Source organism: Chrysemys picta, chromosome 1 (genome assembly GCF_011386835.1).
Source record: "Chrysemys picta bellii isolate R12L10 chromosome 1, ASM1138683v2, whole genome shotgun sequence".
Taxonomy (NCBI): domain Eukaryota; kingdom Metazoa; phylum Chordata; order Testudines; family Emydidae; genus Chrysemys; species Chrysemys picta.
Genome location: NC_088791.1, coordinates 85,795,414 through 85,860,784, shown reverse-complemented (window position 1 = coordinate 85,860,784; position 65,371 = coordinate 85,795,414). Strand labels below are relative to the sequence as shown.

General features: G+C 46.4%; 1 long non-coding RNA gene across 3 annotated transcripts; it reads right to left on the bottom strand.

The window, feature by feature from the left end:
- Window positions 1-5,150: 5,150 nt before the first annotated feature.
- Window positions 5,151-41,578, bottom strand: LOC135974149 (uncharacterized). Of its 3 annotated transcripts, XR_010591358.1 has the most exons (6): window positions 40,481-41,578; window positions 21,037-21,138; window positions 19,955-20,096; window positions 19,557-19,827; window positions 14,415-14,514; window positions 5,151-10,376 (listed from the first exon to the last, which is right to left on the bottom strand). It is a non-coding gene; the product is annotated as an uncharacterized LOC135974149 (long non-coding RNA). The 3 variants fall into 3 exon arrangements; XR_010591359.1 differs by lacking the exons at window positions 19,557-19,827; window positions 19,955-20,096; XR_010591357.1 differs by lacking the exons at window positions 19,557-19,827; window positions 19,955-20,096; window positions 21,037-21,138; window positions 40,481-41,578 and adding an exon at window positions 16,610-17,084.
- Between the last annotated feature and the right edge of the window lie 23,793 nt (window positions 41,579-65,371).

The window sequence follows — 65,371 nt, the reverse complement described above, 5'->3', positions numbered from 1 at the left end:
GGCTATCAGTAGCTGAGCAGCTACTAGCAGATGAGAGATTAATTCTTCATTTTCTTTTGTGTGACCATCTCCTCGAGGAAGCCCCAGGAGGATTACCAAAGGATCAGTTGGTAATAAATGTCCAACAATTTGTGATATTTGGTTATGGATTGTATCCCAGTATTCTGACTGGACATGTCCATCATACATGCATAAAATCTCTTCTTTCACCACAATTTCTCCAACATTTATTGCCATTCAGTCTGTATATTTTTTAACTTGACTTTTGTTGGGTACCATTGAAACAATATCTTAAAGAAATTTTCTTTTATTATGCTACAGACTGAGTTTGTTGGTCCTCTTTTCCAAATCAAACTCCATTCCTCCCGAATAATCTGTCTATTCATAGCCTTTTCCCAGTGTACCATATATGGACATGTTTGTTAGGAAAGCTGTCTACAAAGATCAATATAAATTAGCTATAATTTTCATTTCCTCATTGACCAGATGCCACTGCTGTTATACAGAAAGCTAACTTTAGTAGAACAGTGTAATGGTGCGATGACTCACCGGCACGGTGTCTCCTGCTGGTTGTCTCAGGAATTATCTACTCCTGGCCCTGTCTCCTCTTCTGGCTATCGATTTCTACTCTTTTGTTTATTGCCTCTCTCCACACTCTGTGCTCGCTATCAGTGTGATCAGATGATCGCAACACTTCTCGAAACATGTCCTCCTTACTCCTCCTCATTTGCCTTCTTATCTGACAGAAGCGCTCCACTGGTGTGTAGGAACCGGCCCTCAAAGGCTAGGGTTGCCAACTTGGTAATATTTAAAAACAGGACACTCCAGCAGGAGTGCCGGAACCTTTTCTGCCCTGCCTTTTCCCCCAAGCTTCCACCCCATCCACTCCTCTTCCCTCCTCCCGTGTCAATCGCTGCTTTTCCCCTCCCACCCAAGTCAGGAGGGTCTCGCCTATGGAGCCAGGGCTGGGAGCTGCAGTCGCCCGAAGCAGGTAAGCGGCAGCCCTGGTTGAGTAGGGGCTGGCGCGGGTGATGATCCAGAGACTCCCCCCCTCTCCCTCCTGCAGTAACCGGACTTTGATTGTCCAGCCAATAGATCTGACCGGACACTGTCAGGTCCACTTTTCGATCAGACTTTCTGGTCGAAAACTGGGCACCTGGCCATGCTATCAAGGGCACATCTGTAGAAGCAAAAGAAACAATACAGTACACAGTCAGTATTGTGTGTGCACTCACAGTCTTGAATCATAGCAGTTACATACACCTCTTTCTCAATTTCCCTTGGCAAGCACACAGCACGGCCAGAGCACTAAACATGGTGAGGTTGGTTCTGGCGAGGGAGATGCAAGATGTGACAAAAGGTCTAGGTGGTTTCAGAAGAGGATCAGTGCAAGTGCGTAGGGACACTATTCTGAATACTGGCACCATTTTCCACAAGCAGGGGTTATCGAAGCTGAAATCACACTACTGAGGGTAACCAAAGATGCAACGGTGCATCTCCTGCATGCATGCGGCTTCAGACTGGGTCCATATGCTGCTTGCCTGTATGCTGCCTTAGTTCCTGCAGAAGTAATTGCTGATTGGTGTGGCAAAGTCACAATAAGATACACTGGAATTGGAAAAGGTTCAGAAAAGGGCAACAAAAATTATTAGGGGTATGGAACAGCTTCCGTATGAGGAGAGATTAATAAGACTGGGACTTTTCAGCTTGGAAAAGACACGGCTAAGGGGAGATATGATTGAGGTCTATAAAATCATGACTGGTGTAGAGAAAGTAGATAAGGAAGTGTTGTTTACTACTTCTCATAACACAAGAACTAGGAGCCACCAAATGAAATTAATAGGCAGCAGGTTTAAAACAAATAAAAGCAAGTATTTCTTCATACAACGTACAGTCAACCTGTAGAACTCCTTGCCAGAGGATGCTGTGAAGGCCAAGACCATAGCAGGGTTCAAAAAAGAACTAGATAAATTCATGGAGGATCGGTCCATCAATGGCTCTTAGCCAGGATGGGCAGGGATGGTGTTCCTAGCCTCTGTTTGCCAGAAGCTGGGAATGAGCGACAGGGGATGGATTACCTGTTCTGTTTAATCCCTCTGGGGCACCTGGCACTGGCCACTGTCAGAAGACAGGATACTGGGCTAGATGGACCTTTGGTCTGACCCAGTAAAGCCGTTCTTATGTTCTTAAAGTCTCCTACAATGGGGGAAGAAACAAAGCAACTCTGCCAAGGAACCTTCGGCAGAGGATTGCAGAGTATCCGCAGGAAAGTTTCCAAGAGATCTCTTTGGAGGATCCCCAGGAGATTTCGGTTTGCATTAACAAACTTTTCTGCAGGGCCCCCAACCGTGTAGCTGCACAGGAGATTGTGAAGCAGATGCAAACAGTACCTAGTGTTGTTAATTTCAATCCCTTCTCTCACATGCACCATGTAACAAAATAAAGGACACTGGTACCTTATGTAACCGTGCACTATCAAAGCAAAATGAATACTTACCAGAGCTCCCCTATCCTGCTTCAGTTATGCCAGAGCCAGACTGCTGGCACTGGCTAGATCCCTCTGGAGTCAAAAAGATGTCCTGGTTCACCATGCCTCCAGATGAGCCTGTTGCCTGTCCCACATTCTCCTCCAACCCGACCTCCTCATCCACCACTTCGTCCTCGTGGTTGACTCTGCTGGCCGCTGCCTCCAGTCCCCCGAGAAGTATCCACAGGGCTCTTGGTGGTGGAGGTGGGGTCACGGCTGAGGATGGCGTGCAGCTCCTTGAAGAAGCGGCATGTTTTCAGCACCACACCAGAGTGACAGTTGGCCTCCCTTGCCCTCTGGTACACCTGCCTCAGCGCCTTGATCTTAGCATGGCACTGCTGCGTGTCCCTTTTGTGCCCCTTCTCATCCATGCCATGAGTAATCTGCTCATAGATGTCAAAGTTCCTGCAGCTGGATTGGAGCTGCAACTGCACAGCTTCCTCTCCCCACAGACCCAATGAATCAAACACGGTGCACTGAGTATAAAGCTGCACATTTGACTGTTTACAGCACTAAATCTGATCATTTTTATTAATTAAATCATTTTAACAGCGGGAAATCTGTGGCATAGAGAATGCTATATTGGATCATGTTTCACACAGTATTCTCAAAGCCATCTATCTCATTGTCCTCCTTAAAATTCTCCTGTGCTGTGAGGCCTACAAAACAACAAAAAACTCAACTATGGCAGCTGTTTTGCTGTGACCATTGTTTATCTTGCCGAGCACTATCGCTTTGTTTCCTGTGCGCCCTCTGACTATTTGTTGTCTCCATCTTTTGTCTCATCGGACACGTGGATTGCAAATGCTTTGGGACAGAGGCCATGGAGCAAAGTTGCTACTCCAGCACACCCCCTTCAGGTCAGATGTAGTGCTGCAGCAACTTTGCCTCGGTTTCTCCACACAGTCCTTTGGACAACTCCAGCCATAGGAATGTCCTGGTGCTCTGCCTGGACTGCTTTACAGAGTTCACCCCTCCTAAGGCCACAGACCCCTTTACCAAACCCCAACAGAAACCTATATTAAAAAAGCCTTCAGCCCAGCTGGCTACCACCTCATTACAGATATGCTCAATCACTGTGTCTCGATCAACCCCTCAGTCCAGGGGCTAGCACATTCAAACCCTTACACAGGGATTCGAGCTGGTTACAGCTGGTCAGCCCCCTCATCTTCAACTCACCCCCAGAGAAGCCTGTCTTCTCGTCTCCCTTCCCCTTAGTCTTCTTTCTGGCTGCTTCCCAGGGAGAGAGAACATCTCTGCTTTGGATTTCTTCCCTTCCATTGGGCTCATCCAGCTCTTCATGGAAATAAAACCCAGCTCTTCCCAGCTGGGCTTTGTTTCTAATTAGGCCTGGCCGACCCTCCAGTTGCCCTCAGTCAAGTTAATTGAGCTCTCAGGCCCATATTAACCCTTTCATGACATGTGTTGGGTACATTTCTTTTTATATGCTTATCCAGTGCTTTACACAATGGGGCCCTGATCCTCTAGACACCATCACAAAACAAATTATTAATGTTTTCTGAAGTTGCTGATCTATCCCATTGATGCTGAGCAGCTGGAAAGTGTTCCTCCTTTACAAGCAGCTGAGAAAACGGTGCATTTGCAGCACACCCAGCTCCTGCCAAGTGGTGGAGCAACAGAATGGGACCAGAAACTGAAACCCAGACTGCAACAGGAGCAGGTAAAGCCTTGTCACTAGGCCTTACAGCTAGCCCTGGAATCACCACCACTTCATATTTAATGAACTGAGCAAATGGAGACATTTTTACAAAGCTTTATACATATACACCATTACTAATCTGTCTAGAAGTACACTGTGCCTAATACAAATGTTGGGCCAAATCCTGCAAGAATCCCATTGCAATAAATAGGAAGGGAGTCTAACAAGATTTGGCTCTTAGGTATATAGACACACAGGCAAGTTTTTTTGGTCTTTGCATTCGGTTTCGTTTCCCATTCCAGATCTCTTCCCCCACTATATCCATTCTCCACTGGGATGTTCATTTCTCTACTACAATCACCTTGAAATTGCCACTATGTTGTTCTCTATCTTTGCTTCTTATGCTGTGGTCCAATTCATTTTAAAAGTTAAAATTTGATTATTCTGGAGGTGATGTGACTCTTAGCAGTAAGACTCTTGGCCTTGTTTCAACTCCACTCTTCTGGATGAGCAGCTGTTCATTCCAACAGACCTTATTTATTTTCCTGCACAATCAAAGAAGTTTAAACTCCACCGTTTCCTTCCGTCTCACATATGCGTAATATACTATTTTGTTTTCAGACTGCCCATGTTTGGCTTCTAGAGCAGTTATCTCGGATTGTCTTTTCTGATTAAGTTATTGTATATTGTATCTTGAGACATAAAACAAGAGCAACCAACAGGTGGTCTCTGAACAGGATTAGGAGACTAAACCAAAGTGACTAGTGAAGCAAAGAAAACAAAACAACCCCCCCCCCCACCCTGCCCCAATCATTCACTTTCTTCAGAAGAAAAGAAGTGATGATGCTGGTAACGCATTATACCCCATTTTAGATCCAAGTGGTTAGTCCAAGTTCAGGGCCCTGGGGATGTTCCAGTTGGAAGTAGAAATTGATGGAGTCTGGGATTTTCTTTGATGCAGTTTTGTTTATTTACAAGGAACATACAAAGTCCTGCTTTTCCAAATGCAGGAGGAACCAAGAACAAAAAGAGCAGATTCTTAGCTTACAGCCTGAAGCCTCTTTAGTGAGCAAACCCAAAAGCTATCTCTCTAGCTTTTTCCAGGGTCACACTGTACTCACAGGTTATTCTTTGGTTTTAATGCTTTCTGCTGCTGTCTCTCTCTCTCTCTGTTCTGAGTTTGTATGTTCTGCCTTCCCCATGACACAAACAATATTCAGCAAACCATCTGCCCACTCAGTCCAAACTCCCGGGCAGGGTCACAACCCCCCTTTGTCGCCGTGGCCGGAGATCTCGATCGACTGAGAGAGTCTCCAGGATTGACCAGTCGATTGCGATCGACGGGTTCATGACCACTATACTAAGGGCATGAAAAGCTTTCTTTATCTCTTGGAGACGCAGGCTATGGCTACAGTACAGACATAGGCACCACCTTTATGAGTTGCTAGGGGGTGCTCAGCCCCACCTCTCCGCACTCCCACTTCACCCTGTTCCACCCCTCCCCCGAGCATGCCTTACCCTCCTCCTCTCCCTCCCCACAGCGCCTCCTGCATGCTGCTGAACAGCTGATCTGCAGCGGGTGGAAAGCGCTAAGAGGGAGGGGGAGGAGCTGATTTGGGGGGCTGCCGGTGGGTACTGAGCATCCACAATTTTTTTTCTGCTCTGCTGTAAGCTCTGTAGCGCCGGGGCTCTCAACCTTTCCTGACTACTGTGCCCCTTTCAGGAGTCTGATTTGTTTCAAGTCCCCCCCCCCCCCCCCGCAAGTTTCACCTCTCTTAAAAACTACTTGCTTACAAAATCAGACACAAAAATACAAAAGTGTCCCAGCCACACTATTACTGGAAAATTGCTGACGTTCTCATTTTTACCATGTAATTATAAAATAAATCAATTGAAATATAAATATTGTACTTACATTTCCGTGTACAGTATATGGAGCAGTATAAACAAGTTATTGTCTATATGAAATTTTAGTTTATACTGACTTCGCTAGTGCTTTTTATGTATTCTATTGTAAAATTAGGCAAATATCTAGATGAGTTGATGTACCCCCTGGAAAACTTCTGAGTACCCCAGGGGTAGATGTACCTCTGGTTGAGAACTACTGATCTAGTGAAGCCATTTTAAGCTGAGAGGAGAGAGCTCTCCCATCGACTTAATTAATCAAATGAAATACATTTTGCAGACATAAGTGGTAGTGTAGAAATGGCCTGAGTCTAGTGGTGGATGTAAGAGGACTGAAATGTAACTCATGAACAGGCATTGTGCTCATAGATTGTGTACTTTGTAGGGTGTTTGTTCTATAAATCAAAACTAGACAGGACTTAGATTTCTGCAGAGTGGCAGATCCCTGCCACTATTTACCTATCTTAATATTTTTTATGCAAACAAGAGAATTAACCTTATATAGTAGTTCCCCAACCCACCCCAAAGTGTGGATGCAGTTATATAGGGATAAAGATGGTATTCCTCTATAGGAATGGAAAAAACTATGCTGATGTAAATCACCTTTATACTGGCATAATTGCATCCACCCTACGGCAATTACCAGTATAACTATACCAGCAAAAAAACAATCCTCAATTGACATAGTTATAGCTGTCAAAGTTTGAAGTGTAGACAAGGCCTTAGTCTATCTGTATCTATACTAGGGTTTTATGGAGAAGTTTCCCCCTATTGCTAACACAGGTGTAACTCCCCTATTGGCAGTGGTATTGGGAGCGTACTGTAGACAAGGATCTTATGACGACTGGTGATTTTAATGGTGTGTCGTCTAATCCTGCTGAAATTGTTTCGAGAGACGCCACTAGTTTAATATATTTTTGGTGCTTCTCTATCTAAAAATATTGATTTTTAAAATGAAAGTTTGCAACCCATAATGTAACTGGCCCACTTTGGTATTTATCTTTAGATAGATCTAACCGTTGTGATAATGACATTTTTGAAAGTGGCTTCTGTTTAATGCAGAGTAATAATTTCTAACAATGATTGATCCATAAAACAAAATCCATATAATTGTTAATACACATTCTAACTACGAGCAGTGATGGTATATGTGCTAAGAATGCATATCAAAGCTTGGCTAAATCATTGCATGCTCTTTGACAGAGTCGGCTAAAACTTCTACTGGTACAAAAGAGCACAGTTCGGTTGTCATTAATGGAGTTTCACCTGTTCACACCAGCAGAGAAGGAGACAAGCAGTCAGTGAATATTTTTTCTTTAAAAAAGGAAAACAAAATTACTTTTAGAGTTTGGGTTCTTCATCCCTGTGATATTGGGCAGACAAAAACAGAGGAGGACATGAGGATCAGATACAGCAATTGGGGGGGAATGGCTGGTTGTACTCTGACTTCCTCTGTGTTAAAATACAATGGTATTGTAGAGAGAATGTCAGTTGCAGGATCTTTCACAATCTCAGGTAGTGACTTTCTAGCTCCACTTGCCCACAGGACAGCTTAATATAAATACCAGTATGAGGAGCAGCATATAAAGGCCTATACCAGCAGGTCAATATAAAATACAGCCATAATTTTGACTTCCAATCAGAATACATTCTAAGGCTGGATGGAAAGATAATGCTGTTTTTTGTAAAGATATTTACCATCTAAGATGGTATGAAAAAGTGTTTTTAAAAATATAAAGTTTGCATTTGTAAAAGGCACTCTCCTTTACTTGGCTCAGGTGCAGGTACACAACCTAATAACACATCCAACTAATTCTTATCAAAGACAAAAACAAAGCACAAAGGACAATACTCCCAATTATATTATCCCACTGTGGCTGGTAGAGGAACCCAGGCCCACCTCAGGGACACTACAAACAGCAGCTATTCACTGCTCAATTTCAGTTAATTGCTGATTCTTCATGAGCCTCTTCCTACTTAGCCCCTTTCAGCTTCACCCTTACCTCAGGTTCTTATGACCTTGCTCTCCCTGACACCTCAACTTAAGCAAATGCAGCCAGAAACAAACTCTGGTTATGCCTTTGGCCAGAATGAAGCATGCTTCCAGGGCGGGCCTAAGGATTTATGGGGCCCTACACAGTATTATTAAACTGGTGCTCCTATGCTCCACTGAAGCCAGTCCCCAGCTGGTGCTGCTGACCCCAGTGTGTTGAGGTGGCACAGCCACCCCCCCACCTGTGGACCCCCAGGACTCCCCCCTCCCATTGCTGACACACACTGAGCTTTGTATGCAGCAGATGCTGCGGCAGTGACTCAGGATAGGGTTCGTGCTGTCACATGGAGGCTGCATCTTGCCAGATCCCACAGCCCTCCTGCAACCCCTAGCCACTCCTGGCTCACCATGAACATTTTGACAAGTAGTATCAAGTAGTAATAACAACAATAATACAAGTGTGCGTGCGCACGTGTGTGTGCATGTGGATGAGAGAGCCAGTCTGTGTGTGAGAGAGACTGTGTGTGTGTTAGGGAAGTGTGAGAGACAGTGAGCACACTGTCACTTTAAGTCCCCCTGCCTTCTTCCCTCCCACCACTGACTCACATGGAAGTTTCACTCCTCCTATCCTAGTCCTAGCCTGGCCCCCGCTGGAGACCGAGCAGCGCAGGCAGACAGGATCCAGGGAGGGACTCCACTCTGGGTGGCGATGGGCCAGGGCTGTGCCTCTTTGGGCTCCCCGGAGCTGGGGCGGCACAGCCAGAGGCAGGAGACCTCAGCTGGCCAGCTGAGGTGGGAGGGAGGGAGCGGGGTTGAGGTCAGGGAGAAGCCTACCAGCCCAGCGCAGGGGAGGGACCAGCGATGATAGGATTCCAGCCGCGGCCAGCGAGGGGAATGCTGCCCCAAATTTTCAGGTTCCCTACTCAGCTGTGTATGCCTAGGGATGGCCATGCACGCTTCCTTGTCTCTCTGGTTCCAGCCTCCTTTTAGCTGAGCCTGCTAGGGTCTGATTGGCTGCTTCTGTGAGGCCTCTCTAGGCAGGCCTGGAGGACCCACCTGTGACATGGCACGCCATATGCTTTATGAAAATATGCTTATGAATGTGAATATGATGTAACTGGAATATGCTTTATGCAAAAGATCTCTTGTAAGGTATCATTACACAGTTTATAATCTACTGCATGTATTCATCCTATTTGTTTGCATGTATTATTTCTGTGTCTGAAGTTAGGAGAATAGGATATAAACTTGTATTACTAATGTAAACATATTAAGTGGAAGCCATTATGGGTGCTTCAGAATCAATGAACTGTAAATGGCTCTGTTTACTTGCAAACCTTCCTGTGTACGTGTGGGCCAGCCCAGGAAGAATGGAGGCTGGGGTCTCACAGGACATGTGATCATGTCACCTGATACTGGAATCCATCTTAATCCTTGTACTTTTCCATTGATGAGGCAGGGGTGGGGACAAGCACAGAAAAAAAGATTCCTGCCTTGTGCCAAAGCTATAAAAAGGGGTAGAGCAGGACAAAGTGGGCTGCCAGTCATGAGAAAACCCCTGCTTACCTCCTGAGATACCTGCTAGAACTAACAAGGACTGTACCAGAGGAAAGGATTGGGCCCAGACTAGGAAGGAGTCTAGTCTGTGAGAGAAGCTTATTGGAACATCATGGAGGGTGAGATATTACCTGTAATCAGTTTCTTAATGGACTAGGCTTAGACTTGCATCTTTTTGCTTTATTTTGCTTGGTGACTTACTTTGTTCTCTCTGTTATTACTTGAAACCACTTAAATCCTACTTTTTAGACTTAATAAAATCACATTTGTTTATTAATAAACCCAGAGTAAGTGATTAATGCCTGTGAGAGCAAACAGCTGTGCATATCTCTATCAGTGTTATAGAGGGTGGCCAATTTAAGAATTTACCCTTTATAAGCTTTCTACAGAGTAAAATGGATTTATGTGGGTTTATTTATTTGCTCCCATTGGGAGCAGGGTGTCCAGGTGCTGGAGGCAGGTAACCTGCTGAGCCGTTTTCAGTTAAGTCTGCAGCTTTGGGGGCGTGGATCAGACCCTGGGTCTATGTTGCAGCAGGCTATCATGTCTGGAGTCCCAAGCTGGCAGGGAAAATGGGCTCAGAGGTAATTTCAGCACATCAGGTGACAGTCCCAAGGGGATCTCTGTGACCGAACCCCATCACACCACCTTCATTCTTCCTTTCCTGGGTGGGGTGTAGTAGTAGTCTCTTTTTGTTCTTTGATGATATTTCCAGTCTCCTGGGGTCCAAATACCTGCCAAACACACGCATGCACATATGCAGCTAAATGCATAATGAAACCGATTGTTTACATAAGTAGTTCGCACATATTCTAAGGGACAATTCCAGGTAGAGTGGCCCATTAATACCTTTGCTGTCATAGAACAAAAAGGGAGTTAGTAGGGTACAAATTGTTGTAATAAGCCAGGGCTGTCCAAACTGTGGCTCATGAGCCATATGCGGCTCTTTTACTGTTCAAGAGTGGCTCAAAAGCCCCCCAGGTCCTCCCCATTCTCCACCTACCAGACTGACAGGGGGCGAGCTCAGGCCATCTGCCTTGCAGTGGGGTGGTGGGATAGAGGCTTCTGTTCAGCAGGGAGGTGGGTCTCGGGGCTTCAGCTCTGTGGCGTGTACCTACCGGGGCTCAGGGCTGAAGCCCCGAGCCCCAGCTCCTGCCAGGTGTGCCCCAGCTCTCGAACTTTTGAAGAATGTCGTATGCAGCTTGGAGGGCCAGTAAGTTTGGCCACACCTGTAAATAAGCCGTCTTTATATCTTGTATTTAGCTGTGACGCTTGAGTGCTTTTCTGAGACCTGAAGAAGAAAGAGCTCTGTGTGGCTCGAAAGCTTGTCTCTCTCAGCAACAGAAGTTGGTCCAATAAAAGATATTACCTCACCCACCTTGTCTGTCTAGTAAAGCATAGCACTTGACAACCCGACATGAAAGCACATTTTAAATGTTCTCAAAGGGCAAGCAAGGTACTTTCAAAATACAAAAATGCCATTACAGACTCAGGTTCTGAAGTTACAGTGACTGAGGATGCCCTTTGAGAGTAGAAAACAGCAGATACATGAATTAAAATTATGTGTGTGTATTAGGCTCAGCAGCTCGATCCATGGCATCTGCCATATGTATGAGGAGACGTTCATGGCTGCAGTCTTCCAGTCTGCTTCTTCAACTGTACACCCTTCCACTCACTCCCTCCTCTTGTACCTCCCAGGCATCCCCTCCAGCACCCCAACTATACCCCCTTCCAGCTTCGCTCCTACCCCCTCCAGTGTCCTCTTTTTGGGATCCTGAACTATGGTAACCTTTCTTGGAATCTAGATACTGGAGACAAATAGGAAACAGTTCCAGCCCCGGGAGGCTCACGGATATCAGTGCTGTATACCTGGGCCCCAAGACCTGCTGATAAAAAGGGGCAGGAATTATAGGAGGTGACCACCTCCCCTTGCCTCTTCTGTGGCAGTAGGTTCCCCTCAACCAGTGGCCCAGTCTAATTTTGGCGGGTTTGTCAAGGGCAACATACCAGTACCTACAAACCCATCTGTTCCTATATGTACCTTTGCCAATCATCCATCCCACTACCTTCATGGTTGTAGTCACATCACATTGCATCAGTGGGTCCTAAGCACAGTGGGTCTAGGATATTCCCCTCATCTTTTTCTATGCCCCTTCCCAGTCCCTTTCCCGGTCCCTCTTCAGGGACCACTCTCACAAGACCCTTCTTCAGCAGGCAGTCCAATCTCTCCTTCTAGCAGAGGCCATAGAAAACATTTATCTGTTTCTCAGGGGAAGGGCTTTTATTCCCATTTTCTCCTTATTCCCAAAACAAAAGATGGTCTCAGACCTATTTTAGATCTAAGAAAGTTAAACAAGTACCTGAAGAAATAAAGTTCTGCATGGTTACCCTAGCTTCCATTATTCCTTTCCTGGAACAAGGGGATTGGTATGCTGCCCTCAACTAACAGGACATTTACTTCCATACAGAGATCTGTCTAAGCCACTGCAAGTTTCTCAGGTTTGTAGTGAATGGAACCCACTACCAACTCACAGTACTTCCATTTGACCTATCCACAGCCTGGTGCATTTTCACAAAGTGCATGGCAGTGGTAGCTGTGTATCTGAGTAGACTGGGAATCCCTCCTGGATGACTGGCTGGTAAGAGGCCAGTCCAAGTCTCAAGTACTGTCCAGGATGACAGTCATCATCCAGGCCACCTTCAATGGACTGGGGCTGTTACTCAATCTCAACAAATCATTTCTAAAAACTGTGCAAAGGACAGAGTTTACTGGAGCACTCATGGATGCCATGAAAGCCAAAGTGTTTCTGCCTCAGTCAAGGTTCCAAGTTGAGGTATGGTATCGGACAGAACTAAAAGCATATCCCATTACCACAGTGCACACTTCCCTCAGGCTCTTGGGGCACATGGCAGCATGTACCTACATAGCACAACACACGGGCCTACACCTCAGAAGGCTTCAGGGATGGCTAATGTTTATCTATGTCCCCTGTTGTATTGTCTAGACAGAGTAATTTGCGTTCCAGAGTTAATTTTGTCCTCTCTGGACTGGTGGCTAGACTTTCAGAATGTCTGGGAGTTCCCTTCATTTCTCTGCAACCAACACTTACACTGGCCACAGACACCTTGTCCCTGGGTTGGGGAGAACACATGGGAACCCTACAAACTCACAGGTTGTGGTCCTCACAGGATCTGAGGACTTATATAAATGTCAGGGACCTCCGTGCTATCTATGTAGCCTGTTCGGACTTCTGTCCGCATATTGTGGGGAAAATCTGCTAGTGTTAACAGACAACACAGCAACGATGCGGTATGTAAAGAGAGAGGGAGGGGTGTGTTCATTCCAGCTGTGCCAGGAGGCAATTCTACTTTGGGAGTGCTGCATAACAAACTCCATTTACCTCAAAGTTGCTTACCTCCCAGGAGACTAAACATGTTAGCAGATCACTACATCTGGACATGGCCATTTTCCAGCTGTGGGGGACTCCCCAAGTGGATCTATTTGCCACAAAGGCCCACAGAAAGTGCCATCAGTTCTGCTCAGGGGGCAGAGGTTATAGCCCAGGTTCTTTGATGGACACTTTCCTGATATCATGGATGAACTCCTTACTATACCATTCCTACCCAGTGTTTTGTTCAAGGTCAAGCAGAACCATGCTTGTCTTATATTACTAATAGCACTGTCATGGCCTCAGCAACATGGGTTCTCAACCCCACTAGCATTGTTAGTGAAACCTCCTCTGCCTCTCTTGTTGGATCCAGACATGATTTCTCAGGACCCTGACTGTCTGCTCCACCACAACCTACAGGCCCTCTACTTGACAGCATGGATGCTTCATGGATAACACCAGTGGAAATGGCTTACTTGAAAGGCATTCAAGGAAGTGCTTCTGAATAGCAGAAAGCCTTTAACTAGGCATGCTTCATGGCCATGTTCTATCTGGTCTCAACAGAAGCATGTCTCTCCAATTCAGGCATCCATTAACCATGTTTTGAATTATCTGTTGCACCTAAAACATCAGAGTGACCATTAGTTCTATTAAAGTACATTTAGTAGCTATTTCAGCTTTGCACTCTCCAGTGGGTAATAGTTTGCTTTTTTCCAAACCCATAACTATAAGATTTCTAGAAGGGTTAGACAGGTTATTCCCACAGGTGTAAGAATCTGTTTCCCTTTTGGGAACTCAGCCTGTTGTTAATAACATTAATGGGGCCACCTTTTGAACCTCTCATGACTTGCTCCCTATTCTATCTCTCTATGAAAGTAGCATTTCTGGTTGCAATTACCTCAGCAAGGAGAGTGGGTAAATTGAGAGCCTTGGTCTCAGAACCTCCTTACACAGTTTTCCATAAGGATAAAGTTTACCTCCGCCCTCACCCAAAATTCCTGACAAAGGTGGTTTTCAATTGCCATGTTAATCAGGCTATTTATTTGCCAACATTCTTCCCAGACCCTCACATGCAGAGATAAGGAGAAGCTTTCTGCTGGATGTGAGGAGAGTTTAAGCTCTCTATTTGGACTGTATCAATGTAGTTATTTATTATGTAAAGGGTAAACTGGTTTCCACGCAGAGGATTTCTTCCTGGATTTCCTCTTGCATTTGTTTGTGCTACCAGTTAGCTAGAGTCATGCCACCTCCTAGATTATTGGCTCATTTGACTAGCATGCAAGCAGTTCAGCAAATTCCCTGGAGCAAGTACCTATTTGAGACATTTGCAAAACGGCGACCTGGTCATCAGTTCACATATTTGCTACTCATTATGCAATTTACCATCAGTCCAGGAACAATGTCAGTTTTGGACAGTTTGTTCTAGAATTGCTGTTCATGTAGACTCCGAGTCCACCTCCACATTAATTTGCTTGTGAGTCACCTATAGTGGAATGGACATGTACAATCACTTGAAGAAAGAAAAAAAAAACGAGTTACCTACCTTTCTGCAACTGTTGTTCTTCCAGATGTGTTGCACATGTCCAGTCCATGACCTGCCCTCCCTCCCCTCTCTATCAGAGTCTATCCAGAAAGTTGTGTGTGATGGCACAGGGTGCTTGAGCTGCCCTGAGGAGTATCGCAGAGGGAAAAAGTTATTTGACAATTGTGCACAAGGTGCACACATACCTACAGTGGAATGGACATGTGCAACAAATCTCAAAGTTACGGAAAAGTAGGTAACAGGGATTTTTTCCCCCATGCTTTATGAAGCACTGTGATCTATGAATAAAAAGTGCTGTATAAGAGCTAAGCATTATTTATTAATTATTATTATTATTATAGTAAATTACTACCAAAAACTGATATTTCAAAAGCATAAAATTAGAAAGAACACAAAAACCTCAGTATGGTCATTTTCCTTTTATAATTGCTATTCTATTCCAGAGATCAATGTGATAAGACAGCATAAGAAAAAAATGCCACAATCCCTATAGCTTTTCTTTTCAACCAATGTATTTGACAGCCTATCAATGTAGCCACTGGATGGCAGTGTTTTACATGGAATTTCAATATCAGTTTCAACAGTTTAATAAGACTATAACTGTGGGTGCTCATCAGATTAAAACTGCCATCCAAATACTAGGCTAGCACTTATTTGAATTCTATGTTTGTTGCACTGACAAAAATTGAACTGACAGTCATATTATGGAGAGGCTACTGTCTCTGCATTGTTAAGGTTGAGGCTTGCTTTCCATTATAAGCCCAGCTTTGACTCTCACCTCTGAAATTCTCAAAAAAGGGTCTTTTCTATTTCAAATGTCATCTGTGCAGTGGGTGGCAACCGGAGAATTTTTGCTCAACTTTCAGATATTTGGACAAGCTAATTATTTTTTCCCCGAAAACCTGTATTATGTTTTGAAAATTCCACTGACACTTGTTTGTCTTTTCTCAAAAATGGCTTTCAAATAAAACTTATTTGAAAGACCACAAAGAGGTCAAGAGCATGGGATCAATTTTGAGACAGGAAAAGGCATATTTGTCAGAACTGGAGGTGAATTTGCTCCAGCCAAGTTCATACTGACCCTGCCAGCAGGTAGGGGATCTTGGGGGACAACTACTGCACTGGTGGGGTGTAAAATAAACTTTATTAAGAAAATGCAAAAACAGGGAAAGTTTAATAGTGAGGGATATGGGGTTTGTTAAGGTAGACAATTGGGGAGGGGTTTCTTTTAGTAAATAGGATAGGGGGTTTCAATAGTGGGGTACAATACAGTGGGTGACCAATTAACACTGAAGTATAAATGTAACAGGTAGCTAATAGTTTCTATGTAAAGGGTGTGTCACAGCAGCATATAACCAACTGACAGTTATGGGTAAAATGTGTTAAATAACCAACAACTCTAGGTAAAAATGTGTCACAGTGGTGTAAATGTAAAATGTGAGGGGTGTTAGAGAGAAAAGGGGTAACCAATGGGGTTTTATGCTAGACTTCAGTAATACAATTGACGTTTGGCAGCAGTAGGAGCAGGGTGAGCACGTGGGGGAAGGGATTAAGAGAGAGAGACACAGAGAGCAGACAGGCCGCAAGTTTAAACAGCAGAGAGACAATTATACAGAACACAGCAAAATCTTATCTATGGTTTAACTTAACCAAGACTACACAAATTAGCAAGTAACAAAACACAATTCAACAATTCTTTAAGCCTAACTTACAGAGTACAATGCAAGCAATTTTCTAAACCTAACAACCACAACTATGCAAAATGAAATTACAATTTATCTAGACTAAATCTAACCTAATGGGTGCACCTTATACTAGGAGTAGTTCCAGAGGGCAGAGTGGTGTGTGCCCAGGATACAGCTTCGGGGGGGGAGGGGTGTTTAACTAGTGGTGGCTGCAAGCAGGCTTATTTCTAGCAGCAAAGGCACTGCGGAGCTAGAAGCAGATTACAGATACAGACCAAGGAGTTAGCTTGGGTCTGCCCGAGAAAGCCAGCAGCTAGAACAAGGGGAGTGTGCAAGAGGTTTTTCCTTACCAATCCCCAAAGCAGCAGCAGGAACAGCAGTTGCAGCATCAGAGGACGCAGAGAGGACTCGATTCGCTTACAATAATCAGGAGATCTCCAGGCATAAATTTGTTGTTTGTGGGAGGGGAGTTTAAAAACAGGGGTACGCTCAAAAACAAACGAGAGCGGGGAGAGGGCCCCCCAAAGACCCCTAGCTAATCAGACCAGGTGGCAAAGCAAGGACCTTCTCTGGGGGTCTGATCAGAAAATGTCTGGTTTTAAGGGCAAATTCAGGCAGTTTCCCGCCAGTAACTTTGATTGGCTCCTCTTGATACAGGGGAGGAGAGAAGGCAGGGAAAGGTTGCAGGTAAGCATAGGCATGCCTGGGCATGTTCTGAGCCACAGGTATGACTCATATGCTCAGCTATGTGGCCACTTTAGGTCTTGCATACCTGGGCAGAGCACCCTACACTGAGCCGGGTCCGAACAAAGAAGCTAGACAAAGGAGTGAAAAAGCCCCCACCTCCCTGAGCAGAGCAATGGCTCCAGTCAGTCTGCACAAACCATTTCCATGAGCAGGGCCAGGCCGCGACTTTGATCAGTTCCATGGCCGGGGGGGGGGGCGGCCACTCAGCACAAACAGAAAGGAAGGGGAAAAAGGAATCCAACAGGGGGACAGCTGTAACAGACACATACCTCTTGTGTTGGTCTATTGGGGACCTTTAACAATCACGTTTTACTGGCATGAATGTTTGCAGAAAATTAATTCCAAAGTGGCCTGTTTAAATATTTGCAGAAAACATTTTTTAAAAAATGTGTACATGTCAGTATTTGTGCTAGAAGCACTCACACGCTCCTCTTTTCAGGGAAGAGAAACAATATCAATCGTGATTTATTAGATAAATCACCACTAACCAACATAGCTCAAACAGGAAATGTTGAACAATTACTGAGACTATATGCCATCAATCCACAGAGTAAAAAAGCTTAATACTCACAATATCATAGGATAATTTCAAATAAGAAATTTCAGAAAATCATGTTGTGTGTGAGGAGATTCCATGAAAAATAAGAGGCTAAACCTACTGAATAAATTACTTTGTTCTACGCACCCTGTTCCCAGAAGCCAGAGATCTTTACTCAATATCTGCTCCTGTTATCTTCTCCTGACTCCTGCCTATCATGCTAGGGCCGGCATACACCAGCTGCATCTTCATTCCCAATATACTCCTCTCACACATATCCTCAGTTCCACTGACTGTGTCAGCCATGGCCACAGGAGAGAAAGCACCACTATCCTTCCCCTTCTACCTGAGCCGATTCAGCTTCCCTAAACCCCTATTCCTGAGGAAACAAAGTCCCACTGAGGGCATTATCTCCTAAAAATATTTCTTAGAGCTGAGAAGATTCAGGGATGAATTTCCCTCCCCCTCACACACATATTTAGGGGGGAAAGAAAGAACCTCTCCTGCACCTCCATACTACTAGTCTCATCCTCCTACTGGTAGCAACCTTGTCTCCATGTTATACCTTCAGAGTACACAGGATGCAGACGCTGCAGTATTCATCCTTCTGTGAAAAATACAACTCTCCCCCATCCCCGGTAGTGGTGCAGTCTTCAAATCCACTCCTCAGCCTATGACTGAACTTCTTAAAGCCCTTAGAAAATGTTCTAATCCAAAGATAGCATTTTTTACATAGCAGGTAAGAAAGGGACAAAGAAGGGAAAAATGGAGTCTGGTCTCGGTACTGGGCAGAGTTAAAATTATTGAGATGTCCCCACTGCTTTTTCACACTGTCGAGTGTTTGGGATTGAAGTTTGGACTTAACTCTGAATTCCCTGGGTTTCTGATGCTTATTTTTGAGAACTAGAATGTTCTGGTAAAATATTTTACCCTTGTTACTGATAAGTTCTCTCAAGCTTTACTTCAGTTTAACACCTTTTTTTTTTTGTCTGGGAATTGCACAAGACTTAATGTGCTTTATTACTATGTAAAACTAAATTCACAGGGCTGAATTCATATTTGAACAACCCATTTCAAATTTGCAGCTTCCATTCCCCCCCCCCCATCATTAAGGATGATGTGTCACAAAAACCATATAAAATGTAGTAACATAAAACGAGGAAGAAAAAATAGGTTGTGGTACAGAAAATTATTTACGTTGTCTAGTCCCTTTTGAGAAAATGAGCTTATACAGTTCTAGCAGTAGCATAGTGATAACATTTGTATAGTTTATGGGTGTCAGCATTTCCATGACTAAACCCTCTCCTTCAACAGTTTGTAACTTCAGTGTGAACATTTGTTTCGGCAGGAAGTTTGCTTTTCAGTTTATATTTGTATGCGTGTACACGTGTATCAAACTAAGTATTTAAAAGGGGAAAAAGCATACTCTTAAATGCTTAGCTACGTATTTAGTTGATTTAAAACACATGGTTTTCTTACAACCTTAAAAGTGTGTTAGCTTAAGATTCTATAAGACATAGGTATTACAGATTCTTACCATAAAGGAGTTTTTGTTGGCAGGTTTATGTGATGGCTTATGTGTTCTGGTTCTTGGCTGGCACTGATAAAGTAGGTCACTCAGCCCCTAGAAAATGGGTCAGTCTCACAAGCCCTCTCTCTGGCTGGTTGAGGGACGACATTGATTAGCTCCAAGACAGTCTTTTGATTCATCGTGGCAAGAAGGATTGTAAGAGCTCTAAAGCGTGAGGTTGTAAACTGGTGACAATGAGCATCTCAGGGCACATTTTACCCTGTATAATGTGCATGCAAATGGGTTGGGGGAGCACAGGAAGAGGGTATATGGGACCTCAGCTATCTTAAATGTAACCATGCACCTCTACAGCAGCAGAGCACTGAGGAGACTTTTAGGATGATGGCCTTGCTTCTCTGACAGTCCTTCTAAGGGGTGTGGCTTGACAGTTAGGGGGTTCACCCACACAGACATAGTAATACTCCCTCTGCTGGCTACTCACCAGGCTATGTTGAGTCCCAGTCCACTGGACCTGTGTTCTCTAAGCTTCCCTGGGTCTTAGTAGACTGCAGTATTGTTTCTTCCCTTGGCCTCGCTGACATGTCTCCTGGGCACACACTGTCTGTCTGTCACTCCTTCACGGAAATGGAACCATGCAGCCCAGCTGCCCTAGGCCCCCAGGATCAGTGGTCACCCTTCAGTCTTCCCAGTATCTGAAGCACACTCTGTCCCAGAACCCCAACTGTGTGGGCACTCTGGGTTACTGTTTAATTCTTCAAGGACATGTGATAGTGAAAAGCAAACAGACGTATAGGGTTTGTAAAGGTTTCTAGATACCATTACGTTTTACTTAGAGATAGTACAAGAAATACACTAATCTAGACAAAATAATAAACACACCTGTATGCATTTCCCTCCCTCAGTTTCCTCACCACTCTTTGGGCTTAGAACAGAGTCCTCTGAGGAGTCCAGGATTCCCCCCGCCTGCACATGTCCTCTTTTCAGAATCATGGAATCTGTCTGCCTCCTCTAGGTTTGTTATCTGTGGGGTCAGCCGAGGAAGAAGTAAGTTAAGGATATGTCTTCACTAGCAATGTTAAAGCGCTTTAATGCGGCTGTGTAGTCACGGCACCAGTGCTGGGAGAGAGATCTCCCAGTGCTGTAAAAAAACACCCCCATGAGGGAGTAGCTCCCAGTGCTGGTGCACTGTCTACACTGGCACTTTACAGCACTGAAATGTGCAATGCTCAGGGGTGTTTTTTTCACACCCCTGAACGAGAAAGTTGCAGCGCTGTAAAGTGGCAATGTAGACAAGGCCTAAGAGGATACCCCTGCTATGAAAGCATACCTATCTTTTTCTCTCTCCTGCCCAAACTTCCTTTTCCTGCTCTAAGAGTCCCTCAAGTTTATATGTTCCACCACCAACACCTGGTTCCTTTGATCTGCTGCTGGAGATTTCCCCCCAGCCATCCTATTGTTTTGTCTAGGCCAGGTCTATTCACTAGCTAATAGCCCCTCAATTACTGTCTCTTTCCAAGACAGACTTGCAGGCTCCATTCCTCTCTATCACCGCCTGTTGGAATTTCAGTCCAACATGGAGGTAAAAAGACAACAGAGAAGGCAACTAGCCTTACAACTAACTGGAGCTTGCAGCTTGATAAAGATACATACAGAGAGTTCATAATCTCAAACCAGAATTCATAAATGGTACATAGATTCCCCCAAACAGCCACGGGGGATAGCCAGTTACCTATCCACGCAGTGCATATACTGCGGTGTACAGCCTTTCCTGGCAGAGGTCCATGCCACTTCTTATCAATGTCCCACACATTGGCCCTCATCATTGGCACGGAGGATGGCAGTGGGATTCTCTAAGAAGCCAGTACTGCTCTGCTGCCCCTTCATGACTTAGTTAAATAATATTTTAAAGGTGGGGGAAAAAAGGGTTTGGAGAGAGTTTCACGTATACATCCAATTCCTACCATATTGGAAGCTGCTCTGCACTGTTTTTCAGATCCGATGCATTACATTCGGCTGGTACATTCCAGCCAAGAAAACCAGGTTTGCCCCACTGTTCGACAAGTCTGTGGAAAAAACAAAGGCCAAACAAAAGCTTCTTTTAAAACCACAAGAAACAGAGGCAGGGCTGGATTAACTTTTTGTGGCCCTGGCTCCAAATATATTTGTGGGCCCCTATAGGGGCAATGGAACATGGTGTGGGGAGGTCGATCCTTGGAGTGAGAGGCTGGCCAGGAGCAATGGGGCATGGTACGGAGGGGGCAGCCCCGCTCCACCCAGTGTGACGGCACTGTTTACAAACCGGCAGTCGCCAGATGCACACTGGCACGCCCAGACCTGTGCTGCCAGCGTGCCCTTTCCCCATGGGGGTGGGTCCATGCTGCGCCACACAGCCCCCCCCCAGCCAGTACCTCCTGGACCAGCTATGCCCAGGACCCCCACACAAATGCACAGTGCCCTGAACATGCCCTCCATCCAGTGTTCTTCCCGTTCTCAGCCCACCACAACCACCCAGTACCCCACAGACACCCCATTGCCCAGCACCTCAACACGCACAGATCTCCCCCGCCCCCACTGTCCAGTACCCTTCCCCACAGCCCCCCCAACTACCCCCAAAGCACCCGAAACAGACCCCCACTGCCTAGCACCCCAAAATACACAAACTTCCCCCATTGCCCAGCGCCTCCCACCCCTCACTTCCCAGCATCCCCCTCTACAGACCCACTACCCCATGCCCTGCTGAGCTAGTGCAGAGCAGGGATCCTCCCTCCCAGCACAGTGCTAAAGCTTGGGAGCACAGAGTGGCCCTGGCCCCCAGGGCCCCACCCAGTCCTACCCGCCTGGCGCGAATGGTGCTCACAGTGGAGGAGGAGTTTTCTTGCATGAGCGGTGGTGGGGCCCCCCTCCCGCCGCTCATGCAAGCTTCCCCAGCCTGCAGCTTCCCCAGCCTGCCACTTCTGCAGAGCAGTAAGGAGAGGTGGGCCCCCTCCCCCAGGGTGCCCAAAACGGATGGTCAGTGGCCCAGAGTGGCAGCAGGTGAGGGCTCCTCTCCGTCCCCAGCTCCACCTGTGGCTGCCTGCTCGTGATGGGGGCAGAGAGGAGCCCTTAGCCAGCTGAAAGGAGCAAACAGTGGGCTGGGGCGGGGGGGGGGGGGGAAGAGATCGGGGGGTGGGGAGGAGCTGGCAAGCAGGGCTAGGGGCAGAGAGAAGCCCTGGCCAGCTGGCCGAGAGGAGCAAGCGGGGTAGAGAGGAGCCAGCTCGTCCAGGCGCAGCACAAGTGGAGCGGGCTGGGGCCCCTTTTGAGCATGGGCATGGCGCCATTGTAAACCAGATACTGAACAGAGGGAAATATTGTATGGTTGCAGTAACAGAAAAAAGATTTAAGAAGTGAGATTTATTAGACTTCAGGCCCGGCCATTCAGATCAAGGTGGAACAATGTATAGGGTTACCATACGTCCGGATTTCCCCGGACATGTCCTCCTTTTGTGTGCTAAAAATAGCGTCCGGGGGGAATTTGCAAAGCTCTCACAATGTCCGGGATTAGCAGAGAGTGGCTGGGAGGGCTGCAGGGAAGTCCCGGGCTGGACTCGGGAGCAGCTGTAGAGGAGCCGGATCCGCCCTGCATTCTGAGCCAGCAGCTGCCTTGCAGCCCAGTCCGGCAACACTGTGCAGGGCCAGACCGGGTTTTGTTGTGACTCGGGAGCTCAGCCACGTGTCCGGCTCGGCTGCACAGAGCCCAACACTCTATTCTGAGCAGCAGGGTAAGGAGGTCAGGGGGCAGGAAGGTTCTGGAGGTGGAGGTCAAGAAACAGGGGGGGCTTTTTGGGGGCAGTGGAGAAAGTTTTGGGCAGTCAGGGTACAGGTAGGGGGTAGGGTCCTGGGGGGCAGTTGGGGGGGGTCTTAGGAGGGGGCAGTTAGGGGACAAGGAGCGGGGGGGGGGTAGGGGGCTGGGAGTTCTGGGGGGGAGCTGTCAGGGGGCAGGAGTGGAGAGAGGGATCGGAGCAGTCAGGGGACAGGGAGCAGAGGGGTTTAGATGGGTTGGGAGTTCTGGGGGGGGCTGTCAGGGGGCAGGAGTGCGGAGAGGGATCGGAGCAGTCAGGGGACAGGGAGCAGAGGGGTTTAGATGGGTTGGGAGTTCTGGGGGGGGGCTGTCAGTGGGTGGGGAGTGGTTGGATGGGGCGTGGGAGTCCCAGGGGTCTGTCTGGGGGTGGGGGTGTGGATAAAGGTTGGGGCAGTCAGGGGACAAGAGGCAGGGAGGCTTAGATAGTCCTGGGGGGCAGTTAGGGGCAGGGGTCCCAGGAGGGGGTAGTCAGGGGACAAGGAACGGGGGGAGGGTTGGGAGGTCAGGGGGGGGCGGGAAGTGGGAGGGGCAGGGGCGGGGCTAGGGCGGGGCTCCTCCCGTCCTCTTTTTTGCTCGCTGAAATATGGTAACCCTAACAATGTATGCTGGCACCTGAAATCGTGACAGGCGACACATCCATGATAATGATGAAAATTGCTACAATAGGCTTCATTTTATGCAAATTAGGCCCCCCCCACTTAATTTGATGCATATGAGTAATCCTACTGAAGTTAGTGGGACTACTCATGTGCTTAGAGTTAAACACATGGGTAAATCTTTGCAGGATTGGGCCTACAGATCACTGAGCTCCAGCCACTAGGCCAATACACGCCTTTGATTGGCTAAAGCAGGGGTAGGCAACCTATGGCACGCGTGCCGCCTCCGGCCGCGAGCTGATTTTCAGTGGCACTCACACTGACCGGGTCCTGGCCACCGGTCCGGGGGGCTCTGCATTTTAATTTAGTTTTAAATGAAGCTTCTTAAACATTTTAAAAATCTTATTTACTTTACATACAACAATAGTTTAGTTATATATTATATACTTATAGAGACCTTCTAAAAACATTAAAATGTATGACTGCCAAGCGAAACCTTAAATTAGAGTGAATAAATGAAGTCTCGGCACAGCACTTCTGAAAGGTTGCCAACCCCTGGGATAAAGTTTGGGCAGCTTTGTTGTGCACACTGTGTCAAATCCTGCATTCTTTACTCAGCCTCCTACTGAAGTCTCTGGAGATTTGCTTGGGTAAAGAGTGCAGGATTTTGCCTAATATCGGTCTCTCAAAATACAGCAAATGAGGCAAACAAAGTGCCCACTGATCTTCACAGTGAATTAGTCTGCAAGACTATATTACCAAAACACCCTCTTTGTACCATTACATAATAAAGTAAATCCCCAGCAAGGCAATGAGGCTTAGGATACAAAGATTCCAATTAAAACCAAGAGTTTTATTCGTTAAAGTTGGACTTTACTTCAGGATAGAGTGAAACAGAGTAGTTAAATAAAAGCCACAGGCCTGGAAAATGTTGTTATTTAGTCAGCTATCGGAAGCCCATGGGCATGAATTCCTGATCAATAATAATTATTACTGTTGCAACCAATAACGCTGATTCCAGAATATCTAATTGCATTTGAAAATTAGAAATTAACACCTCAAATGAACACTATATAAATATTTTATGGGATAAAGCTTCCTTAGAAGGAAAACTTTTTAAAATATGTGACCAAATAGAGAAGTGGTTCAGAAATACTGTGCAGAACAACAACTATTCTATGCCTTGGCTTTTTTGGTGCTGCAAAGTCACCTAGATATAAGATTGGCTGATTAGAAAATGCAGCATACCTTTCATACACCATGATCACCATTAAAAAAAAATACCACATTTGCCAATATTAATCACACCACAGAATCTGAGATATTGCATTTATTGCCAATTTTATAGGGAAATGCTGAAGTAGCTCAGATAAATTTTGGAAAATGTGGACTTATTTATTAATTTATAGTGTACTTACCATTATCTCAGTATATTTGTAACAGAATTTTAAATCCAACAAATAAAGAGAAGCAGAGCAGGAGTGACAAAAACATGTGAGACTGCATGATGTTTTAGATACAAATACTGTGCATGCTGCACACAGAATGTGTAACATGCAGATATAAGAATTGCCAGACCAGTGATCCATGTAGCTTACTATCTTGTCTCTGACAGTAGCTGAACCAGATGCTTCAAAGAAAGGTGGAAGAATCCCTGTGCAAGACAATTTTGGAAGAATCAGCCCAAAGGGAAAGTATCTGTCTTGCTCTCATTGGTTAACAGTTTGCTTATGCTCTGAACAAAGACTAAGGGTTATATCCTTTAGATTGCTTTCCCTCTTACAGACTACTTAAGTAATATTTTACTTCGTGGAATACCAGAGATTTTGACACTAGTATCTTCTACAACAGTCTTTTGTATGCAGAGGTGGATTTAAGGAGCAGCATCATTGGCAAATGCCAGCTAGGGTCCCCTGCTGCTAAAGTAAACAAAGGACTGAAAGCTTCTGCTGTACTCCAAGTCTTTGATCTTTAGAAGCTACCCTAGTTGAGGAGCAGCTGCTCTACTGCAAACTCCCCTAGTCCTTCCCCCTCCTCCATGTGGCCAGCTGCCAAAACTTCCTCTGCCCCATCCAGAGCTAACACAGACAGCAGGGAAGGAGTGCAGCAGCTGCAGTACATACTTTCTCCTTCAATCTGGTAAATCACTGAGGCCATTGGTGGCAGATTAGAAATACGTCACATGCCAAACCCTCAACTCTGGTCCTAGTGCCTAGAGCCAGGCATCAGGGGAGAGACCAGTGGCATTTGGTTTAAAGAAAAAGGGTGGGTAAACTAGTCTTTTTGGTGTTCCAGGCAGGGCAGTAGTGTGGTAGGCACCAAGGGTGTGCAGTATCAGTAAAAGAATGGTTAGTTTACCCATGCTTACCCTCAGCTACCCTACTGGGCTAGACACCATGTGAGTGCATGTAGCAAAGAGAGGGGCTCCTTGAGAAAGCCAGAAAGGGCAATATGGGATAAAGGGAGGCCACAGAGGCTTACAAGAGGAGGAGGAGCCTAAGAGACTGGCACCACTGAAGTCAATGGCAAAACTCCCACTGACTTCAATAGGGCCATGACTTCATTCCCAGAAAGGGAGGATGCTGAGAAAGCCAGAAGGAGGGCAGGCAGGGATTCAGACAGACACAGAGGAATTCATAATCTGGAAGTGTAATCTGGGGGAAAAAACCTCAATATGTTAGAGCTGGCTGGCAATTTTTTTTCTTCCTGTAAAAAAAAAAAAAAAAAAAGTGAGGTTGTTTTCATCATTTTTTTTTCTAGCCTTCTGCAACCATAACAAAATAGTTTTGGTTTTAAACATTTAAAATTTTTTGGTTTTCAAGATTGTCTTTTTAAAATAAAAATACTCAAATATTTTAATTAAACTTCTTTTCAGTAAAAATCTTTTAATAAAAAAATTCAGCCAGCTCTCCAATATATTCCCCATTAAAATCTTGTTTTACTTGGTCTCCTTGCTGGTTTCAGTCCTGAAGAAAACAAAACATTTTTGGCAGGGATTCTCCTAACAGAACTGAACATGTTCCTGTTAAGTGAACTACAGTTTAAGGCACCAGAGAGTCACAAACTAAACAAGTATCAGAGGGGTAGCTGTGTTAGTCTGGATCTGTAAAAAGCGACAAAGAGTCCTATGGCACCTTATAGACTAACAGATGTATTGGCGCATAACCTTTCGTGGGTAAATACCCACTTCGTCAGATGTCTGACAAAGTGGGTATTCACCCACGAAAGCTTATGCTCCAAGACATCTGTTAGTCTATAAGGTGCCACAAAACTAAACAATTGTACATTCTCAATGGATACTACTCCTGCGGGCACACCAGCAACCCCTATATTTCAGATTCAGGCATGATTTTCAAATGAGTCAAGCTTCCCCTGGGTATCATCTCATTTTGTTTTAGAACCTCATCAGCAATCATCTCCAGCATAGTGCTTTCTAAATCAAAGGTATTGACATACACCAGCCTACATTTCTGAAAGTTTCACCTGAACTTTTTAATCCATTAAAATGTACTGACTTCTGTCAAGTGTCAAATGGCAATTAAAGCTTTTACCAGCTGTGTGTGTGTGTGACAGGAACTTGAAAATTTGCTAATGTCTTTAACGACAGACTGATTCTGACTGTTGATACAGGTTTCTCAGAGTAAAGAGTAGATTACTGGACATCCACCTTTACTAAAAAGACAGATGGGTGAGATAATATCTTTTGTTGGATCTACTTCTGTTGGTGAAACAAGCTTTTGCACCACACAGAGCTCTTCTCTCTCTCACCAATAGAAACAGGTCTAATAAAAAAAAAAAGATATTACCTCATCCACTTTGTCTCTCAAATATCCTAGGAACGACAGCTAGAACCACCTTTACTAAAGATGAGCAGAGCTTGAAGAAGGAGTACCTTGCAGAGATTGATTTTGCAGACAACAACTTTGAAAATAAATGGGAGGATTCAGTCCTGGCTCCAGGACTTTCTGAAAAATTTTTTTTTTTTAAATTCTGAGAAAAACACAACTCTGTCTGGAGTTGCAGGAAACAGCATCTGAGAGAAGAGGAGAGTGTGAGCGTGGACACACATCTATCTAGGAGGGGTTTCTTGGATTTGAGAGACTACTACTACTACTTCTCTGAAAGAGGATGAAGTTACCATAACTTCATCAAGAAATAGGTTTATTCTAACGAGTCTGGTTATTTTCATAACAAAGTTCTTAGAAGGATTTTTTTTGCCATAAGGGCACAATCTTTAGAGAGCTCAGTGCTAAAAATACTCAGCATACACTGTAGTGCAGGGGTTCTCAAACTGGGGGTTGGGACCCCTCAGGGGGTTGCGAGCTATCAACTTCCACCCCAAATCCTGCTTTGCCTCCAGCATTTATAATGGTGTTAAATATATAAAAAGTGTTTTTAATGTATAAGGGGGGGGTTGCACTCAGAGGCTTGCTATGTGAAAGGGGTTACCAGTAAAAAAGTTTGAGAGCCACTGGTGTAGTGGTTTTATTCTACTGAGATGTTAGAGTGGCTGCAGGATCTGAATAATGTCATTGGAGAACCTGTAGAACCAGGGGCGGCTCAATGTATTTTGCTGCACCAAGCACGGTAGTCAGGCGGCTTTTGGCAGCGCGCCTGCGGGAGGTCCACTGGTAACGCGGATTTGGCAGCATGCCTGCGGTGGTCTGTCGGTCCTGCGCCTTCGGCATACCCGCCGCCGAATTGCCGCCAAAACTGTGGGACTGGCGGACCTCCTGCAGGCATGCTGCCGAAGACAGCCTGACTGCCGCCCTCAAGGCGACCGGCAGGCCGCCCCCCGCAGCTTGCTGCCCCAGGCACGCGCTTGGAGCGCTGGTGCCTGGAGCCACCCCTGCGTAGAATGGAGCTCCAGTTGTTCATGAGCCTTGCCAGGTGAAGCTCTGCAAGGCAGGCACCTATACTCTTAATTGTCTGCTAGGTGTCATACACACCTATGGTGCTGTATAAATAAATACATTTCTAATGATATAATAGCTAAAAGTAAAAGCTTAAAACTTTTGATACTTTCAACATTGGCTTTAGCATTTGTCTGCACATCTGTCTCCTTTGTTATTCTTCTCTACAAAAGGATTGAACTGCTGTTGAGGGCTGAGGTGCCCATTCCTTGTAGGAAATAAGGTTAATTATCAGTATCTATTGTTCTATCCTTGTATTGCCTCAGCAGATCCACACTGTTGGAGTTGTGTGCCCTGCCATGCGAGCCTTGGAATCTTCTACAGAAGTTAAAATGATAAGGAGGATCAACCAGTATTCTGGAACTGAGGGTAGGAAAGACCCTGATTCCAAACCATCCCATAATTCTTCTATGTACACTGACTGGGGTGGGCACAGAAACATTTCTCTCCCTGGGCATAAGCTTTCGTAGTAATTACTAGGGTTGAGGTTTTCAAAGCTAAGTCCTCTAGTTAGTCACATAACTCCTTTTGACATTAATGAGAGCTGTGTGGCTAACTCCCCAAGTTAGCTTTGAAATCTCAACCTAGGCTGCATTGGAATGTAAAGAGAATTTAGTTTTTCTGATTCTATTTATTATTATTATGGTGTGTGTGTGTGTGTGCACGCGTGCGCGCACGCGCGCCTGCTCATACACGAAAGGCTTGTCCTCAAAATGGTAGACACGGATAAGGAGATGGGCTTATGAGGTGCTTATATTATCCCACTAAAACATCTTTTAGACCATCATGATTTGAGTTTAATGTGTCTGTGTGAAGGTTATTCCTTCAAAGTCTGTGCGACTTGTGTAGCATTTACACGAAGGCCCTGCAAGACAGCAAATAGGCTTAAGGTGTTTCTCATTGAGGGAGCTTCCAATCCACTATACAAATATGATGACTCATTTCAGAGGCTGCTCACTCTACACAACAGCTTGTGGTGTGTTCTAACCCTTCAGTGTGAGGTCAGTGGAAAAGTCCACTGGTGCCTCTACCTTCCAATTCTCTTTTCCAGAGAAATTTTGAGGCAACCTTATCTCCTCCAACTCTGGAGAGAAGAAATGTGAGTGGCTACTTATGTATAAATCCTCCTCCTTTCAGTAATGTTCTTTTCTCCAGAGGTACCAGCTGAAATTTATCCATACTCCTGGAACCTAAACAATTGCCTTGCCAATGAGGACAACCTTGTTTGCATAAATGGGATCAATTGGTCACAGCAGGTTATGTGGTGCCAGCAGCTGCCTCTTGTCAGGGAACCTTAGTGGTTCCCCGTCCCTGCCAAATGTAAGGCCGAGACACAAAGCATTTAAAGAACTCACAGTCTTTCATAAGTAAACTGAGGAAACTGACTACTGTATGGCTAATCATGTTTCTCTTAAACCAGAGAAGGCAACACTAAATACTTGCAAGACTGAGTGAAAGTTGAAGTACTAAAAATTCTTTTCCGTTCTACTCTTATGCAACAAAACATTTGAGAACATATTTTATTCTTTACAATCCACTATAGATTGCTTATGATTTTGAGCCCTGTTTAATTTTCTTTTGATGGGTATTTTTATAACTCCCATATCCAAAAATTTTACTTGGTGAATTAAACTGAGTCAGTCCACCAAAAAAGAATATAGTAGGAATTTTAAGAGGAAAAAAAAGCAATAGAGTACAGCAAATAATTCATAATGAACATTGTCAGATTTCACCTCCTTTTCTATTTGTGATATCATGAGATTTTCACATTTGTTTTTTAAAATCAGTTGAGAATTTCTTAAAAAAACCTTCTCATATTTCAATAACTCTCAAAGATATGCTACAAATATTTGAACTTCTACATTCATCCCATGTTGGTTAGTTACATTAATATGATATTGTTTCTGTTGGAGAATAATAGAGTTCTCAGTCTTTTGGTTGGGTACAGCAAAGTCAGATACTTTATTCTCTCAAGCAATTGAGTAAAGGGAGAGAGTGCACTAGGACACAGGGTCTCCCCCTCCTAGGCAGGTCTTTCAACAGGTTAACAATTACAGCAAGCATTTATACCTTTTGTTACAGACAATAAGCAACAGCTGCATTTTGTTTATACATAGGTCATTCTATCTTATTTTTCTCACTTATTTAGACTCTAGTCTACCATATTGGCTACACATTATCTACACAAGGTCACAACAACTTCTCACATAGTTCTTTCTCACTCGCCTCACACAATCCTCGCTTCTACAAATCTCGCGTTATTAGGGTTTCAGTTAGCCTGACTCTGCTAACGAAGACTGTTTGCATTTGAAATTCCCTTCCAATTCCTGTCAGGCCTTGCTCTGCTTCCACATTTCTATTCTGTGATTGGATGACTTGTATAGCGAACCGAACCAGCACAAGTTGAGTATTATAATCAACTATAAAATTTTAAATTCAAGTTTCTTAAATATTTGAGCATTCAAAGGTGAAAAGTAACTTTTTGTGAGTACGTGTGGAAGTGAAGCTTGGCTGCATTAATGTCTGCAAAAGGCAAACATGAAAGATTGAATCAAAATTAGTTTCCAATGATTATTAATTATTACTAATGATTTATATTGCAGTATCTCCTAGCAGCCCCACCCCACTGTGACAGGCACCATACAAACATAGAACTTAAGCTATCTTTCAGTTATTTGGGTCAGAGCCCAACTATAAAACCAGAGGCAAGAGACTTAGAATCAATGTTAATTGAAAATTTCCTTCCACTATTTGCTCGGCTGAAATAAGTAGCACAAAACTTTACTGATATGGAAAGTTGGAAATATACAAAGGTATATTTGTCTAAAGACAGAGAAACTATAAAGCTTTAATGCTATCCTCACTTCTGCAACTGCATAGCTTCTACCAAATAGAGAAAAATCCAACATTCAAGCTCTTCTGATGCCTTAAGAATTAGTTGTGCTGTTGATATATTGTAATTCATTTTCTGTAGAGGGATCTGTAGGTTTTGAGAAAAAAATATATACAGTGTCGTATAACTATCTTGAAAAGCTATTAGTTGTAGAAATATTACATTCATTTTCTTTGAAATAGGTGTTTTATATAGATATAAAACTGGGCAAACATTGCTAAAACTTTAGTGAATATTAATTCAATTCTTTCAAACAATGTGTTTTGACTGTTTGAAAGCCTTTGGCTAAAATATTCATTAAAATGAACATTTCAACCCCTGATTTACTAGCAGGATTTTTTATGGAAGCAGCAAACTTTAAACTAATATGGATGAATATCTGGGGAAGCTAATTTTGCATTCACAAATGTGAATAATTAAACCAAAAACATGATTCTAAGAGTTATGATCTGCACTTATGGCATGGAAATGTATCATATGAACGATGGGTCTAATCAAAACAGCTAGAATTTTGAATTAAAAAAAATCTCTACTACAGATAACTCAATTGGTCTGCCCAAATTGCAGACCAAGAATTATAGGAATTATTCAACATGTTATTTCAAATAATGAATATATTCAAGAAAACTGCAATCAGCTCAGAAACAATTTCTAAATAGTGAGAGGCAAAATGTTTCAGATGGAGCTATTATAAATTTGTTCAGCCCTTGTAGATAAACTAGTTCAATAGCAGTTTAGTACAGAGAAGGGAGAGCAGTATAAACTTCTTTTGGTGTCAAATAGATCAAAAATCTACTAACAGAAGCAGCACAGCTAGAGAAAAGCCAAGTTCCTAAAGCGTAGTAAGATAAACAAAGAAGGACACAGCACAAGATAGTGGCTACAGTAGGGGCTGGGAGTCATGGGACATAGGATCTGATCCAGCTCCCATTGAAATCAGTGGCAAAACTCTCAGTTTCAATAAGGCAAGATTAAGCCCATAAAGTCTGGTGTCCACTCTGCCACTGACTTACTTTATGACCTTGGGCAACTCACTTAACTTCTCTGAGCCTCGTTTTACCGATCTAAAAGTGGCTATGATAAAGCCAGTGGTTCTTTGTGGGAGTGTAATTAATGATTCAAAAGTATTTGAAGCCCTTGGATTAATGTATTATTATTAATAAAGCAAAATGATAAACAGCACTGTGATGGGGTATACAAACCCCACACTAGATAGAAGGGGTTAAAAGACTATACTGGGCCCAGCTAGCCCTGCCGCTCCAACCCTGCAGAGCACGCTCCTACTGGAGACAGGGTAGAAAAGGGAGCAATGCAGCTCAGAAGGGGGACACTGGACCTTCCCTGCAGGCTCCTGCAAAATGAGTTAGAGATGCCTCTCTGAGACGCCAAGGACTGTATGCTGAGCCCAGTCAGGGCTGATAGAAAAAAAAAATATAAAAGGGAAACCAAACTTTCTTATCAGGGACTGGAAATGGAAAGAGCAGTGGTAGGAAGTGACCTAGGGAGAGTAGCACAGAGGGTGCACAACCCTCCCCAGGGGTCAAAGCTGCTGACCCTCCTAGGGTCCTGGGTTGGAGCCTGGTTGAGTGGATGGGCCTGGGCCTTCCTACCAGTACCACAACGCCGGGTGATGGGATTCTAACCACTAGGCCAACCAGCCCACTGAGGACCCTCCTACAAGCACCCATTGCAAACAAATTGGACTGTACAGCTTGATTAAAAACCAAGAAGAAAAAAAAACAATTTTATATCATCCAAACTTATTCTATATGAAATCTTCCTCTTGCATTTAACTTTGTGGTATATAGAATAAGAAAGACATTTTACAGGAATCCATACAAACTATGAAAGAACACTAGAAAAAAAAGCATTAACACATCCCACTGCAAAGCACAAATGTATGCCATATGAAAACCATCCCCCAAATACACACACACCACTACTGATGTGGAATATGTTGCCAAAACAGAGAAACATTTGAAAGCAAGCAGGTGTTTACAAAAATTATGCCTTAAGAGAATCTCAATGAATACTACTGCTTCTACTTGGCAAAGATATTTTCTTCATTATAGAAGTGCTAAGGGCTCAGTACCAATACGTCTTAATACAGTTATAAGAAAAAGAAGCTTTGTGAACATATCAAAAAATTCCTGGATCTTGCATTAGATATGTATGAAAACCCTCCCTTACTGTGTCTGGCACATTTCTGGTCATAAAAGAGAATCGTATTAGCAGCTTTCAAACTGGTGTACACTTCACTTGCTTGAATAGTTTGGTCCCACCACTTTTTCTATTGAGATATTATTCACTTATAGTTAAGGATAAGATTATATCACAGAGGTCATGGAAGTCACGGATTCTGTGACTTTAAGTGACCTCCGTGACATTTTCCATTTCAGCCCCAAGGTGGTGGGGCTGGAGCTGTCAGCTAGCGGCAGCCCTGGAGCTCCGAACCACAGTCAACGATGGGGCCCCTGGAGATCTCAGCAGCTGCTGCGGGCAGTGGGGGCACCCAGAGTCATTAGCAGCCACCATGGGTAGGGGGTGCTGGACCCTCCCCCCGATCCCGCAGCAGGGCTTGGGCTTCAGTTAGGGTGACCAGACAGCAAATGTGAAAAATCGGGACGGGGGTGGGGGAGGGTAATAGGAGCCTATATAAGAAAAAGACGCAAAATCGGGACTGTCCCTATAAAATTGGGACATCTGGTCACCCTAGCTTCAGTCGTCCTCCCATCAGACCCCTCCCCCTTAATTTTTAGTAAAAGTCAGACTGGTCATGGGCTTCTGTGAATTTTTGTTTATTGCCTCAACCTGCCCCTGACTTTTACTAAAAATAACTGACAAAATCTTAACCTTACTAATGTTCATTAAACAAGATGACCTTTTCCAACAAGATGGGACTATTAATATTTTATCTCACTTGATACTGATTGGCCTAACAAAAAACAGTGGTCCAGAGTGCTATACTCTGAAAGACCCAGAGGGAGATATAAAACAGATGGGAATTTTGGACTTCAACAACACAGAAAATTCTATTCGTCCAGCACCGATGTGCTCCCCTGGAATAATATCAACTTTCTCTGTTACTTTTCCTTTTTCCAGCAACATCTCTCTTCAGGCTTATTATTAGGTTCCTTCACTCCCTGCCATTTACTACACACAAGGCAATCTTGAACCTGTAAGTACATTTTTCACAAGTATGTTTATGAAATATTTCTCTATGTAACTGCGTATAAGACCTTTGTTACTCTTAATCACAATATTGCAAAATAGATAGAAGTCTACAGGCATACTTCCTTCAAATCACTTCTCCCTAAACATTAATCAATATTGTGGCACTATATACTCGCTCTCTCTTTAAACTTTGTAGTGTGGGAGAGTTATGTTTTATTGACTTGAGTTAGAGAGTCAATGCAGAATTTTGCCAACATTTTCTGACTTCCAAGCAACAAAAAGTAAGGAGGGCAATTAAGCTTGATTAAAAGGTCAGAAGTTCTATGGAGCTACTCATATTATGAAAATTATGACCATTTATTTGCATGGGCTTGCTCTGAAGTGAGGCTGGAGAATCAGCCAGCATTATGGTACAATTGAAAATTATTCCATCTGATTGATAGTAGGTAGTGTTCGTGAAAGACATTTGCAGGTCCCAGTCAAGTTCTCAGTGGACAAGTTTCCATAGTACAACAGATACCCCTTTTGGCAGTCTCAACACAGAAGTAAAGGACTGGCTGGGCATGGAGAGTAAATTACTTTCTTAACACTAGAGATGGTCCCTCCATATTGGGGCTGTGGTACATGGTAATGCGGTGTGGCACCGCTTGTTCTGGTGCTTCAGATGCTGTCCATGTTCTGTGGATAAACAGAGAACTTCAAGGTTGTAAGTCCAACTTTTCACAAGTACTAAATTCAGACACAAATCCTCTTTTCAGATTTGCCAGGATATTCTGCTGCCCCCACCTCTGTGGAGTGGGTCAGAAATATGCAGGTAGATAGAGGAGAATATTGAAGACACAACTTATCATGTGGATCTGAGAGGAGAATTTTGCTGTGAGAGTACTGAGTACATTTCAACAGAATTGGACTTGTTATAGTGCTGCTTATGACAAAGCTTTAAAGGCCAATTTCATTGCAGTAAGTGGGATCCCGCAAGCAGCATCCTTTTGTCTGCTGGTAGGAAAATAACCATTATATTCCTATTTGTACGGATGTGCCTGAATTGGGCCATTTCAAACATTCTGTTCGCTGCCTGAGCTCTTAAGGCTGACTTTAAATGCCAGTCAGAACTCTGGAAATCTCTGAAGTGACTCAGATTTTTTATGGCTGCCCAGCAATGAACTGGGGGATGTGGGAGTGGATGGTTCTACAATAATAATAAAAAATAAAAAAAACCTGCCATACACCCACATAAAACCCTGCTTAATTGACTGGTTTTGGAGTTGACAAAGTGATGTTCATGAATCCAGCTCATATTTTTTAAATCTGCTACTCCCCCACCCCTACAAATGAGGATATAAAAGTGATTCAGTCTAGAATAGCGTTGCTGAAGTCGATGCATCTTAGATTGACTTAGAATCACTTACTTCGCGTCCTCGTGGCGCGGGATCGATGGTCGCCGCTCCCCCATCGACTTTGCTTCCGCCTCTCGCTGAGCTGGAGTTCAGCAGTCGACGGCAGAGCAATCGGGGATCAATTTATTGCATCTACACCACACGATAAATTGATCCCCGATAGATTGATCGCTACCCGATCCGATGGGTAGTGTAGATGTACCCTCACAATGTGGAAACATTTTAATAGGCTCAGTTTAGTTCCCAATAGAACTGACCAAAAAACCCACAACTGAAAGAAATTAGCGTCTTGTTAAAAGTCTCAGCAGAAAGACCCAGGACTGAGTGGGCATAGAGAGTGAACAGGCAGGTAAGTGAGAGCTGGTGGTGTTTAAATTTGTGTAATATAGATGTTGGGAGGGGACAGAAGAAGGTATAAAATATACCAGTGTAGGATAGGTTTACACCAGTGGTCCCCAAACTTTTGAGGGTTGTGCACCCACCCCCCGGGGGCTGGGAGCAGGGCTGTGGCCAGGAGTAGAGGCTGGGTGCTGGGGCAGGAGCAGAGCTGCAGCCAGGCTGTAGTGGGGCCCTGCAGCAGAGTCTGTGGCCAGGTGTGGCTCAGCTCCTGCCCTTTCTCCCAGCCTCAGCTCCGGGCCAGGAACAGAGCTGCAGCCAGTGGCTGAGACTGGGGGCTGGCACAAGGCTGGAGCGGAGCTGTGCCGAGACTGGGGATGGGGCCAGGTGGGAGCTGTGGATGTGGCTGGGGGCAGAACGGGAGCAGAGCTGGGGGCGGAGATCGGGCTGGATGGCGCTTCCCCCATTCCTTGAGGGGGGCTGGCCCAGCCCCCCACAACCCCAGATGTTCCTCTATGCCCCCCTAGGGGGCATGCCCCACACTTTGGGGAACTCTGGTTTACATTATGGGGCACAGTCTACACCGATGGAAGGGGATTTCTGTTGGTGTAGGAACTCTGCCTTGCCAAATGATGGTAGCTAGGTTGACAGAAGCATTATTCCATTGACATAGCTGGGTCTACATTGGGGGTTAGGTGGACATAGCTAGGTTGGTCAGGGACGTGTTTTTTCCCCCACCCTCCTTACCAATTTACTATGCCCATCTAAATTTTGAGTGTGGACCAGACCTTAGACTTCATCTAGACTTAGGATAGTCAGACTCACATAGGGCCAGATTTTTAAATGTGCTCATCTCCCATTGAAGTGCCAAAGTAAGTGGCCACATTTTCAAAAAGAGCTCAATCTGTTGGGTGTGGAGTTCTGAAAATCTGGCCCCATTTATGGGTGCAAGGTAATTGAAAATCTGGCTACAAGTCTTACCTTAGAATTGTAACCATCCCACCTGAATTTCATTTCCCCCATATCTAAGGACTAGTGCAGACAGTCACAATATGCAATCTTTTTCTGTTCACCCTATGAGTGATTAACATGAAAGTTGATCATATTACAACTCTACCTGTGGTTTATTGCGTCCACCAAAGAAAACTGGATCTAAGATAATTTTGCTCAGACAGGATATGAGCAGGTTAGCTAGCAGCTCCTTAGGAAGTTTATTAGTCATTTTTATCCTGTTCTGTAACAAACCTAAAGGGAAATTCTAAAGGGATAACTTGTTAGCCACAAATGAAATGTCATTTTGGTCTTCTCTGGGTTAGTAATGAACTCTTCACAGATCCGTTCCAGATCTGCAAGTCAACTAGTTGTAAGGTGGCAAGGATGTCACCTATGTACCTGCTTTTGATGCCTGGGAAGAAAAAAAAGGGAGAAATGCACACAGAAAGATGTTAACAAAATGAAACACCACCAATTACTGCACCTGTCAGTATTCAGCAACAGATAAAAATTCAGAAATCTAAACAATCTGCAGAAAACTGAACACAATTATGTAAGAAGTTAAGTTATACAGTTGCCATGACCTTTAATCAATCACTCAGCTGTTAATGTTAATTTTGTGATCTAAAAATCATAGTTCTATTTGCATTTTAATGGCTGTTAAATGAAAGTCATCAGGAAGAAATAATGGCAGCATGGCCTTTTGATACAAAATTCTTCCTTCTTAATGTGATGCACAAGATTAGGAAGCACGACTCAGAAAAGATTTCTTGTTCTAAACTGCAGTTGCCATATGGAGCCAACTTTGCAGAGGGAAAAATAAAGCAATTACAAACAAAATACCATGATCTTACTGTTCTAAATAAACAGGAATTGCAAAATAGTAAGAAAGCCATAATGGCAACATCATTACCCACATGCTAACAAAAAACTTTATTATAGCCTAACAACTTGTTTCACAGCAATCTGCCTTTTGAATAATTTTTCTAGCAATAGGGACTCATCCTGGACCAAGAGAGTTTTGTTCCTCCCATGTCTTAAGGAAAAAAAAATAAGAAAAAAAGAGTGAAAGAAAAATATCCCCTCACCAACAGATTTTAAATACCTACGTTGATAGCTGTACAGTGGGTTTTATCATTTGCAAGTGATAGGCTGTAGTGTAGTGGCAAGTTCCTGCTAGTGTGTACAGTACAAGCATAAGTGTAACAATTATGCAGTGCTGTATTTCACAGCTAGTGACACTAAAGCTTGAATGTTCTAATTTAATCAGGATTTTGATTGATGCCCATTACTAAATGGTAGGGAACTGGCTGATAACTTCTTTATTTTTAATAAGGTGAAAATGTTGGTCTTACTCTTGATGCTATTTCTCTCAATTTAAATTTCAACATTTTTCTTGGTTAACATATAGCCCTTCATGGTTATAAATGGATTTATTTGTATGCAAAATGCATAAAATTGATTAAAATGTTATGCACTGCTTAAAACTCTCTAAGTCTCCTAGGAGACAACCCCCAGGTGGATCTTCTATACTTGGGGGGGAGGGATAGCTCAGTGGTTTGAGCATTGGCCTGCTAAACCCAGCATTGTGAGTTCAATCCTTGAAGGGGCTACTTAGTGATCTGGGGCAAAAATCTGTCTGGGGGATTGGTCCTGCTTTGAGCAGGGGGTTGGACTAGATGATCTCTTGAGGTCCCTTCCAACCCAGATATTCTATGATTCTGTGTGTTAAAGTACTTAAGAGCCGGGCTGGCTCCAGGCACCAGCTGAGCAAGCAGGTGCTTGAGGCAGCCAAGGGGAAGGGGCAACACGTCAGGCTCTTCGGCAGCAATTTGGTGGAGGGTCCCTGTCCCTCTTGGATGGAAGGGCCTGCTGCCGCCGAAGAAGAAAGTGGTGCGGCGGAGCTTCCGCTGATCGCAATCATGGCTCCCCCCCCCCCCGCTGCTTGGGGCGGCAAAAACTGTGGAGCCGGCCCTGCTTAGAGGGCAGGTCTTGGAAATACATGCTCAGAAAGGAAGCCAGCAAGCTACAGATGGTTTTCAGCAATTGTAAGGCAAAGTTAGCACATCTAATGAAAGAAGAAAATGGTTTAGATCTACCTGAAGTTCTTATGTGGGACTAGGGTGACCAGACGTCCCGAATTTATCGGGACTGTCCCGATATTTGCTTCTTTGTCCCGCATCCCGACCAATGTTTGGTTGGGACACTGGACAAAGAAGAAATTTTGCCTTCCGCTCTGGCGCTCGGGCCTCCTGCCGCCCCGGCTCCGCCCTCTCCTTCCCCCATTGGCTCCCTCCCCAAATCCCCGCCCTGGCCCCGCCTCTTCCCCAGCATTCCTCCTCCCTCCCAGGCTTGCAGCATGGCGGTGCAAGCCTGGAGGGAGGGGGTGGTGGCGGTGCCTGGATCCTGGAGCTGGTGAGTCAGCTCCAGCACCCGGGCACCGGGTGGGCAAAGGGGGGCTGGCAAGGGAGGGAGACAGGGGGGCTCAGCTGTGAACCGCCCCGCCGTGCCAGAGGGCTTCTGCGCGGGGCCGGGAGTGCAGCCTGAAGGCTGCTCCAGCCCTGCAGCCCGCGGGCAGCGCAGTGGGTCCGGTCAGGGGCAGCGCGGAGCGGGCAGGGGCTGGGTGGGTGGCGCGGGGGCCGAATCCCTGCTGCTGCTGGGGAGCCCCGTGCCTCTCCCTCCCGCTCGCGGCTGCGGCTTCTTCCTGGCGGGACGCGCCCCCGGCCTGCCCCGCGCACATGCGGCACGCGTCCAGCGGCTCCTTCCCGGCAGGAGGGAGACTAGGCGCGGGGGACGCGCGCCGCATGTGCCCGGGGCGGCGGGAGGCGCGTCCCGCCGGGAAGGAGCCACAGCCGCGAGCGGGAGGGAGAGGTGCGGGGCTCCTTGGCAGCAGCAGGGATTCGGCCCCTGCCGCCCACCCGGGTCCTGCCTGCTCTGCGCTGCCCCCTCCCGGACCCACCGTGCCCCGCATATGCCCGTGGCGGGCCAGGGGGGGAGGGCAGCATGCTGGGCCTGCTAATGCCCCAGGCCCCTTAAAACTTTTTTTTTTGCTCCGTCCCCCCCCTTTTTTGCTCCGCCTCCCTTTTTGGCTCCGCCCCGTCCCGATATTTTATACTGGTAATCCGGTCACCCTATGTGGGACAGGTAAATTATAGAGGGGGAAAGACATTCAGCAGATATCATGAAGCTAAGTTTCATAAGAGGAGATTTCCTAGCAATAACAAAGACGAATTTTAGAGTGGAACTGTAGAAGGTCTGGACTCACCCCTGCGGCACTTCCTGCTGGTCGCCCAGGGAATTAGCTCACCAGACTCTGGAGAGCCCTCTGCAGGCTGGTGATCTGCCTTGTCTTCTGGTGCCCGTGTCACTCCCAGGACCCTGTGCCCCTATTACTGGGATGCTGCCCCCTGGCAGTACCCCACAGATCTGGGTCTCCCCCTCCCTGGGGAACCCCCACCCACTATTCCCACCTTGCCTCAGCACTAGGCCACTGCCAGTCACCAACTAGCCCCCACTCCCTGGGGCAGACTGCAGTATCAGCCACTCATCACTGGCAAGGGGGGGTTGGACCTGCTGTCTTGGATTAGTCCTGGGCCACCCTCTGCAACCCCCAGTATCCCTTGGCCTACTCCTAGGCCACTGCCTGGGGCTTTCCAGGCTGGTGCTCCTCAGCCTTTCCCCAGCCCTGCTCCACCCAAGTACTCTGTGTCTAGCTCCCTGCAGCCAGGCCCTTCTCTCCCTGAACACAGAGAGAGACTCTATTGAGCTCTTGGCTCCCAGCCTCTTTATACAGGCCAGGTGCCTCAGATTGGGGCGTGGCCCAAGTGCAGCTACTTCCCCAATCAGCCCAGTAGCTGCTTCTCCCTGCCCCAGCCTTCTCCCAGGGCTGTTTCAGGCAGGAGCAGGTGTCCACCCTGCTATAGAGCGTGCTCTGTGTCCTCTGGCTGGAGCTCTCCCTTTGCCTCTCTAACGGCCTTGCTGCCTGGAGCTCATTCTCCCTTCCTTTCCTGGACTGCTGCTGCTACCACTGCTACTGAGTGAGGGGTGGGGGGGCCCAACCCCCCCTCCCCACCATCTCTGGAGGGAGAAGTCAGGACCCCACCTTCACCACCGTTGCTACTACCCTGCCTGGCTGCTGGAGGTGCTGCTATTGCTGCATTTTTCCTGGGAAGCTGCTGGAGCCTGGAGGAGGAAGAAGAGGACTACGTAGACCATTGGCTGCTGGGGGAGCACACAGGATTCTGGAGACTACTGTGGAGGGGGTCCTTCAGGACTGAGTAATTTTCAAACTGTGCTCTAGTAGTGGGGATCTAGACTGTGTGGGGACACAGGGGGTGTGGCGTGGAGCCTGCCCCCTGGTCCATCTGTGTCCCCCCCCAAACCCCCACCACCATCATTGCCCCCTCCACCACCCCCACAGGTTATTTACCATCTGCCTCCGCTCCTGCCTCTGGGACTCTGCTGCTCTCCTGGCCTGCCGTGCCCTATTGCCATCGTTTGGACCTGCAGCAGCAGGTAGCCCACACGTTGACTTTTGTTGCAAGTGCTCATGGGCGCACCTACCCACCCACCCTGGACTGACCCCTTCCCCTTTGCAAAAGCCCCCCCCCCCCCATCTTTGCCCCTTGCTGCCTTCCCCATTTGCCCTCTGTAGCCTTTTGCCCCTCTCCAGCTTCAGTTTGTCTGCCCCACCCTTTTCCCTCTGCAGTTTGGTTTGTTTGTCCCATCCCAGCCCTACAGTTAGCCCCTTGGTTCCTCTGCCCCATTCCCAGCTTGGTTGCTCCCCTTCTTTTGCTCCCCCCTTGCCCTGATTGACCCTTCCCCTCATGTGCCCATGCCACCTCCCATGTGCTTGTGCTCCCCCACCCTGTTTTGGTCATCACTGCACCCCCTGATGTTATTGTGACCTTCCCTCCCCTAGTGCAGCTAGAGGAGCCGGTGTCAGTGACTGTCCCTCCCCCTCAAGCCCTTGATACCCTGCCTATTCTCCCCCCCCCCTCATTTTGGCACCCTCCTCCCCTATCTGCAGCCTAGCGGGGAGGAGTGGTTGACCTGCTTCCCCTTTACCCACCCCCCTTCTCCGGTGTTTTCCCCTCCCTTCCCCCCCACATTATGGAGGGGAACACGGCAGGCAAGCCCCCCCAAGTAGGCCCTGCCATCCCTCCCCCGCCTGCCACCTTACCCTCTTCCTCAACCGCCGCTGCTAAACCACCTGTCACAGGCCCTGCTGCAGCAGCAGTGGGCGACGGGGTGACCTCCGTTGCTGCCACATCCCTCGCCCCCTCCGATTCTGGGGGAGCTGCCCCAGCCAGTAGGAAAGGCCAGGGCAAAAAGAAAGGAAAGAGCCCCGCTAAGAAGACTGGGCCCTCCATGGCAGGGGCTGCCCCCACTGCCGCGGCCCCGCCACGGCGTCCCTTCCTGCTGCTCCCTCCACCAGCTCTGCGGGTGCCCTTCCCCCAGGGCATATGCCCAGGTGGTGGTGGCCCCCCCACCTGCCGATACGTCATCTCATCCATCCATCGCCTCTGCTTCCATCTATAGCAGCCGGGGTCCCTTCCCCACTGTGATGGTCCATGCCCCTAAGGTTGCGAACGGCATAGACTGTCTGCCACCGTCCATAAGAGTCCAGGGTAGTCTGCCACCGTCCCTTCAGTCCAGGGTAGCATGGCCTAGCGGCCAGAGTCTATGACATCCCCTTGACTCCAAGGGGATGTGGCCTGACGGCAGGAGTCTATAACACAGCCCTTGGCTACACGGCAGTGGGGCCTGCCAGCCAGAGTTCAGGAAGCAATCCTCAGGTGGAGGGTAGTGTGGCCTAGCAGCCAGAGTCTTTATCATGGGGGTGTGACAGCCCCAGTAGGGGGGCCCTGACCCAGGGTCCTAACAGTAGCATAATGGTTTGTCACCAACTTAGCAGGGGGTTCCAACCGAAACACGCTGAGTTTCCCCGGGGGGGGGGGATGGTACCAGTCTGTCACCCTCCCAGGGTCCCTTCCTACCAGGCTCTCTGTTGGGGTCTCCCAGGAGTCATCGGGTCCTTGGTACTCATCGGATTCAGTCGTCTCCTGGGTCTCCTCCATTCGCCAGGGCGCAGGCAGGCCATGGATGGCGTCTCTTCCCGGTGCAGTCAGTGGCTGGTCCGCCACAGGAGCTTCCCCCACCAGGTCCTTCTCCTACAGGCTTCAGCCCAGAATGAGCTCCCTCCCTTTATACTCCTGTAGCACTTGGAGCATGCCCAGTCTGCACGGGGAGGCGGGATTTCTGCTGCCAGTCCCTGGGGCTTAACCCCTTTTGGGTTAAGGCAGGGTAGTCTGGCCCCGCCACACCCACCTTGACTAGGAAGCACGACGTCCGTTGTCTCCTGGTGCCCGCCTCACCCCACGTGGAGACCTACGTGCGGGTGTTGGCAAGGGTGGTGGGGCCCACGGCCATTGTGGCGGCCTCCAAAATGTATGGCAAGGTTGTCTTCTTCCTTGCCTCGGAGGCCGCCGCCCAGGAGGCGGTGGAGAAGGGCCTGGGGGTGGGGGGCATGTTCGTCCCCCTGGAGCCGCTGGAGGAACTGGGTGTCCATGTGGTCCTAACCTTCGTTCCTCCTTTCCTCCCCAATGTCGCCCTGCTACCTGCCCTTTCTACCCTGGGGAAACCAATCTCCATCATCAGCCCTCTCTCGCTGGGCTGCAAAGACCCCGCCCTCTGTCACGTCCTCTTGTTCCACCGGCATGTGCAGCTCCAAATGCTGCCGGCGGCGCGTGGTGGAGAGGCACTCGAGGGGTCTTTCCTGGTCCCTTATCAGGGGGCCCATTGCTGGGTGCACTACTCTATGGGGGAGACCCGGTGCTACCTCTGCCGGGCGATAGGGCACGTCCGGAGGGACTGCCCTTTGGCTCGGCATGGAGGAGCATCTGGGACCCCCAAGTTCTGGCAGGGCTCCAGCCCCACCCTTGTTGGCGCCCCTGGCTGCCCGGTACCCGGAGCCACCCCTCCTCCTTCTCAGACCACCACTGCTCCCGTTCGGGCCCAAGGGGTACCTCCCCCACCATGCCCAGACGAGCGGGAGAGCCCCGCCTCTGCTGCATGCATTGTGGCGGGGCCCGTAGAAGAGGGTGCGGTGGGGGTGTTGCTGGGCGCCGGAGAGGGCCCTCCCCAGGGGGAATCTGCCCCACCTCCTGCTGCCCCCTTGTTACCTCCTCAGGTCCTCGAGCCATCATCTCTGCCCCCCAACCCAACCCCTGTCAACCAGCCTGCAGACAATGCCATGGAGGGCTGGACCCTAGCACAGGGAAAGCGGGGCAAGCGGAAGGCTCGAGCTCCGCTCCTGTCATCTGGTGCGGAGGCCCCCCGGAAAACCAGGAAGGGGGGCACTGCTGCCGAGCCTTCTGCCTTGCCCGCGGGTGCATTACATCTACCGTTGCCGGCTGGGGAAGGTGTGGCAGCACCGGAGGATACCACCATCCATCCTCCGCGATCTCTCCTTGCAGAGGCCCCCGTTGAAGCCCCTCCTGCCTCCTTGCCACCTATACCCCCTGCGATGCCCGAGGCAAGCGTCGCCTCGGGTGCTAGCGGGGAAGGCCCTGGGGTGGTGGGAGGTGAGCTCCCTTCTATCTATGAGGAGATCAAGGCCCTGGGTCTGACCCCGGTCAGCCAGGGGGAGGACGACACTCTGCCAGCGGGCCTGGATCTGGCCGACCTCACCCCAGCCCCCCTTTCTCCGTCTTCCGTGTCCCTAACTCCTGCTCCTGCCTCAGAGGAGCCCCTGGACTCTTTGAGCTGCCCGGCTGCGGGTGACACCCTGCTGACGGCCGCCGAGCCTGTTGAGGCGATGGCCGGTGCCTTGCAGCCAGGACCCGAGTTACCAGGGGTATCCCTCGTTGGCGTGGGGCAACCGAGTTCCTTCCTGGGTGGGGGCCCCGTTGAAGATTGTCCACCTCCTGATGCCGTGGCTGTTACATCTGCCGTTGAGCTTGTGCCCGGCATCACTGGGGACCCCCTCCCTAACCCTCAGACCCCTGAGCCTGACTGAGGGGAGCCACCTTCCAGCAGTCCAGCTCCTGGGGCCCAGGATCCCGCCTCTGTCCCTCTTCCCGACCCTACTCCTGCCCCCGGCCGTGCCCCGGCCCTGCCCCTACTCCTGCCCCTGTCCCTATCCCCTTCACCTCCCGCAATGCCATTGCCGCTCCTGGGGATGTCTCCTTCTCTTTCCCGGAGGATGACCCCCAGGGAGCGGCCTTTGTGTTCCCCAGTCCCGACCCACTAGGGGCTGCTATCCTCCCTCGGCTGCCGCCCCCCATTGAGCCAGGGACTGAGGGGGGCTGTGTGGCGCCGGCCCATCGGGCGCCATGTCGAGGGTCCGCCCCTTGCCTGCCCGTCTTGGTGGGCCACGGGGCCGTGCCAGGGGCTCCAGCGGGGGATGACCAGAAGCCAGTGACCCCACCCCCCGATACACTGCGAGAAGAGCTGTGGGAGTTTTTAGAAGATGTCCGTGGCTCCCGCAATAAGGTGCCGCTCGCTCTCCAGCGATGGGGGGATTTCCATCAGATCCTCCGGGCTGCGAGGGCCCTCATGGGGAAGGGTAAAAGGACCGGGAAGCAGGGTGCCGCAGCTTATCAGCGGGTCCGCAGCTTCTGTGCCCGGCCGCCGCGGACGTCCTCCGGGAGATTGTGGAACATTACTCCCTGGTGGACGTCTGGTGCAACCACCACCCATACGATGTCTCCACGTTCACACTACGTCCGGGTGGAAGCCCCTCCGTTGTGCCACTCCCGGTTGGACCGCATTTACTTGTCACGCTTCCATCTTTCATGGGCCTACTCCTCCAACGTCCATCCAGCCCCCTTTTCAGATCACCATCTAGTCACCGTGACGGCCTCTCTCTGTGCGGAGAGGCCGGGGCCGACCTATTGGCATTTTAACAATAGCTTGCTGGAGGATGTGGGGTTCGTGGCATCCTTCCGGGCATTCTGGCTGGTCTGGCGAGGGCAGCGGTGTGCCTTTCCCTTGGCGCGGCGGTGGTGGGATCTAGGAAAGGTGCGCGCCCGGCTCTTCTGCCACGACTACACCTGGGGCACCAGCTGACGGAGGGATGTGGGGATAGAGCAGTTGGAACGGGAGATCTTAGAGCTAGAGAGGCTCTGGCCGCCAGCCCTGAGGATCCATCCCTTTGCGGAGCGTGCCTGGAGAAGTGGGAGGAGCTCCGGGCCCTCGACGATCATCGGGCCCGGGGTGCTTTTGTTCGATCCTGCATCTGCCTCCTTCAGGAGATGGATCACGGCTCCCGCTTCTTCTACGCCCTGGAGAAAAAGAGGGGGGCTAAGAAGCACGTCACCTGCCTCCGGGCGGAGGATGGCACCCCCCTCACAGATCCGGTGGAGATGTGCGAGAGGGCCAGTGCCTTCTACGCACACCTTTTCTCCCCAGATCCGACCGACCCTACCGCTTGCAGAGTGCTCTGGGACGGACTCCCGACGGTCAGCGCGGGCGACCGGGACCAGCTAGAGTTGCCTCTCTCTCTGGCCGAGTTCTCGGAAGCCCTCCGCCGCATGCCCACCAATAAATCTCCGGGCATGGACGGGCTGACCGTGGAGTTCTACCGCGTGGTCTGGGATGTCCTTAGCCTGGACCTAGTCACCGTCTGGGCCGAGGCCTTGCGGAGTGGGATCCTCCCTCTTTCGTGCTTGCCTTATTGCCGAAGAAGGGGGACCTCCGCGACTTACGGAATCGGCGTCCCGTCTCGCTCCTCAGCACAGACTACAAAATCGTAGCCAAGGTCATCTCGCTGCGGCTGGGGTCCGTGCTGAAGGACGTGATCCACCCAGACCAGACCTACACCGTCCCGGGCCGTAGCATCTTTGATAACCTCTATCTGGTCCGGGATGTAGGGATGGTCTGTCATTCTCCCTCCTGTCCCTGGATCAGGAGAAGGCTTTCTACAGGGTGGATCACGGGTATCTCCTGGGCACTCTGCGAGCATTAGGTTTCGGACCCCAGTTTGTGGGTTTTCTCCAGGTGCTGTACGCTTCCGCGGAGTGTCTGGTCAGGCTCAACTGGACGCTGACCGAGCCGGTCAGCTTCGGGCGGGGAGTGTGGCAGGGGTGCCCCCTCTCAGGCCAGCTGTATGCTCTGGCGATCGAGCCCTTCCTCTGTCTCCTCTGCAGGAGGTTGACGGGTTGGTGCTTTGGGAGCCGGAGCTGCGGCTGGTCCTGTCGGCGTACGCCGACGATGTGCTCCTCGTGGTCCAGGACCCGGGCGACTTGGTGCGGGTGGAGGCTTGCCATACCATGTATTCGGCGGCCTCCTCCGCCTGGGTCAACTGGGTCAAGAGCTCTGGCCTGGTGGTAGGGGCCGGGTGGCAGGCGAGCTCCCTCCCACCTGTGCTTCAGGCCAGCCGGTGAAACGTGGGTCCGCTGCTCTATCTTGGTGTTTATCTTTCTGCCACGCATCCGTCTCCACCGGAGAACTGGCACAGTTTACAGGGCAGGGTGACGGAGCGACTCTGGAAATGGACAGGACTACTCCAGTGCCTCTCCCTTCGAGGGAGGGCACTGGTACTCAATCAACTAGTCCTATCCCTGCTCTGGTACAGTCTCAACACCCTGGTCCCGGCCCCGGGCTTCCTGGCCGACCTCCGGAGGGCGATTCTGGAGTTCTTTTGGCAGGAATTGCACTGGGTCTCTGCAGGGGTCCTCCAGCTGCCCCTGGAGGAGGGAGGGCAGGGCCTAAAGTGCCTCCACACTCAGGTCCATGTCTTCCACCTCCAGGCCCTGCAGAGGCTCCTTTATGGTGCAGGTAGTCCAGCGTGGAGAGTACTGGCACATGCCTTCCTGCGCCGCTTCCAAGGGCTCAGATACGACTGGCAGCTCCTTTATCTCGATCTGAGAGGTCTTCCGCGAGACCTCTCCGGGCTGCCGGTCTTCTAGCAGGACCTCCTCCGGACCTGGAAACTGTTTTCAGCGACCAGGTCCGTGGTGCCACCGGGGGGGCAGATCTCCTCGCGGAGCCCCTGCTACACAATCCCCAGCTCCGTGTGTAGGTGGCGGATTCCCCCACGGTGCGCCAGAGGTTGGTCCTGGCAGAAGTCACCAGTCGGAGACCTCCTGCAGAAAATCATAGCAGAATAGAAGGGGAACTCCCATTTTTACTATGATGAGACCTGAACTGAGTTTTAATAAAGGTTCTTTGCGATATATATTACTGCTCTTAGAACCTTTCCCATTTAAAACTTAGTCAAAGGACATTACAGACCCTAGCTCTGTAAACTAACTGACTGAAAGGCAAATCAAAAGCAACACTTCCAAGAAGCTTATTTATTGGATTTTTTGGTGCTTCGAGAAATTTTTAATCTTAGATAGAAAACCATTGATTTTTGCCAAGATCAACACAGCATTCTGATTCTCAGTATGGTTTTGGGTTGCGAGAGTGAGGGCAAATATGCAGTGTGTGAAAGGTGACTACTGAGATCCCGGGGCTGAAACCCTGGCTCCACTGAAATCAAATAGTAGCTTTGCCATTGACTTCAATAGGGCCAGGAATTTGCCTCAGAGTCTAAAATCCTTTAGTTCAAAGAATAGGTACAACACAAGCAGAGCTCTAAGGTGCATCTTCATGCTGTCCTGCCAAAAGTATGTAATCCCTAATCTGGAGGAACCCACAATGTTTAGTCTCTAGGACCGTTGGTGATTGTGCTCAGATTATCAAGAATCATGACAACTAGTGATTTATGTATGTCCATTTTATATGATGTCACTTTTAAATAATAATAATGGGCAAATCTCAAAAAACCTTTGGAAGTTGATTTGGATAAGCATTCAGAAGGTCTAAGACTTATTATGCAAATTTATCTGAACCTCTTTTGTTGAGAAATCAGTCCAAGAATCTCATGTGAATAAGATTTCTTATAAGATTTTCACTAATTCCCAATTCTGCTGAGGTCAGAAATATTGCAAGAATGCCCTTCAGTAGTTTCTGTTCATGAAGTAAAATAGAAATTAAACAATCAGTGTCCAACAAAGTACCAGTCTGGTAGGGGATTGGTTTCACTTTTTGGTAAAGAGTCAGGCCTGTTCTAGTTTACCCAATCCCACTTGTCCATCCATCCCTGGTTTTAATTGCACATTTGGTCAGCATTTAGATGACAGACATTGGAGAAATGCCAGATGGACAAACAGATCTTTATTTATGATTTTGCATGTGTTTTAAAAGCCACACAGTTTTTTACCATCTTATTTTCAAAATACAGAATTCTGAGGAAACATTCTATCATACAGTCAATACTGTGTTCCTTAGCAAACTTAATGAGTAAAGGTAGAGCAACTCCAGGAGAAATATCACAGAGGCATATTTCAATTAGAATCTTTGTAGATATGTAAACTAAACTGATTTTATTAATGGTTGCTGATTTTACAGGTATCATTATAGGACAATGGGAGGAGTTGTAAACATGATTTCCACTTCCATCCAGCTCCCTAGGTTGTTGGCCCCATTACTGAAGGCACAGGAAGGCCAAATGGCCCATGGAGGACAGCTTCCATAATAAGGGTAAGGTGACGCAAATGGTTTCTGTACAGAAGGCCAGGAAGGTGAGGCTTGAAAACCCAAAGAAGACGTTCCAAAGTACATGGTACTGAATGCGGAATGGGAGGCTTAGTCTGTGGTGAGTAGAACTGAATTCTCTGGAATGAGTCTCAGACTCCATTCTGAATGGAAGATTGGCCAACTTCACAAAACCGTGGAACCACATGACTGGAGATGGCCTTCTGCTTGGCCAAACAAAGACAGGGAATAAGTATGAGGCGAAGCTGATAGAGCCTTCTGTTTGTATCACCTCTGGAACTGAGAGTGATAGTGAATCATAGCCAGACCAAGGAAGACAGCCTTGACAGGGAAAGTGACCAGACCCTTTGAACTGGGAATGGAGAGTTCTCCTTTTGTACGGGAGAGAAGGAACCTCTACCCTGGTGCTGGAAAATTCCATTGCATTCCTTATTGCTGAGTCCCTGCTAGATCCCTTAACCCTAAATATCTCTCTTCTCCTTATCTCTTGATACTGAGGAAGAAATCTTCGGTGATGTTTGAAATGGTTCTTGACTTCTTAGACCTTCCTGGCTCAAGGATTTATCAGAACTAGAATCCAAATAATTTTATTTACATCAGGAAAGGGCCTTTGAAGAAGGGCCTGGCTCCAAGTCTGTCCCAGAAACCCTAAGAGCGTCTATCAGTATCAACTAAGTTTGAGACCACAGAGTTCTTATAGACCTGGTGGCAGATAGAACTTCTCTTGAGCAAATGCCCCTGAGGGAGGTTGAATGACATTTTGCCTTCATGTGCAGGGCAAAACTTAAACCTGGTCATTTTTTCTAAGATGTGATGTTGCAGCTGAAAAATGAATTAAACCAACAAAGTTAGGAAAGCAGTTTCTGTGGAACAGAATTTACTCCAGCTCTTAATAAAACCTACTTTCTTTTAGGGGAAAAAACTATAATTAGCTTACAGTATCTTAAACTTGTTAAGTGCAAATTTGTTTTAGGAAAACTAAGATTACACCAGCTGAGGATCTGGTCCACTGTTAACTGACAGTTCCATTAGCAGCAGTTGAGGATATGGCTCAATGTATTTTCAAACCTTAAATATTTTCAGTAGTTTTCCCTTACTTTAGAATACTGAACAGAAGCATACCCCTGAGCTGTATCTCATGTAGCTACATATATTGGACTGTGTGCTATGGCAAAAGTCACTTTTAGTGGGAAAGTGAAATCATGACAACATCACTGTTTATCTTGTCAGGGCACATATAGCAGAAAATAAGGGGGTTCTGAAAATTATTTAGAACATCTCATGAGTCTGATGATGCTATTTCATTTGGATGGGAGGAATCAGTGACCTCTTCCATTCTGAACATTAAATTAATGATCACCAAATAATCAAGAGTAAGCATTCTCTCTCCTTCATGTAGATGTTCTCTCTAAATGCACAATAAATAAAGTCCACTTTTAACTATGCTAACTTACAACACGTCACATATGAATATTCCTATTTCAGAAATATTGTAATGTGATTCCTCTTTTGTCATAAAGTTTGGAACATAAAGTGACGTAGCATTAGAAAGGAGCTTTTCATTCATTGGCATAATGGGTCACCATGTTATGGAAATAACTTAGATTCAATTATATTCAAGGGCTTTGGAAGAACTTTTATGTAGGATGTTGCTCAAGTGGAAATTTCCAAACATCCAAATTCACTTGACATATTTTTTCCTCTTAAAATGAATTATAGAACGCTAGGACAATATTACAGAAAAAAGTATGTTTTTAACCAACAATGATCTCATTATTGTAGATCAGCATTATTGTCACTTAGTGAACTTAAAATGTGAGGTACACTCAGCATATACTTTCAAGGCTGAGTATGTACCTTGCATTATGTTCAGGAGTTTAAGCTTCGTTGCTATAACTACAGTGGGAGGGTAGCACTACTATAGTTTAGGTTAAGACTAGTCTACTATTTAACAGCCAACTTCCCTAAGTGCTCTAAAATCCCCATGCTTACTCAGATTGTCAAACTTTACTGTGCCTCAGGAGGGTCTGGGTTGGGTTGGTGGTTCAAATTAGAAGTCATGTGGGCATGGGTTTCCTGAGATAGAGTCCTCCTACTGAAACAGCAGGACAACATTTTACAGTTCTTATAACTTTTCTTGTGCATATCTGGGGGTCAAATTATGGCTCTGGTCCTCTCACACTGTTCTCACCTGCTCAGGATTGATCTCAGCTAGTGTTCAGTACCCAATGCCCCATTAGGGAAACAATATTACAGGCAGGCCAAACGTACTGACCCTCCGAGCCATTTATGACAATCGTCAGAAGTTCAAGAGCCGGGATGCACCTGCCAGGGCTCAGGGCCGAAGCCCCACTCCTGCTGAAGCCCCGAGCCCCAGCAAGTGCAACCCATGGGGTTGAAACCCCAAGATGCCCCTCCCCGCTGGACAGAAGCCTCTATCCCACCATCCCTCTGCAAGGCAGAAGTCCTGAGCTTCCTCCTCACCCCAGTTTGGTAGGTGGAGAATGGTGGGAGCTCCACAAGCCGCACTTTAACTGTAAAAGAGTTTCATGCAACTCACAAGCCACAGTTTGCCTCTCCCCCCCACAATATTAAAAAGTTATTTAGGTAAAAGTTGGAAGAAGTTACAAATCAACAAGCCAGAGAAAGTCATTCATGCATATGTAGCAGGACTGGGGCTCTGTTTCAAGCTAGAATATGTGTAGCCCACTGTTAGAGTAAGTGGGTGGCTCAAGGCGATGTGGTGGCTAGTGAACCCAAGCTGCAGCAATGTCTGATGAGTTTAAACGTTGCCCTTGTCAGCTTTCTGAGAATATGTGCTGTGCTCTCAACTTGCATTGGGGGGAGGGGTAGCTCAGTGGTTTGAGCATTGGCCTACTAAAACCAGGGTTGTGAATTCAATCCTAGAGAGGGCCATCTAGGGATCTCAGACAAAATCAGTACTTGGTCCTGCTAGTAAAGGCAGGGGGCTGGACTCAATGACCTTTCAGGGTCTCTTCCAGCTCTATGATAGGGGTATATTTCCATATATTATTCTGCATGGCTCCTTCTGGAAGTTTTGCCCCAAAAGCAAAACTTCTGGTTTAAGAGCTAGTAGTGCAAAGGGTTCTAAAATCTTCATGCTTACTTAGAACTTGTCTACATAGGGAAATCTTGAAAATTCTACTGCATTCTTTATTGCAGTCTCTGCTGGATCCACTGACCTTAAATCTCTTAGAAGAGGAGAGGGATCCAAGGGAATGAAGATACCCATGTCCCTTCTTGTCTCTTGAGAGTATAACTCCCTGTGTAGACACTCTTATTCCAGAATAAGAGTGCCCTTTTCCAGTTCAGTTTATGTCACAATGGAAGCAGTAAAAGCTAAACGCTAGAAAAAGGCACTCTTATTCTGGAATCAGAGTGTCCATATGGGCAGTTATAGTGGTACACCTATAGGGGTATAATTATGCCAGTAAATTTCCTCGTGTAGATAAGCCTGTTGATTTTTCTTTAGAAGTAGTGTCAGAGAAAAAAGCATTAATTAATAGAGGTAAAATGAAAGGAACAGAGGAATTGCCATACTGGAACAGACTCAAGGTACATGTAGTCCAATATCATTAGGCTGGACAGAATTTTTTTTTAATAAGTTTGATGGATAGAATTGATGTTTATTTTTTCTCGATTTAAATTTCTACAGTTGCACAAAATTATGGGGAGGATCAGACAATTTAGTGACAGTAGGTGTTGAGATGCAAGAAGTTAAAACTTTATAACTGTTAAAAAACACAAACTGTCAACATCACATGTCAAAATATACAAAGTAAAGATCCTTAAATCAAACTCTAATAAGTTCTTGAGCATCTTTTTTCTTACTTCGCCTATCTTTAGATTTTGATGACTATAAATGGAAATAAGTTTTTGTCAGTTTGTGTGTATATGGTGAAATCAACATTTACCCATAAAAATCTAATCCTTCCAAGCACAAATATCTTGCCACAGACAGTGGCCAGCACCAGGTGCTTCAGAAGAAAGTGTAGGAACCCCGCAATAGATAGATGTGGGATAATCTGTCCCCACATAGGTCTAATTCTGGTCTCTATATTAGGTTTAATAGCTAGGAAGATGAGACAGCAGCATTATGCTAACCATGCTGCATTCTCTTCACCCATTTCCTGAACAACAGGACTGAGCATGATCACAGAAAAGCAAGTAACTGACTTCCGTAGATGTCACCATGCTCAAAAAGGTGGATGAGCATCAGGAAACACACACATAAGAGAGTATTATGCTAAGGATTGATGTAAGGTCAACATTGCCTAATACAGCACCAGGATGCTATCGTCAGTCAAAACAGTGACTTATGTTTATTATGAAAAATAAGCACTGAAAACCAATTTAAATGCTCTACACAGTTCATCTGATCTGCACAAACCAAGGGTTCACACCCATGAGTTTTATCCTTTAAAGTGCTGTAGTTTCTGTGAAAAAGTGTTCTGAAAGGAAACAGACTCTAGAATTTTTTTTAGCCAATGGCCCTTTAAAAAAGTCATAGGAAACCTCAAATGATATCCCCCCCCCCCCCCAAATTGCTATGGAGAAATCAAGCAGTGCACAAACTACAATAAACATTTTAAAGTGACACTAAAACAAAAGATAGAATGTCCATAAACTGTTTTTCACCCCTGTTAAAATGAAAATGATAGTGCTACCCTCCACTATAATATTGCTGTGCCACATTAGTGCTTGGGGTAAAGTTAGTGGTGCAAATTGGGGTCATTTCATCCAGGGGTTCATCAGATTCCATCCCCCCAGTAGTTGATTTTAATATTCAAAACATTCTGAAACCCACATGAAGGATTATTTTGAAATCCACAACAAGGGCTGGGCTAGACTTTGAGAGAGGGGAGAAGAGAACACCCACTGAGATGAATGGGTCAGTCAGCACCTCTCAGAGGTACTGTTTCAGGCTGTATCTATCTCCATAGGGTGTTCCCATTCAGCCAAGAACATCCTTTGAAATAAATGAGCTACTTCACACCTCTGCAGTTACTCTTATACCTACACTGGCCCCCAGAAGTGGAGTACAAAGCCTGGGGCTTCCTTCCATTCCCTCTTGCTGTCTCCTACTGGTAGATGTGCTCTGCACAGCCCACTGGTTACCATTGTTTTTCTCCCAATGGCCCCTCTAGTCCTGCTGGACTAGGCTAAGTCTCATTTAATGGGACTAAGTGCCAAAGTCACTTTTGAAAATGGGGTATAGGCTCCTAGTCACTTAAGCACTTTTGAAAATTTTACCTACTGTGCTTAAAAAACAAACAAAAAAGTGCCTGATCACATAACAGTTCATTCCTATACCTAGCAATACACAAATATAGCTTTCTCGCAGTGTGATACAATAACACAAGTCACACTCTCCCTCTGTGTCTAGCACATTTAGTGTGCTACTACAATCTATAATAGAATACAATTATAGGCAGGGCTGGTGGCATTGCCCATGAAGGATTCCCAACATTGCCATTAAAAGACCCTGTTTTCAGCTGCTTATACTTGCTCAAACTTTTTTGGGCTGAAATTTTCCATGCCAGGGGTTTACTTCAGGCTGATGTTTTTTTGGGAAAATTTCAGCCAAAATGGATCATTTGATTCCAAGAACAAGGCTACGGAAAATATATTTTGCCCATGTTAAAAAATTCACATAATGTTTTCTTTGAAAAAGCTCTAGTGCCCCATGCTTTGGAATAAAGACTTGAAATTTGAAAGGGAGATGGCCTTAGTGCCATTCAGATGAAAACCCATTTAAATGTGGCCAAGTTATAAGCTGTTGAAAAAAAAAAATTAGTTTGCACATGCTCAGTAGAGATTTAAATTTTAGCAGCTAAAGTCCCCGAAGATTAGATCTGCACTGGGTATGCTCCAGCCCAGGGTTGAGCAGGACTTTCTTTGCAATTGCAGCTTTGGGCTGCTGCAGGCTGTGCTGGATCCAGGCACCTGAACTGAGAGCATGGAGCCTGTATCCCCTGTGCTCTCAGTATCCCTCCCTGCTTAGCACAGGCAGCATGGTTTTCTTTCTAGTCATGTGCAAAGGCGGACTAAGATTTACTGGGGCCCTGGGCACAAAGAACATTGGGACCTCCCACATTCCCCCCCTCTGACATGGGGCCTCACCCTCTGCTCCCTCCCCTTCCCCCAAGGTCCCACCCTCTGGCCTGGTCAGAAGCCAGGGACATGGTAAGAGCTGCCCAGGGAATCCAAGCCACTGTGGGGAGCCCTGAACCTTCCATCTGCCCTGGGTGGTGCACTCTGGGGGGCAGGGACACGGGCCAGGGACTGCTCTGAGGCACCCTGGTCCCCCACCCAGGACAGATGGAGGGATATGGGCTCTCCACAGCTGCCCAGGCTCCCTGGGTGGCTTTTACCACAGCCTAGGACAATGGTTCCCAAACTGTGGGTCCCCCCCACATGTGGGCATGGAGGAACATTCATGCAGTGGGTCCCAGGTCAGCCCACACAGGGGGGTGGGAAGGGAATGGTACCCAGTCCTGTTCTGCCCCCAGCTCTGCTCTGGCCCCACCCCAGTCCTGCCCAAGCCCCAGCCATGGCTCTGCTCCTGGTCGTGCCACAGGCACACCTCTGGCCCCCTTCCCAGCCATAGCCTCACTCCTGGATCCTAACCGTAGCCCTTGGCCCCACCATGATCCCTGGTTCCTGTTCCCAGCTCTTGCCCTCGCTCCCAGGGGGGCATGGACCAGCTAAGGTGGGAGCACAGCCAAAAAAGTTTGGGGATCCCTGGCCTAGATTAATCATATATCCTGTTTTGGCCCCACATGTTCCAAGTTTTTTGGCAAAACTGGGCGTTTGTCCCATTTGCTTTTGCCAACTGATCACCATGTTCAAGTAGTGAAGCAGTGCCTCATGACTCAGTGGTTTGAGCATTGGCCTGCTAAAACCATGGTTATGAGTTCAATCCTTGAGGGGGCCATTTAGGGATCTGGGGCAAAAATCTGTCTGGGGATTGGTCCTGCTTTGAGCAGGGGGTTGGACTAGATGACTTCCTGAGGTCCCTTCCAAGCCTGACATTCTATGATTCTATGTTCGGCCTAGCAGGGGAAGAATACGCAGGGATGACTCGATTACTCTCTGCTCCGTGACCTTGGTGGTGAAGTGTTGATCTGGCTGTAGCCATCGCCACCATGCATCTTTCAGCTCCTGCGCAACAGCTTGATGTCAGGCCCCTGACGGATACATCTTCCCCCAAAAGTGACATTGAAATGTCTCAGGGTGATGTCCAAAGCATCCAAAATGGCTGCCTTCACTGTCCGGTAATTGCGGGCCCCCTCATCTTGGGCCGCTCCCATCAGGTGGGGAGCCAGGAAGGTGGCCCACCATATTGGATCCCATCCAGCAGCTGATGCAACATGATCAGGAATACCTCAGAGTCATCCTTCAGCCCCATTTTTGTGAGGCGGAGTGGCAATGCGGGAGCTGGTGATGGTGTGTGCCTCCAGTAACCGGGCCTGACGGGTCAGACAGAAGAGTAGCCAGCTGTTGGGCATACTGCTGCTGTTGCTCCTGGGCCCCCAGCTCCCGAATGAGTTGTTGCTGCTGAGCCCTAAGCTGCTGTAGTAGCTGTTGCTGGAGTTGGGCGGTTTGCTGCTGCTGTTGGCTCTTCGCCCACCATGTCACCAGTTTATCCCACTCCATGTTAAGGAATAGCTGGCGACGAGTTAAATGCAGTCCCCCTCTACTTCAGGGTGAGGGGGCGCTGCCCACATTCTTCACCACGTGTAAGTGTGCGTGGCCATCCTTTCTGGTCTATCTCTGAAGGAGGCCACGCCTCATCATGGTCGTGCCCTTAGCATTGCAATCAATTAGTGGGGGAATTAGCTGTTTCAGGCTGCTTGGGCCAGGCTGAACAATAATGAGTCTATGAACCTTAGCCCTTGGGCAGGGTTGGGCACCAACAATCAGGGGCTCTGGTTTGTGGTCAAGGCAGAACAGCAAAGGGTCTATAAGCCCCAGCCCTCCGTTGGGCAAGGGGCAGCAAACAGTTAGGGGGCTCTGGCCTCCAATCAGGGTAGAGCAACAAAATCTATGGGCCCAGGCCCTCAGTCAGGACAGGGCAACAAACAGTCTAAAATCTCTTCTCTCAGACAGGGTAGAGTAATAAAGGGTCTAGCATCCTAGCTCTGGCAGACTGTAGACTAGCATAGGCATTCTGACCTACGGAAGGGAGGCTGCACCCCATGGTTAGATAGCAGGAGGACCCAGGCCTACCCAACTCCACCTGGTCCCAGCCCAGGGCCCTAACAGTGGCTGAGTGTTCCAACCCTGGAGTCAGTGGGGAGTCTAGCTGCAACACACTGACATATCTATAGGCAGCAACACAGCCAGACTACAGTCATCTGTTGCTGGGCTACTACCTACCTTCCCCTTGGGGTGTACCTGCATCTAGGGGTCAGCCGCCATCTCCTCGGAACACACCATCAACAGTAGTCCCAGCAGCTCCTCAGTGTCTGAAGTGATAGGGCACTCAGGAAGCTCAGGCAAGTCCTCAGGGTGGCAACAGTCCTCCTCCACATCCTGCTCCAGGGGGAGAAGCATCTGTCTCCTTTGACAGCTCCAGCCCAACTGAACTAGGGGCCCCACCTTTTAAACTTCCACTTCCTGTCCTGCCCCTCAGCTTCCAGTGTGGCTTTCCTGGCTGTACAACCCAAGAGATGGGTTGTGTTCCCTCCTGGTCTATATCTGAGGGAGGCCACGCCTCCTTGCTACAAGTTCCTCTACCACAAGCCAGGAAGTGGAGATGAGTTGCACCATAGTCGCTACTATAGCTTCAAGGCTGCAGTGACACATTTCAGTGGGAGAGGGGCTGTCTCAATAGGATGGCTGAATCTCAGCTACAGGAAGGCTAATGTGGTGGGTTGGAGACTAGTGGAGCAATCAGGAGACCATTAAAACAACAATGCAAGGAGAGGGGATTAAGGGAGGTAATGCAGTTCTAAGTCAAGGTGTTGTGAATATATTGAACAGAGGTGGCAAAGAAGGTGAAGAAAAGAAATGGCATGTTTTATATGCCAGTACTAGGTGTCTGCGTAATAAGCAAAAGGAATTAGAGATTCTCCTTGATGAGAGGGAATTTGATTTAATTGGCATTACTGAAACCTGGTGGCTTGATCTGCATGATTGGAATGTTAAAATCACTGGTTCTAACCAGGTTAGGAAGGATGGAGTGGGTAAACCAGGTGAGGGGTGGCATGCTACATTAAAGACATCATTACCTGTTTTAAAGTTATTAGTAATTCAGAGACACAGGATCATTAGTAATTCAGAGACACAGGATCTTGAATTCATGTGGGCCAATGTGCTAACTAAAAAAGTCCAGGAGGGGAAATGTTGAGGGTTTGTTACAATCACTGAATTAATCCAGAGAGCACAGTGCCCATTGACTTCAGCTGTGAGTGCTCAGCACTTCTGCAAATCGAACCACAGTGTATCAGGTCAGACACCCATAAAATAAGGAACACATGAGTGACCAGCTGTGAAAAGTCTGGTGTAACTAACATAGGAGCGCTGTGGCAGAGATATCGTTAGAATCCAGTTCTCTAGGAGCGCATTCAACTGCTTTAACTACGAGACTATTCTTTCTCTTCTTGCTAACCACTGCCTCGTTTACTACACACCTTCCAACGAATGGGGTAGGGGTCCTACAGACAACAAGCTCCTTTACTATACAACCTTGGTTCATCCTGTGGAAAAAGTAGTATGTAATCATAAATTAAATACTATATCATAATGCATGTGCACAAGGGGGCAGCATTGATGCTGCACAGGCAACCTGAATTCTGGCATTTCCTATCTTCTGAGTGCTTGACTTTGCAACCTTAATAATGTTCTTAGAACGTAATTTTCTGTATAGAGCAATTTCACAAAATGCCTAAAAACTGTTTTCTGCAATGAAATATATAACTTAGCATCACTTCCTTGTATTTTTCCTTTTCTAGATTTTTAGCTGACTGTAGTGCTTATGAAAGAAAGAAGCTCAGTTCATTGAAAACCTTGGGGACTGAAAGTCCTCCATCTACACACCAGGTAAAGTATGGACAAAGCTAGCACAAGCTTTCCCTCACTGCCCCGAGAAGGATCCTCAGTGATGTTCTGGAAACTGAAATACCCTCTCCTTTAGAACAGGGCATTTCAATCTCCATGCTCATTCAGTCTTTGTCTTCGCTTCTGAGATTGCCACATAGTACAAGTTGAGTTGGCTGTTTTTTGACTTGGCCCCTATCTTATTCCATATAGGCCACCAAACAGTTATTAGAGGCTGGTAATATTCAGTTCCGCTCAGCCAGGGCTGGATGTGAACAGATGAGTTGGGAGCATTATCCAATCCCTCAGTTTCCTCTGTATGACAGCACACATTTAAACTATTCATGAAGGCTGCATTTATTTACAACTCACTTTCTAGCCTTAGGAAGCTTACCAAATATGTAATTCACTGCAAGTTCACATTTTGAATGAAAGAATATGATGACAATTGGGGGATCTGACAGAGAAATGATCTATGTGTTACCATGCTCAACTGAAGGTCACAAATCTGGTTGCTGCCCCCAACTAAATTATTCAGAAAGAGTTTCAGGGCAATTGAAAAGACAGTGTTTTTCTGAGTTCTATGAATTCCTGCAATGAGCTGCTGATTGGGATTTGAGACTTCATGTAAATGAGTCTCCCTTTGCCTTCTCCATATAGTACATCATTGCTTGATTAAACCAAGCCTCCCTTTGCTACATAATTTTGTTTCCATATTTAAAATTAATCCATTTTTAGATGGATTAACCCCTAGAACCCTTCCTCCTGCTCCCCTCCTCCTCCAATAGGGGTGCATGCTCCTACTGATAAAATACATTCCTAATTTTTATTTTAATGTTTTGGCCTGCTGACTTTTCGCCTATATCTCCTTGTCTCCTATATCAAATATGACAATCCCAATCTCTCTCTCTGTAAGAGTATGTGTGTGTGTGTGTGTGTGTGTGTATATATATATATATATATATATATATATATATATATATATATATATATATATATATATATATATATATATATATATATATGGTGCTACTATGGAAAGAAGCTTGGCAAGGCTGTAAGAGCCTTCTGTTTTTAGTATGGTACACATCAGACATGAAGAGAAAAAAAGAGAGAGCAAATCAAGCTAAGGATTTTCCACAGCCAAAATCTGTTAATCAGCTTATAAAAGGGAGTAGTTGTTGGTTCTTGTTTTTTCTTTTGTAAATTAAAAATAAGTCTAGCTTTATGATGTATTAATTGCCATAAAGGCTCCAAGCTTTTGAGACAGCTGCCTCTATTCAGTTAGTGAAACTTGTTCTAATATGTTTTCCCTTGAAGGTTGCACTGATAAGGGAGCAGGGGAACTCTTCTCAGCCACTAGAGGGCACTGTACTCTCAATTTAGGACCCTCAGGCTTTCCCATAGAGCTAGGAATTTTGGCCTAAGGAAATTTGTATTGAAATACTTAAATTGTAATGCCTGTGTTTTTTTTTTTTTTTTTTTTAAACCCACAACTAAAGATATCATAATAGTATAAATGTGCCAACCTCCTCCTCTCAAAAGCAAACAAATCCCCGGCCCACCCTTGCCTTATCCCCACTAAGGAATCAATCATATGTATGTCTTAACTAAAAACCATCAGACAAGGCAGTCTTCACATTCTGACCTAGAATACGTTAGGGAAAGGAGTTCAGGTCTGATGCCAAGTCAGGATGAGTGATGGGGTTTTGGTGCTGTTTTAGTGAGATTTTTGCTAAAAGCAATAGCTCGTGGCATTCAAGCCAGAACCAGAATACAAACACTTCTAGTTTTGTATCTGGTCTGGAACAAAAGCCACAGAGAATAGTTCATATCCAACCTGAATCCGCCTGAAATTAAGGGGTTTGGCTATGTGGTCTGGTTAAGACTCCCCTCTTTATCATGTATAAATCCCACTTTAAAGTCAAATAAATTCTTTATCAGTTAGTTTTTATTTATTTTTACAGCACTAAAGGGGAAGTTGCTACACATTGTACTGTTTTGTCAACAGCCTTCTTAGAGTCAGAACTTTACAAGCCTCATGATTATATACACTGAAAAGAAGTTTCCTAACAGAGTTGAACAAATAGAGTAAACAATTTGCACTGATATTTATTTGAATTTTCAAGCTAATTTTTATGTCTATATGCTTTGAATATATTTGTACTCTTACGTTTTCTTCTTGTGAATATTCTGTGGAACGAATTTAGTGGCAGGAATGTTAGTAGAAACAGCAACATTTTAAATGATTACTATAGAATACTTATGGAAAGTGATTTTGGAATTCTGAAACATCCAATCAGGCAACAGAAACATTTCATGTGACCTATGTGTCCAATCAATACTAATCCACACAGCTCAAATTTCTTATGTTGAACGCTTCCTGGGAATTGCTCTTGAATTATTTGCTTAAATTATTTGGAGAATAATTTTCAATAATGTATTAATTTGAGAAAAAACCCCTATCAGCTCTTTGCTGATAATTCACAAACAGAAAGGGAGGCAGAATTAATTAAACAATATATTCATTTTGAAGGATTCACCCAGCTCCATGTCTAATAAAATATCTTTATGCGAAGTATACACAGTACATAGTTTTCTGAAATTTATTAGAGTATCAATCTTTTGTAGCTAATTTGCAACAGAATCATTTTGATTTAGAAAAGTTTGAACTAATACCACCTCGCTTTTTACACACACAAAAACTATTTTCCTCAGAAAAGTAGCAGAGCTCAGGTAGTTATCCTTTTGTATGCTTAGCACATTGTGTTTTGCTGTACCATATAGCCCTAGAAATTATTATTGCCCCATATAAGTATAAAAAATGAAATCTGACAATGCCATCCAACATTTACTAAACCAGGCAAAACTGTCAAAATGTGTGTATTGATATCAAACTTTCAATGCAATGTTTGTAAAAAAGACTTTGTCTTTTGAAAAAAGTTGAAAATATGTTTTTATAAAAATGCAAGATTGACATAGTAAATATACTGTACATATTCGCATACAAGTTGACCAAACGAAGAGGCTGATTCATAGGGGTTTGGTTTGTACATGGGTCAGTCCTACTTGAGGTACCCAATCCTGGGTGTCTGGGTGACAAAATGGTAGATAAAATTCATCGTTGATAAGTGCAAAGTAATGCACATTAGAAAAAATAATCTCAACTATACATACAAAAGAATGAGGTCGAAAATGAGCAGTTACCACTCAAGAAAGAGATCTTGGAATCATTGTGGATAGTTCTCTGAAAAAAAACGCTCAATGTGCAGCAGCAATCAAAAAAGCGAACAAACTGTTAGGAACGAGTAGGAAAGGGATAGATTAAAGAACAGAAAATATCATAATGTTGCTATATAAATCCATTGTACTCCCACACATTGAATACTGTGTGCAGTTCTGGTCACCAATTTGATTCCTGGTCTGCTTCTGGGGCAACACATGGTTTCTCAGGACTAATGGAAAATCCGCAATCTAACCCAGAGTAAGGACTTCAGGGTTTGAAGCATACAAAATATATCAGAGAAAATGGAAATTCAAGTATCTGGTCAACTTTGAATCCTGCTTTCTGTAAAGACACATTGATAAAAGAAATGTTGTACATATAGACACATACTTACTAAGTATTTCCATGTATTTTAACAACATTTTTATAGGAATAAAGTTTGCTATTAAGACACTTATGTTCATGCTTTAAAACACTTAATACAAACCTCATGCTGTGCTGTTGGTAAGATGAGTGCTCATAGAGATACTGTCAAGATTGTCTGATCTATACTTAAACCTAGCCACTATAACAACCTTTTTCTTTGAAACAAAATGTCTGTCTGGTTACAAAATGGAGACTATAGCAGAACCTTGTTTTTTAAAAGTGAATGCCCTGCTTGTGAACAGCTACTAGCCATTGAGAACTAGGGCAGCAACATTGCTAATTTGTGTCTTTGCAACTGAGTGGCCCTTCAGCAAGCCCAGGGTGTAAGTTTGTACGTGCATCTATCTTTATTCTTCCACTTACTACCCTTCTGTATTACTGTGTACAGGAAGAGTATTGATATTTACATGGTCCTGCTTTCCAAGAGTGCAATGTTCAAGTGCCTGAATTCAAACAATGCCAGTAGGATTTATTTTAGGCAGGATAATATCCTAGTCAGCAGTAATCTCACTGAAACGGAGGCCTACATTCTGAGAAGGCCGTGTGTGGCTTGGCTCTGCCAGAAGGATCTTGGATGAATTTTAGGCTTTTTAAAGATGAGGAACCCAATTTTCAAATGTGGGTGCCTTAACAGGACATGCAAACTCCATATTTGAGTACTTATCTTAGTAATTAGATACTTAAATTTCTGTTTTGAGGGCCTACACATTGATCCTAGTTTCCAAATTATTACTATTATTTGTATTATGATAGTATCTAAACATCTCAACCAACACCAGGACTTCATGGGATTAGGCACTGTATAAACATTTGGTAAGAGACAATCCCTGCCCCCAAGAGTTTATAATCTAGGTGCCTGGAATAGCCAGCATGGATTTCATGCCAAACCAACCTAATTTCCTTCTTAGACAGGGTTACTGGCCTAATGGATAGGAGTAGCAGTAGATGTGGTATGTTGTTGTTATCCTTCGTGACTTCGTAACATCACCAAGAGTCAGAACAGTCTAAAAGGTATGTAGATGGGATTACTATCCAACTCTTTCCCAAATTTCCCCCCCCTAACCTTGTGACACCATATAAGCACCTCTAAGGCACAGCAAAACTGCAAAGCCAGACTGGGAACATCATTCCCAACTCTCTCTCCCGCACCCTTACTCTCTCAGCCTCCAAGGCAACATGGCAAAGCCTAACAGCATTTACTGCACAGACAAAATTTCCAGTGAAGCCTTCCTCATTGCACACACTGCTCACCATCTCTGAGGTTCCTCCAAGGCTGGGAAGAATCTCAGGGAGGGACAATCAGAAATACATATAAAAAATGCTATCACAGCATCTCTGGAATATGAACAATAACTGTTTGTGTTTTTCCCCTACTCCGACAGCCAGGGGTTCTGCAGTGGCCAGACACTCAAGGACAGGGCCTTTATCAATGAGTAAGCAGCTGGCTAATCTGAGGGGAAGGAAATAGAAAACTCAGGCTTAAATGTTCATGGACCTCATTACAGAGTCCCAAAGAAAAACAAAAATGCGGGGGAGGTGAAGGCAATATTTGAGGACAGAGAAGGGAAAAGACACAGAGCTTTCCTGAGAGATCATGGCAGTGGGCAAGGACAGCGTTGCTGTGGCAAAAGATAATATTGAAAAAGGCCATGAGATGTAGAGGCAACTCCTTGAGGAAACACAAAGCCAGAATACCCTGCTGTATCACATGTTGCTGATAGGACAGCAGGCAATGCAGTACAGTAAATCAGAACCCAACCATATTCTGCAGCCTAATCTCCTGACCATTACCAGGCTTTATAACACATGTAAAAGTACCTTTCCAGAGCATTACACATCTGCATGACAATGGCCCCAAGCTGGTTGGCTACATACCAGTAGCATTTGGGGGTT